The 72,089-nt window shown below is 33.0% G+C and overlaps 2 protein-coding genes across 2 annotated transcripts; one reads left to right on the top strand and one right to left on the bottom strand.

The window, feature by feature from the left end:
* Positions 1-23,796: 23,796 nt before the first annotated feature.
* Positions 23,797-26,938, bottom strand: LOC111366969 (UDP-glycosyltransferase 83A1-like). The gene is made up of 3 exons (XM_022987648.1): positions 26,217-26,938; positions 24,662-24,952; positions 23,797-24,434 (listed from the first exon to the last, which is right to left on the bottom strand). Exons 1-3 carry the CDS (start codon positions 26,695-26,697, stop codon positions 23,797-23,799), a joined length of 1,410 nt encoding a protein of 469 aa, XP_022843416.1. The 5' UTR covers positions 26,698-26,938.
* A 9,309-nt stretch (positions 26,939-36,247) lies between these two features.
* On the top strand, positions 36,248-37,564 carry LOC111366968 (zinc finger MYM-type protein 5-like). Its single transcript, XM_022987647.1, has 3 exons — positions 36,248-36,653; positions 37,193-37,434; positions 37,529-37,564. Exons 1-3 carry the CDS (start codon positions 36,248-36,250, stop codon positions 37,562-37,564), a joined length of 684 nt encoding a protein of 227 aa, XP_022843415.1.
* The last annotated feature ends 34,525 nt before the right edge of the window (positions 37,565-72,089 follow it).

Genomic DNA, 72,089 nt, shown 5'->3' with positions numbered 1-72,089 from the left:
TCCTTGGCCACAAAAATCTTGGCGATGATACCAAACACCTCGAAATGGAGCTAAGAACTAACAACGATTTTGAAATCCAGAATGCACAAGAAAATATTTACCTAAGTATACAATACATGCATAAATCATCTTATGTTAGGAAAAAGATAGCTTATAACCAATTCAAGAAAAAAATTGATTACCTCGTAGTACTTAAGTCTATTTCTTCTTTCTAATGTGTCATTTAGTAGTTTGGAATCATGAACTAAACTTCGAAGTATTACTTAAACCAACTCAATCTATTTCCGTAAATATCATAGTTCTTCTGAAATCCAAGCTTTTCATTTAAAGCACGAAGTACTTTTTTTTTCAATTGTTTGTTTACTTAGAACCCGATTGCTATATATTAAACCATCCACAATTCCATCAACCATAAGTTCTAACTATGTAGAGCTTTCTTTCACGTTCCATGCATTATACCCAATTCTACTTTTCCATGTTAATCTTCCACCTATGATCTCAGTACATAATCCGTTATATAAATCATAAGTTGTATTTATATATATATAGTTAGTGTAAAATATAATATATCTAACAAAGGGTGAAATTTATGCAGCAGCTGATGAGTTTTTCTTTAAGTATATATATATATATATTGCAGCATTTATATATATGTCAGTTAATCACTATATATCTACTCTCTCTCAAAAGAGAGACTTTTGATTTACTGTTTATTCATGCCACGCACCTTTTAAACACTGTTCACCAAACTGGTTCTTCTACATTGCATATTTTAGATTATACCAAGGCTGAATGCCTGAATGTAACCAGTTTTCCTCTCTTGACCACCAAAGAAAACACTCATTCACTTCTAAAAGTTCTCAAATCTTGAAACTCAACGTGTTGAAGGAGAGATCTGCCTCAAGTACACGCTCTGTCCTAACACCCTATCCACTGCCTTTGTCTTCCTCCGTTGTGGTTTTCTAGTCAAAAACTACCTTCGTCCTCCTCCGCCATGGTTTTCCAGTCGAAAGAGAGATCCCCTCAAGGATGTCCTAATGCCCCAGCCACAGATTTTGTCTTCCTCCACTATGGTTTTTCAGCCAGAAAACCAATTATATTAGTCAAGTGTTGCTGTGAATTTATCATGTTCATTTTCTAATTTTATATTTTGAGCTGACCTTATTATTGTTGTCTATGTTGATATTAAATGTGATTTAGGTTCTGTATTTTAGTTTCATAAAAAGTATTGAAATTTTGAAATTTGTAGAGGAGTGTCCCTGTGGAGAATTTGATTCTCCGGGTTGCCTTGAATTGGAATTCTGGATGTGAAGGGATGCTATTTGTAGATATTATGGGTTATGCCAAGTCTGGCTAGATAATTTGGGATTCACAAATTTAAGGGGACATCATGACTTAATATGCTTCAAAGTCGTGAATTTTTGGGTCTTTTTCATTTTTCTTGAGGTTGTAGTAGTATTTACTCATGCAGGCTAGAAGTGGAGATGAAGTGTGGCTTCATTAAGGTTTAACATTCATGCATTTTAGGTTAGTGGGGAAGAGAAGTTGGCTACTTGGCTTCATTATATTTTAACATTCATGCATTTTAGGATAGCGAGGAAGAGAAGGTTATGCCGAGTCTGCTTAGATAATTTTGGCTTTTACAAATTTCAGGGAACATCAAGACTTAATATGCTTTATGGTCATAAATTTTTCGGTCCTTTTCGTTTCTCTTGAGGTTGTCAGTAGTTAATCCGTAGAGGCTGGAAGTGGAGATGAAGTTTTGCTTCATTATAGTTTAATATTCATGCAGCTTAGGACAACAAAGAGGGTATGTCTTGTCTTTGTTCTTTTCTTTTCTTTGGCATATCCATTGAGAAAATTGGTCGATTGCAATAAATGGGTTTGTAAGAAGTTATAAATTTGATTCAATCGGAATTCATTTGGGGAGAAATGATGTCACTTGGGTCGTTAGCAGTGGCGGAGCCAGCACCCGGCGAGGGGGTGCGACCGCGCGTGCTGGCTCCGTCGAAATGTTCAGCACTGCTGGGTAGCATTCAACAGATGGCGATGGTAGTTGCAGAGCCGAGGAGATGGAAAGGAAGAGACGATCCAATTTTATTTTTTTTTTTGGTTTGGGCGGATAACAATTGACACATTGGGCCTCCTTTTTGTTTAAAAACGTTAGGCCCAATTCCCCCAAATGGCCAAATCAACAACAAATGGCCTAAGACTCCAAATGAAATGACCAAATCGATTCCATTCAAATTCAATCCATTTTGTCTTTGATTCTCTGAAGCTGAAACGCAAAGGAGGCGCAAACCCTTTTCCTCCCTTCTCCATTCTATAAATTTCATTCGAAGCAGAGGCAACGCCGCAGCAATTGCTGCTACTGACTGGCGATGTGAACGCTAGGTGACAGGGGTGAGGCAGCGAGGAGGAGTCGTCGGCGCAACCAAGGACGCATTCTGCCGACTACCGTTCTAGTCTCAGAAGATCAGAATCTTCGAGCTCGAGCCTTGAGCAGCCTTCAACTGGTGTGACTGGTGAGCGCATTTCTCTTACTCTCTTTCTCTCTGTTGTTATTGTTGGGGTTTTTTTTTTTTTTTTTTCTAGAATTAGAAGAATTAGGTATTGACTTGTTGAATAATGAATGTTTTCTGTAAATTATGAGTTATTATGGAGAATTGTGATTTATGATAAGTAACTTATGTTTTATGAATTATGATTATTGATTTGGGAATTTATGTTTAGAAAATTAGGATAAATGAAAAAATTTAATTGAGAAAATGTTGGGTTGTATTGAATTATATTTTGATATGTATATAATTTTTTCGTTTTAATGCATTTACATATATATTGAATAACTTTTGATATTATTTAATCAAATTTTAATAAACGATCGGGCTATTACCATAGTTGATTGTCGATGGTCAATAGTCAACCATCAAGCTCCGCCCTAGCTGAAGTTCGATGCTAAATTCGTCCCTGGTCGTTAGCGTGTATATGCTTTCTTTTTATAGCTTGCTTGGCTAAACTTTCAAGTGTTTTATAAGCAGTGTGCCTCAGGAATGTGTGGCTAAGAAATATGTAAAGTTGTAGTTAGAACTTGCAGACAAGAATAGAGTTTGACAACTTATAAGCAATTGTAAGGTTTGAGGTTAAAGTTTTGTATTTTAGCTCAGCTGAAGGTTATTTTTAGTATAATCACTTTGTTCATCTGAAGGTGGAGCATATTGTTCTCGTGTTTGACATATGTGTAGCATTGTTCAGGAACATTTTAACATAAGCTGTGCTCTTCATGGTCGAGTATCATATTTTTCTACTCTTGTAAATACTTTTTTCTTTTTTTTTACTGTAGAAATACTTATACATAATTTTTTTAATGTCTGTAAAGTTTTGCTCGTTCCATGCATTCATACTAACACTCTGTATTTTTTATTTTATTTTATTCAATTTATTATTGTTGCAACAACATCATTTTATATGTTTTTAAGAAAGAATGGTTAATATTTTCCAATAAAGTATTAGATCATTAAATGTGATGTCGTAGTTCACGAAAAGAAAAATAATGGCTTTCTAATGAAACATAAACACGCGTATTTGCTCCTGATGTCTTGCAGCCAAGTTCAATTTGCACATGAGAATATGAATTGCTGCATCCTATGTTACCCTCCCTCGTATATTTATTCAAACTCATAATTTATTCTATAATTTCCATGATACCTCGATTCCCTCAACAGAATACAATGCATTGCTAATGCCCAAAACCTATTCTTGCCCTACTCTCTTATTCTTATTTCATTAAATGAATTTGGTAAAGTTTTATTCTTTCTTTGCCCTCACTTGGACAAGGTATATAAGAAATTACGAGTATAGACCATGAAACAGTGACAACAAGAAAATGCAACAAACTAAAATCATAATGCCTTAGCTTCATTTCTGCTGTTCTTGCGTGTTCTTTGTTACATCTTTTTAGCTCTATTTTCAATATAGAATACAAAAATGACCCAAAGACTTTTCAATAATTACAATTTTCACACCTTCATTTTCTTGATCTTATTTTTATTTCTTATAAATTCTTCATCTCTACTGTTGAGTATTAAATTTTCTTTTCCTATTTTTTTTTTCCTTGGGGCTTCAAGAGAGTGGTCTATTGTTTTCCTTCGATCTTTGCATCACGTCTTGTGAAGCTTGTAAAAAGGAACAAAAGATTGACATGGAAATTGAATGATATCAACCTCACGTATGTCAATTCCATATTTGCTTTAGTTGAGGGTCATTTTTTTAATCGAAATAATGTCTAGATATGATTATGATTATGTTTATAACAAGATCAAATGACAGTAATCTAAACACTAGGATGGAAAATTATAAAACTAAATTATAAAATTGAAATATATATAACTTCTTACATAATTCAACTTAAGAATGATAAGAAGAAATCTTCTGAAATCTCTCACAAATGATCTCATCATACATGTACAAACATGAGTATTTGTGTCCGAATAGAACCTAGGAAGCCCAAAATCTGTTACGTGAATATAAGATACTGGAAGCTAAATATTTATAATCATGAAAATAGTAAATTCAAGAAAAGGAAAAACAAATAAATATGAAATTTGATATTAAGAATAATGAAAATGAACCAAATTTGGCCTAACTAAACCTGGAACAAATAGCGGTTTGTTCACCATGAAATAATGTTTTTTAGTCAAAATTCGAAAAAAGTTGAAATTTGAATTTCTCCATTTTTAAAGTTGGGAATTAACTTGTCTCTCTGACCTTTTATGATTGTAAATGTGCTATCTTTAGCTCAAACTTCTTCTAGACGTTCAACTTAAATGCCTTCAATTTGGATATAAAAATGTTCTTACAAGATGGAATCGAAAGTACTTCCTATGTGAATTATTTGGCCATAACGAACAAAATTAATTATTTTGTAGGTTTTATTAATCGAAAGATCAATTGATCTTTGTTCGTTATGGACAAATAATTAATAAAAAAGAAAGGACTATATATTTGATCGAGTTAAAATTAATTGCAACTATAATTGAATAGCAAACAAGATGTTGTAATTTTTCTAACCAATCCTTAAATTATTAATTAAACTAATGAAAGCAAGTAAATGTATTTTTCAAATATGTGAGATGCATTACTAAGATGTTGAATCTTCCTTGTTATTCCATTTTTAGTATACAAATTAAAGTGACAATTTGAAATCATTCATATTGATCAATGTTCCTAATTTAATTTAAAATCTTTCTCGATAGCGATCAAATCTATTCCCCTCATGTGACTCTTCTATTTTTTAATTAAAGATGCAAACATGATAAATACATTAATAAGAGTTAGAGTACATATTGAAACCATCTAAAGAACAGAAGTATATCTCTATTCTCTATTAAACTTTACAATGTTTATTATATTATGCTTAAACCTTATTGTTCTCTTGATAACAATAAAATTTGCTACAATTCAATTGGGTATCAAGTAATTGAAAAGAACGATAAAAACTATAATAAACATCCACAAATCAAATCAAATTAACGTCAATATAATTAATTAAAAACTAAGAAAAAAACATAATAAGGGTTCGTCTCGTCCTAGCAATGTATAAAACTATCCTAACTTATCGAAATTATAAGAAATCATGTTTAAGTGAAAAGACATAACTGGGATTTTTGATAAATTGATAAGGTGAAGATGAATCTTGAAATCTTGAATTTTTTCAATGGTTTCCTGATGAATCTCCACTTAAACCTTCTCTTCTTTGCCCAAAAATCAAGTTTGAATCTCCATTTGATTGAATTCTTACAAGTTCCCTTCAATTCTCTCACAAAAACTACGAATTTTCCTCATTTAATGATAATAATTGATGAGTATTAGAGTATGATATGTATATGAAAGATGTAGGAGATGTCTCTTTAAGTTATTCTGTTGTGAGGTATTTGCTAGGGTAAAATTTTTTTTGAAAATCACGTCCAAATTGGTTTCCAACAGAGTGTCAATCGAATGAGGAAAGTTATCTTCGCGCATGGGTTAGTATTTTTATCATAACATTTTCTATCGATATCCAATTGTATTGATTCAAAGTGTGTTAGAAAGCTAATTCAAAGGGCTACAATTTTCCTTGAAATAATATTTTTCTGATTTGGATGCTTACTATGCCTAAAATGTGTCTCAATCCTTGACTAAAAATCTAGAAGATATCCTGTATGATTGGAAATCGATTTATGGTAATATTCTAATCATATTCCATTCTTTTTGACTTCTAGTTGCATCCAATTGACTCAAAACAATTTTAAAATATCTATTGTGATCCAAATCAACCATTGCTGGACATTTTTTGCCTTTTTCGCTTCTTTCTTTCAATTCTTCTTTCAATCATCGAGTTTTACCTAATAAACAAACTATACAATAAATTAGGCTATAATTCTTTAAAAGAACTATTAAATGTCTATATTTTCATGTCTAAATAAGTATACTTATCAAACACCCCAAACTTAAATTAACAAACATACAAACACATAAAATGTTTTGGTTAGATAATCTGACATTTTACTATGGCGAAAATGGGTCATTTTTTTTATAATTCAGGTGTCCGAGCTTGGTGACTAATCATGAAGAGTGGTGACTGTCCCTCTGGTTCGCCACGTGGGTGAATTCGGATGCGGTTACAACTTATACACACTTGGGCCGTACATTCGGGATGCGATTTTCCTCTCTGTAGACCTCCCGCTACAACGTGTGGACAAGACCCGGAGGGGTGAAAAGCGCACTATAATTTTGCCTCCACAAGACATCTACCTTCCAACATAAATAGTCTTCAATACTCCGTAGAGAACCATCATGCTTTACCAATGCGGGTCACTTTTTATCCATACAGAGGAGTGAAACCTAATTGAGACCTCCTATATGTCGATGCCCACATGGGCCCTAGACAGATAGGGCGCCAAGCCAAGTAGTGTTTCCCAACCAAATATGATGTGGGGTAAATGGGTCAACGTTGTTCTTGAAGTGGGGTAAATGGGTCGAGAACGACCATAGAGGAACGAAACCAAATTTGAAGAAGGCCTTAGATTCTTTCTGAAAATGAGGATTTCAGATTAACTGAAATGGGAAGAAAAAAGTCTTTCTTGGTATAAAAATGTAGCCTAGACGGGAAGGGGTGGAATTACTGATGGTAATGGCTTTTGGTGGTTGGAAGTGGGTAGAGTGAAGGAAGAAGATGAAAGGAATCTGTGATGGGTCTTTTTACTATTCTTCCAATTTTAAGGATGCAATTATTATTATTATTATTATTTTTTTTTTTTAACCATACATTCTTGAAAAATTATTTCAAAATGCTTTTTCCCTAAAATTTGATTTTAAAGGAATCGAAACAAGGGCTAATTCTCTCAATAGGGACCGTGTCCGGAGTTCTCACGGTGAACATATGGATTAATTGGTTCTTAAATTTAGGCCGTTTGCTATACCATTTTCTGGTTCTTTCTCCAAGTATGATTGGAATCTTTCGCACTTGTGTGTGGGATAGCTCCCATAAAATTCACGTGGATGGTGTACATCTGATTGTGGTCCAAAGTTTTGTTGTATTCTTGTGAACTTCTTTGTTTTAGGATTGTGAATTTGCTAGGCTCTTCCAATGATTTAGTCCCCTCAGGCTCAAAGGAAGGTAAGCTCTATGCTTGTTACTGTCGTCAATTTCCTCTGAATGGAGTTATTGACCCTCCTTTCCTTCAACTGAATGAAAGAAGAAGACTGATTATTTTTATTGGACTGATAGGACTCCATTTCCCTATCTTTCCACCCAGATTCTAGTGGAGCTTTCTCTTAGACTCCCTCAGGGGCCCCCAACCTACTAAAACCACTGGCAGACTTGGAAGTCCTCCACTCTTGCATTAAGAAATGCATCATTGCAGTAATATCTTCAATAAAGCACTACACGTATTGCAGCCATTTCTATTAAAGTTTGGGTTAAAAGGGCAACCATTTTTTGGTTCTTCGATTGCTTTTTTTGGTGTGTGCTTTCTTTCGGTATAACATGGCTTTCACTCATGCTTATTTTTAGGTTTTTATCATTTTCTAAACTGCTTTGGCTAATTTTCTCTTTGCTTTTCTTGTTCCTGTTGGGTTTGTAACCCAAATTATGGTGGAATTTTTTTGGAAATAAATTGTTTCCTTATTTTCATGTAGGAATATTTGTTTCCTTATATTTCATGTGATTTTTATGGAAATATATTATTTCCTTATTCCACATTATTTCTATCTTTATGCTATGCTATGTACCTATAAATAATGGTCTTCTCTTTCAATTTTATTTAAGCAAGAATTGTTGAGTTCTTGTATTTCTCTCCATATTGTCGATTAATAAAACGTAGTGCCCCTGCGATTAACTCTCTTTGTTAATTTCTTCACTTTTAAATCTTGTTTCTTGTTGCAATCTTCATTACTTCATATCGCGTCGTTAATCCTATTCACTACAATCCTTCCGAGTCCAACAAGTGGTATCAGAGCTTGGTTCTTGTTGTGGATTGGATGAGGTTTTCAGAGATGGCTGCTTTGAAGTATGATATTCTGCCATTGGATTGCAATGCAAGGTTTTCTTTATGGCAAGTAAAAATGAGAGCTATTTTGGCGCAGTTGGATTTGGACAATGTGTTGCTGGATTTTGAGAAGATGCCAACTAATCGGACAATGGAGGAGAAATAACGAAGGGATCAGAAGGCTTTATTGTTGATTCATCTTCATCTATCCAACAATATTCTGTAGAATGTCTTGAAGGAGAAAATAGCAGCTACTTTGTGGTTGAAATTTGAATAGTTATGTATGATCAAGAGTTTTACCAGTAAACTAGCTTTAGAGTAGAAGTTGTATTCCCATCGCATGGCGGAAGGAGGGTCATTGGAAGCTATATTACCGTATTCAAGGAAAATGCCACAAATTTGAAAACGTTGGAGTTTAAGTACGATGAAGAAGATCTTCCCTTGATCCTGTTACGTTCTCTGTCTGGCTCTTATGCGTCATTTCGGGACACCATTTTGTATAGTCGAGATACTTTGACTATAGACGAGGTCTATGATGATTTTCACTCAAAGAAAAAGTTGAAGCATTTGGTTGGAGTTATATAGAGGGATGAGGAAGCTCTTGTATCTCATAGTGGTCGATGGAGGGGCAGATCGAGGAATAACAACAATTTGTTTTGCTTCTACTACAGACGTAAAGGACATATTCGAAAGGATTGTGATAAGTTATAGGCTAAAGATGATTTAGATGCAAATTGTGGAGCGTAACTTTTGACTTCAAACGAAACAATTGTAGTTGAGGATTTTTCATACGGCGGAGATGTGATGTTGATTGTGGTATCTGATGTGAAATCTAGACCTGACTAGAAGTGGATTCTCGATTTGGCATGTTCACATCATATGTGTTCCAATCGAAATTTCTTTCAGATATATGAGGCTATTCGATAAAGTGGAGTTATAATGGAAAACAACCAGTCTTGCCGTATTGCTGGGATTAATCTAGTCAAATTTAGGTTGCGGGATGGGACAGCCAGAACAATTGATCAAGTTCGACATGTTCCAGACTTGAAAAGGAATCTTATCTCACTTAGTACTCTGTAGACGTAAAGGACATATTCGGAAGGATTGTGATAAGTTGCAGGCTAAAGGTGATTTAGTTGCAAATCGTGGAGTACAACCTTTGACTTAGGACGAAACAAATATAGTTGAGGATTTTTTAGACCGTGGAGATGTGATGTTAACCATGGTATCTGATGTGAAATCTAGGCCTGACAAGGAGTGGATTCTCGATTCAGCATGTTCGCATCATATGTGTTCCAATCGGAATTTCTTTCAGACATATGAGTCTATTTTAGCAAGGTAGAGTTGTAATGAAAAACAACCATTCTTGTCGTATTGCTGGGTCGGCCATTTCAGATTTAGGCTACGGGATGAGACATTCAGAACAATTGATCAGGTTCGACATGTTTCAGACCTAAAAAGAAATTTCATCTCACTTAGTACGCTAGATGCAAAAGGGTATAAATTCTCTGGTGGAGGTAGAGTTTTCAAGGTTCAAATAGGTGTCCGGGTTGTATTGGAGGGACGGAAAAAGTCTCAATTGTATATCTTGCAGGAGAGAGCAAAACTAATTAAGAGACATCGGGACATGTTCAGTACCGTGGTGGATGTTTAGTTTGGTACAGTATCTCTTATGACAGACTCTGGTTTGGTTCAGAACATTGCTCAAGGGAGCATTGGTGATTTTGTTTTGTCACCAATTTTAGCGGATATACTGTGTTCATTTGCTAGGGTTGGACTCATGGAACGTAGGTACTGTAATGTAATAATGTATGGGATGCTTTTGGGGACGTTGAAGGTGACAGCTATAGCAATGGGCCTTCTGATCTAGCATGTGGTATGGTTTCTGCTACAGGGTGTGCTTCAACCCTGTTTGGTCAACAGTAATTACTCGATGGAATTTTGGGAATCCAGGATTTATGTTCAGGTGTCGCTTGTGAACGCCTTACAGAGGACGGTGATTTGGTTTGGAGAGTTGTGGTTACTGTATTGAGGAGATTGGCTATTTCGATACAGATGGATTTGAAATCTTGGACTTTCGTTCGTTGTACCAGAATTTAGATTAAGGTGGAGATTGTTGGGTTTGTAACCCAAATTATGGTGGATTGTTTTTGGAAATAAATTATTTCCTTATTTTCATATGGGAAAATTTGTTTTCTTATATTTCAAGTGGATTTTATCGAAATATATTATTGTCTTATTCCACATTATTTCCATCTTTATGCTATGTCATATGTCTATAAATAGTGGTCTTATTTTTTTTGGTTTTTTAATCAAAAATTGCTAGGCTCTTGTATTTCTCTATGTATTGTCGATTAATAAAACATCGTGCTTTTACGATTTACTTTCTTTGTTAGTTTCTTTACTTTTAAATCTTGTTTCTCATTGCGATCTTTGTTACTTCATATCACGTCGTTAATCTCATTCACTACAATCTTTCTGAGTCTAACAGTTCCTTCACTTGCTGTCCTTCATGGTTTTGGTAATTTTCCAGCGAAAGATACTAAAATGTTGATCTCACAAAATAGGTAGTATAAAAGCCAATAGTAGTTTTATGCCAAAATTTCATCCCCTTCTTTTTTGGGGAGTTTTTGGATATATATTTGGTGAAGCCGAGCAGTACATAAGAAAAAAATGAAGATTCTGATGTTATTTTAACCTAAAATGGTGATCGATTGAATATATTCTTTCAATCTCCAAAATGACCAACCCTAGATGTTCTTTCAATTCGAGGCAATTTTTGAAAATGAAATTGAGGATAAATGAGTTATAAGAAAATGGGAGCCGAACATGAGTTAAACCTAAAATGCTACATTGGAGTGAAGAAAACAACAATAATTTGGCTAAGGCGAGCCAACTGCTCGGTTAAGCAAGTAGAATAGAGAACAACGATAAGCTGCAGCATATGGTTGCTCAAGTGAGCATTTAAATTGGAGAGGTGGACTTTATTTGGTTGGCATATTTTCATGGGTATTTTTGCATATCTTATATATATATGAGGTTTATTCAGTTGTCATGTTTGAATAAGTTAATTTTATCTATTCATAAATAAGAAAAATAATTATATATATAGTAAAGTAATAATTATTTTTCGAAACAAGTAACCAAGAGAATTACTTCCAAAATATAAGTAGCTAAGGGTGCATTTAATTTGCTATTTTTAGTTTTGAGTTTTTCAAAACACTGGAAATGTTTTTTAACTTATAATATAAAACTCGAAACACATCTTTGACATTTTGAGCGTTTTATGTGAAAAATTCTGTAAACATTTTTGACAAGAAAAACAAATGTTTAAATAAATTTCATTTAAATAAAATTTTAGAAACTAAAAAATATAAATTTATGACAAATAAAATTAGAAAAATAATTGAAAGAATCAAATATAAAATTCTGAAAAATAAAAATTCTAAAAAATAAAAAATAGTAGTTCTGAAAAAGTAAAATTATAGAAATTTTTAGAAAAATAAAAATTATAAAAATAAAAACAATTCAATCTCTTAATGATTATTTGCATAAAAATTAAAAAAAAAATTTAAATGAACATAGATAAAAATATTCTCACCAATTTTAAAATGCATATATTATTTGATAATATATTAACATAAATTATTCTATTTTATTAAATAATCAAAATTTTAAACCAAACGTATTTTTAGCAATTTTAAAATAGACTAATAAAACTTCAATTAGGATCACCTATGCAAGAAGAAGAAAACGGGTTATTGCATCCAACTGTGAGGCAGTCAGATTATCTCAGATTCTAGAAGGTTCAACATTCAGTTAACACAAGGGGGTAAGTGAGTAATAGTGTCATAGAAGGAAGGCCTATAAATAGTAAGAAGGGGGGTTATGTAAGGATGCTTTTGGACTGATGTTCAGTTAAGGGTATAAGAGAGACAAGCCTACTTGGAGTTTGATCAATTTTTGTTTCCTCATTCTAGTATTTCGTTCCTTGTTTCGACTTCTAGTTCAATCAATAAATCCACATTACACTCGATTCTTTATCCTTTTATTATAATATTTGGCTGAATCATAATTGAACAGCTTTTCCACGGGTTACCATTTCAGCAGGTTCAAGGGATTTCCATAGCTATACAACGATAACAAGGTGCTCTATCAAAATAGGTACATAAATATTTACATAATGGATTACATAATACTACATGGCATTCTACCATTTGCCAGTTTAAAATACAATCAATTTTTTCATCCAATTTTTTCTCCTCACATATTATGTAATCCATTATGTATATTTTTTTCTGTACAAGTAGCAAAATCCATCAAAATGGTATCAAAGCATCAACATTGTGACATTGCACCTGATGAAGAAATGTAATATCAGGTTAGTAATATGAAGTGAGGATTGGAAACATGAATTCAAAAATAAGAGGGGAAATAGAGCCATGAAAGTTGAGCTCCAGAGAAGTATAGTAGATATCACGTAGAAGCTTGATTTGATGATGAAAAAATGGGATGAGCGAGAAAGATAGAGGAAGGAAAAAGAGATCACAGAGAACTCATTTGATTCGACAATTCTTGAAGCCCCTTCATCGGTGAATTCTGAAGCCGTCATGGATAGGAGCTTCGTGAATGGACTAAAAGAAACCATTCGGGCTGAGGTACGAATGCTCAAACCATGTGTTTGGACCATACCATGGAGTTGGCCCAACTTGTAGAAGATAAGAATGATTCGGTAAGAATGGCTCAAGTAGAAAAGATAGGGAAGGCCCAAAACAGCCAAAAAAGTTTTAAAATTGATTAGCACAATGAAAACTAATACTTATGGCCCATACATCTGGGTCGTCTGGACTTTCGGATCCAGTGCTATATGGATCCACATGATTGGACCATTGGATCTTCCATTTTTATTTTTTAATAATTTTTTATTTACTTATTTTACTGAATATTTAATTCATTATTAAATATTGTTTTCCTTGAGTTTTTTTATTTTGTTTACAAAAGAGTAAATTATTTATAGAATATTTAATTCTTTATTTAATATTAATTGTTTTATAATTATTTATTTTAATTGTTAACTTAATAAATAAATATTTATTTAAATTATTTATTTAATTACATATTCAATTATTTTTTATTTAATATATAATTATTTTTAATTGTTTTATTTTCATTGTTTATTTAATATTTAATATTTATTTAAATTGCTTACTTAATTTTAATTGATTTTGTAATTATTCATTTAATCGTTTAGTAAATATTTATTATTTATATCTATTTTTTAATATTTAATTATTTTTGTCATTGTTTATTTAAATTATTGTTTAATATTTAATTAAATTTGATATTATTTATTTAATTGTTTATTCAATAATTAATTCTTTATTAAATTTTTTTCTTGAGTTTTTAATTTTGTTTACAAGAAAGTTGAATTATTAGTTGAATATTTAATTATTTATTTAACATTTAACTGTTTTGGAAGTTATTTATTTTAATTGTTTACTTCACAATTAACTATTTATTTGAATTATTTATTTCATATATAATTATTTAATTAAATTATATATTTAAATTGTTTATTTAATATTTAAAAATTTAATATAATTTTTTGGTAATTATTTATTTAATATTTAATTTTTTTACTCTAATTGTTTCTTTAATAATTATTTCATTTTGCAACAATTTATTTGATATTTATTTATTTATTTAAATTTTTATTTAATATTAATTATTTTAGTAATTGTTTGTTTTATATTTAATTATTTATCTAAATTGTGTATTTAAATTATTTATTTTAATTTTTATTTAATTGTTAATTATTTTGTAGTTGTTTATTTTAGTTGTTTATTTAATATTTAATTATTTATTTAGATTGTTTATTTAATATTTAATTGATTTTGTAATTATTTACTTAATCATCTACTAAATATTTAATTATTTATATTTATTTATTTATTAATTTTTATTTACTATTTAACTATTTAATTTATTTTTTTGAAATTATTTATTTAATAACTATTTATTTATTTATTTATTTAATTATTTATTCAATATTTAATTCCTTATTAAATATTTTTCCCTGAGTTTTTAATTTTGTTTAGAAAAAATTGAATTATTTATTGAATATTTCATTCTTTATTTAATATTTAACTGTTGTGGCAGTTATTTATTTTATTTTGTTTACTAAATTTTTTACTATTTATTTAAATTATTTAATTTAATCGTTTAGTTAATATATAATTATTTATTTAATATTTAATTATTTTTGTAATAATTTATTTGATTTGTTTACCTAATATTTAAATATTTGCTTTTATATTTTGTAATTATTTGTTTATTTTAATTGTTTTTTAAATTTTTTATTTAATATTTATTTGATTTTGTATTTATTTATTTATTAATTTAATTAATATTTAATTATTTTTGCATTTGTTTGGTTTAGTTGAATTTAATTATTTACTTTAATTTTTATTTAAATTTTTTTAATATCTAATTATCAATTTAAATTATCTTTTCATTATTTATTTAAAATTTATTTGTTTTTGAAATTATTTATTTTTATTTTTAATTTAATATTTGATTATTTATTTTAGTTTTTGTTGAATATTTAATTATTTTTGTAGTTGCTTGTTTTAATTGTTTATTTACTGTTTCATTATTATTTCTTTTTTAATTTTTAGTCTGATATTAATTATAGTTTAATTTTTTCTTGAATTTTTAATGTTGTTCACAAGAAATAAATTTTTGCTTTTTATAATTTTTTGTTTAATTTCATTTTCCTTTTTTCCATTATCTGTTAATTCTTGCATATAATAGCTATAGTTTGGTTAGTTTTTTTTTTTTTTTTTTTTTTTTTGTTTTTTTTTTTTTTTTTTTTTTTTTTTTGTAGTATGATGCTTTATCTATTATCTGTTATAAAATTTCTAACATTGAAATTTTTCAGGGTGGAATACCACATGAACGTCGTCACTAGACAGATTTTCGGTAAAGTTACATTGAACTGTAATTTTGCCAACTTTACGACGGTATTAGATTTGCTCGATGAGGAGCATATAGACATATTACGTTAACCATGCTTATAGCCCATGTATTCGTTGCTTGATGTACAGTTATCCAGACAATTGCTCGATACATTACTATGTCGGCTGCTTAAGCCAGTTGACGTAGATGCCCTCTATTTTGATTTTGGGAGGCAATGTAGCTACATTCTATATATTCGAGTTTGACTTCATCTCTAGATTGAAATGTACGGGCAAAGAAGCAGTAAGGGCTGTATTCTGAAAAATATGAGGTTGTTGAATGAATACTTTTCATGGAGAAACGACAGTAACTCTAGCACAGTTAGGAGATACATTCAGGGAATGAAACCAAATGTCAGACAAGTTGAAGCTGGGGTTGGCACTTATCCTCGAGAGCGTGCTCAAGTGTCATCACAAGAAGACATCAATTGATGTTTTTCATTTGAAAGTTGTTGATGGCATTAATACCTTTAGCAACTATCCATGAGGGCAGAAATGTTTTATGGATACTTTATGCATTTTTTGGAAGGGGTATTCGATGCCTAGAGGTAGGCCCGGGCCCCAAGTACGACGTATATGGCTTGCCGTTGGCTTTGTAAGTAAATTTTTAACATAATGAACTATCCATTTTTTTATTTAAATTTTACATGTATTAATTGTAATTGTTGCAGATATAGATGTATGAGATTGTCCTTATCTTAGCTAATCGATATGCGAGAAGAGGGAAGACATGTTGTCATCGGAAACATCATTGGCAAGCACAAGACAAGCCACTTGCCAAACAATTAAAGCTCTCCTCAAAAATCCTGAGGCACATAGTGTACAATGATTTTATATTGTACTCATTTCAAAAATCTTGATAGATGGTCACTAACTCAGTGAAATGTCAATATATCAACTTGAAATCCTTACCTAGTAGACACCGTCGATCAATGAGGAGGGTCAAAGTTATCTGCGTGAGCTTTCGTTCCAACTACGCTAGATGATCAGATGCTTGAGGCCATTGTGGATCAAGATATGGTGTGTAATTGAACACAATTTGTTGATTATTGTTTTGAATTTTTAATTAGTTTATTCATTTGTAATGTTCATTTTTTAGGAGCGTTGTCCACCATCACCTCCATTAAAGAGATCACCTTCACCGAGGATATCACATTTCCCTTGGAGGTCACCTCCACATATAAGATCACCTTCTCCTGCATTTAGACATCTCCCATGTACATCTCTTGCAAGTAGTCGTGAAGCTTCTACTGATAATTTGTTTGAACTTCTGACTACATTTATAAGGGAGATGAGAGGTGACGTAACAGAGTTACGACATGATGTCACGATACTACGAGTCGAGTTGTAGACATTCATGTTGAGGTCGTAGCAATACGATGTGACATAGTAGGCCTACGGGGATTGACGGCTCTCGAGACGGAAGGAATGATAAGATGGATTAACGATTCTCTAGATGGAGAGGGTGACGGAGGTAGTTCTCAGGGGTAAGGAGATGACGAAGGAGATCGTCATATAGGGTATGATAATTTTTCTTGGCCATTAGATGCTACATTCGAATCATTTTTTTCATGTACAACAGAGGGTGTGGCCCCAATGGAGGCGTCAGAGGGGGTTGCAAAAGGAGGCAATAAGGGGTGCCTAAGGAGGTGGTGAATGGGATATAGAAAGGGGGTGTGGCACAAGAGGGGATATGGCGGAGGAAGTACAGGAGAAGGAAGTGACGGAGGAGAAGAGGACCCCAGACACGATGGAGGATGTCATCTTTATACAGGAGAGAGTGATAGAGGTAAGGAAGGGGAAGAAGCGTGCTACTGACGTACCGAAACTGGTCGTCGATAAGAGGCCGATATTTTCATCACAATACATCATTTCTCCCTTCACTACTGAGGCAAAGAGAAGGATGCTCGTGGACGGGATGTTTTCCAATCTCTTTCACGACGTCGACTCAGTGAAGCACAAAACGTTTGATGAATGGTTCAAATCCTTTAAGCCAGAGTAAATACTTTTATGATTTTGCTAAAATATATATGAGATCATATATGCTTTTTTGTAACATTTCACTTTTTTATTTTTCAGAGACAGATACAAGATTGAGGAGAAGACAGTTTCAAAGGCTAAAAAGTGGCTTGAAGATATACTGACTAAATTAGCTTGGCTCATCTATGATGTAAGTGTATTCTTGTTGTTATTTATTATGTTTTCGTAATTTGTTGTTTTATTTAATTAAATGATTCTATCTCTTTTTATTGGTTTTTTTGTTTTAGCATATTGACATGACCATGAAAATGTCGTGCAATTGGGATCGGAGACACCCGAGATCCGTCGACTTTCCTGGTCGAGTCATCATGAGTTCCGGGTTTGCACATGCCATTGATATTAAGCATAATACTCCAAGGGGATGGATAAGTGGTGCCTGAGTACATGTTGAAGTAGGTCATTAGGTTGGAACCGATGTGTGAAAAGCCATGGACAGATTGTATACATATGTACATTCCAATGATTGCGAACTCATACTACTTTGTAGTTGAAATCGCAATCGCTGATTCCATTATCTATAAGTACGACTCCGATTATAGTTGTCTGACATAAGCTAAAGTGGAGCAAAGACTGGAGCTAATGATTGTGATCGTTCCCTTAATACCTAGTCATACGATGATTTGAGTAGATGATAGATTAGCCATTGTGTAGGACATGACGATGGTGAGACAAGGAGAATCGTAAGGATTTATAAGTTTTTAATTTGAAACCTTATTTTTTAGCTATAAGTTTTTAACTAATATATTATTATTTACCTGCAGGGGCAATTGTGGTATATTCACAGTAAAGTAGATAGAATTTTTTAGTATTGGTCACAAGGTTGATACAATAAATCAATCTTGGATAGATATATCAAGGTCGAAGTTAGCCTGCAATTTGTATGAATACAACTGTAATCCTTAGCAAGTTGTGTATTATTTTATTAAAAAATGTATATATTGTTTACTTCATTGTGATTTGTGTTGTGATGCAACAATTATATGTGTAATTCTGAGAATATTTGATTGTATAAGTAAACAAATAGTTAAAAATTATTCTTATTATTTTATTTTTATGACAATAAACTTGAAGTATTACCAAAGAAAAATTTTGAAATACTACGATTTCAACCATCAATTTAAATTTCACATGGGATGTCAAATGCTCAAATACAAAAAAAATATTAAATAATAAACAGAATGTGAAAATAGTAAATAAAAATTAAATTTTATTAAATAACGAATAGAATAATGGACTATTTCACTAAATAACCAACATTAAATTTAGGCCAATATGAAAATATTAAATAAAAATTCGGGATGTTACATTATACATCTGTTGAATTGTTATGTAAAGGAATTTGACTTATACAAAATCGACGAGTATACCATGTTGTGCCGCACTTACGAGATTGGAAAAATTCTCCTGTAGATGGCAATCTTGACTTACATCTACATCGATGAGTACGTGGTCCGACTTCGGGTGGCAACAAATTATTAAGTGGGAGAATGTGGTTGGGAACTTTCCACTCGACTTCACTTGGTACAAGAAATATTTTTTCGGCATACGATCATCTCCAATAATCAAACCATGTAATAATAACTATATAAGGTGTATGCTAAAAATCCTCTCATAGCCACACAGCTGCATGCGTAAATGAAAAACTCTCAAACTCAAACTTTCTACACTTGTACGTGTTATCATTCAAGTCCATGGATGTATCTGATATTACGTCCACTTCTCATGGAGAAGCGAAACTATTCCAGTGGTTCTATACATACCTTTCTCGCCACCTCTAAAGTCTTGAAGACTTTATCTTCCTAAATCGGGTTAGCACATTTATGCAATTCTATGGATTCTTCACGTTGGTTATGAAACCACTGTTATAACTTGTTACGAATGTGCTCAATCATTGCCAGAATTGGTAACTCTAAATCCTTTTTGAATAATGCATTGAGTGACTCCACATTGTTCGATGTCATTATGTTGTATCGACATCTTGAAAAATGAAATCATGCCCAATGTTCGATTCCCATCTCTGTTAGATAATCCCATGCAGCATGTGATTTACTTTCTATTTCAACCATTAACTTATCAAACTCTTCAAAACTGTAAGCTTTTGTAGCTCTCCTAAACAATGCAACAATGCAATTGTCCCAATACTTAGTCTTTAGGTGCCCTATATGTAATACATACATAACCATGATGTGCCTCGGGAAAGATTTCAATGATACTATTTATTATTGACTGCTCCCGGTTAGTTACGAATGTAAGGATCCCGATATCCCTAATTGTTTATCTCAATATCTTGAAGAATCAATGCATTGCTAGATCATTCTCTCCGTTGGTTATGCCGAGTGCAAGAACGTAAATTTGGATGTTGGTATCTTGACATGTTGCAATAATCAACTTGCCTTTGTATCTAGTCTTAAGGGTTGTACTGTCGACTAGAATTGGGGGTCGTATCACGTTTCAAAATCCTCGAATGCGTTGTCCAAAAGCTATAAAAAAATACTTGAAACGATTCTCGCCCCCATCTCAATAAAAAATGCCGATTCAGGATTAGTTTTTCTCATGTTATAGCAATACCAAGTGAATTTAGCATAACTCTCCTAGGCCGAACTCATTAAGCTCTCCCATGAGCATTCTTTGGCTTTCCAGGCCTTTTGATAGCTCATGACTACCCCATACTTTCAACGAACGTCATTAATGATGTCCGATGGTCTGTAGATCGTTAGTGTGTCTTGAAACTTGTGCATTATTTGTCGATCAATGAACCATGCTATAGCTTGAACATGATCATTTCTATGAATACCAACTTCATAAGTATGCTCCAATGCATACTTATGAATTACAAAGAACTCATTCGTATCTATCTTTATTGCTCACAAAATGCTAATGGCAACTGTCTTCAATGAGAATAATTGTGTACGCTGACTTGTTGATTTCTTCTCTTGAAACTCAAAGTTGTGTTTCAAAGCAATCTGGTGCATAACTTTCGTAAATCTTTCTTTGTTTCAAACAGTTACTCGACATATAAATTTTCATCATTGGGAACTACATGCGAACAAATAGAGAACCATGTACTCGTTCCAGTCTGTGGGCTCCCACCCGACTCATGTCTCCGACGGAATAAAGCAATCGAATCCTCATTTGTAAATTCATTTTTCATTCATATTGTTTTGAACTATAGAGGGAATTCTGTGCATAACAGTGAAATCATGGTGATGAACAACTGTCTCAAAAATAGTCATATCATCCTCACAAACTATCTCCGTCGTGTCACAAATATTATTCACATCACGATCCTTTTTATTAGAATCTTCGTGTTCACTCTCAAGGATATTTTTTTTAACTAAAATTATGCAAATAGGAGTCGTGCGATTTTTGTTCAATTTAATTAAAACATTCATTTCAGCTTCAAAAGTAATCATTACAGGTAAAATTGAAATGAATGTATGCTTGTTGAATAGAAATCCTAATTTCATGCCTTACTGAGAGGGATAGATGTTGAGTTTGTTCTGTATATCGTAGTACATTTCTGCATATGAAGTACTCAATCTTATCACAATTGTAGTAGCACCATATCTTTCACTCGTCTATTTCCACATCTATCGATCATATTTATATACTTCAAATTCACCAAAGTAACAAATCGAGACTGCAATTGATCACCTATCTGCATTAGGAAACATAATTTGTTAAAAATTAATTAGGAGATAAAAAATGAGAAGAAAAACCTATTAGGCCAGTTGGATCAAGTTGTTTGGAAATCGATGGCCCAGATGACTGGGCCATCCATTTTTGATTGACCAGTTGGAAAACAGAAGGCCTAGTCGCTTGGCCCATGGGTTTTTTCAACCGACTGTTAGTGTATGGAGATGAATTTTTTTTCTTTTTGATTCAAAAAATTATAAATCTGCTTAAGATTGTAAAAATTTATCTGCTTATGTAAAAATAAGATTTAATGATTAAAATAATTTACTAATTCAATGAAAATGAAATTAAAAATACGCAAATATATATTTACCGATTCAAAGCGATGGCTAGAAACAATATTTTTTTTGTTGAGCATTTGATAAATTTATGAGATTTCAATGTTGAAGCAGATAAAAAAATGAAACAATTTTTATCTATGCATGAGTAAAAAAAAAAAAAAAAGTGGCTTGGTATTAAATTTTTAAAGTGAAAAGTGTTTAGAATTCTTTCTAACTTAAAAGGATATTATTGTCTTTTAAAACAATACCATATTTTTTGTAATTGTATAACATACGTAAGGGTAATTTTGTCTTTTATGCATAAAAAGGCCATTGTGGAAAATGGCCAAGTTGGCGTTTTGTTACCTTTTTAAGTGATCATCACCTTTTAAAATTTTTGCCAATTTTTTAGTGTTTGTCAATTTTTTGAATAATATTTATCACTTTTTTTTTTAATATGTTCATATTTGAGTTCTTTTTTCTTCAGTTTTATGTGTTTAGCTTTTTGTGCTTAGGCTTTGGTCTATTGATAGTAATAGTGGTGGCGACGGAGAAAGTGGAGGAATAGCAATTGAGTCATTGGTTGAGGTGAACGGAGAAAGAAAAGAGACATTGTTGTCTCGCCTTTTTTTTTCTATACACTTTATTGAATTGATTTCAATGTTTTAATTGGTGTTTTGTCATTTTTTTGAATATATGTCACTTTTTTCAAAAAAAAATTGTCACTTTTTTTAACGTTGATTTTTTTTTGTCACTTCCTTGAAATTTATGTCACTTTTTTGAATAAAAAATATCACTTTTTAATAAAAAGTAATGCTTAACTTTAAAAAGTACATTGTATAACAAGTGACATTGTGCCACCTTTATTAAAAATAAATAAAATGTGACACAAATTTTACACAATATTTTTTACTTCTGAAATATATTTTATATGATTTTTCAAAAATCCTTAATTTTAAGAATATGTTTGTAAGTTGCCCGAATTAAAAACTCTCTAAGCCTGCTATCCTACAACAGCCACAACTTTACGGCTTTACCCATATCAAAACACCCCCAACACTTACCCAAATTACCCAAATCATTCCAAAGCAGCACGACTGAATAGTGAGAAAACCCAGCCAGCTATAGTCCTGAGTCCTTCAATAGCGACAAAAAGGGAGCCTCCATTTAAGAAATTGACCGATGCCAAGCTACAGATAAAAAGGGCCGGAGGACTGTGTTACCGCTATGATGAAAAATACAACCCAGGTCATAGGTGCATAAATAAAGAGCTCTAGGTACGGGTATTGCAAGATGATGAAGAAAGAGAGGTCCAAGAGAAGGTGTTAGAGGAGGTCGAAGAGGACGAGATGGAAGATTGGGTGGAGTTTTTCCAAAATACGATAGCAAGCTTGATTGCATCTATGATCAAGAAAGTAGAAGGGAGATTAATGAAGCTGGAAGGTATGGTGATAATCAAATATGGGGATATACATAACTTTAATTTGAATAGCCACATTCGGTTATGGGGTTTGCATTGATACCATTCTAATTATAGGTGGTCGATTGACTATACAAGTTAATAGCTACAACAAGCTTACTCCAAAATTGGTTCCAAATTTTGAAGTTGAACCACATTTTCACCTGGAGAACAAGGTGACTTTTGGGAGTGACAGGTAATGATAGACTCCCACTTAGGATCATCTATGCAAGAAAAAGAAAAAGGGTTAACACAACCATTTGTAATGAAGATTCACCATTCAGTTAGTAGGAAGGGCTAGTGGATAATAGTGCTATAGAAGGGAGGCCTAGAGTTTCAATTTCTGTTTCCTCATTCCAGTATTTCATTCTTTTTTTTCACTTCCAGTACAATCAATAAATCTACATTACATTACATTCCATATCCTTTATCATAATATTTGGCCGATATTACTGTTGAACAGCTGTTCCACAGTTTACCATTTCAGCAATTGCAAGGGATTTCCATAGCTGCGCAGCAATAACAGGGGGCTCTATCATAGACCCTCAAAATAGAAAACTGAAAATGAACTAAAAACTAAAAACTAAAACACTAACCAAGCAGGCCCTAACATTTTTAACTTTAATAAACACAAAATATTATATTGAAAATTATGTAAGATTAACCAAATTTGCACTCAATACTATCAATGCCAATGATACATATTTAATGTGAAGATAATAATAGGATATCTAGAACAAAATCATTTTTCAATCCTTAATCCTACTAGACAAATGAAAGCGGACCAAGGTTTTTATTCCTTAGCCAAGCGCGCCTATTAAAGCGCCTCTATTACAGAAGCGAAAGCAATGTGCCCCAGCCGCTACTAAATCCTTGAAATTATTATAAGAGCTCCCTCCTTCTCGAATGCTGTTTAGGACATTTGATTGAAGATCCAATGCCAATTTTTTAAATCTTTCATTACCCAAAAGTTGTTCTAGTTTGTTGTTAATCTCTTCATGCCTAATAATTCCACCGTCATCTTTATTCAATTTCAATCCTATTTTCAAACAGTCACAAATGTAGCTCTGATTGAACATTTGATCCGAGAAATACGGCCAACACAGAAAAGGGACTCCACTGCTTATGCCTTCGATGGTGGAATTCCAACCACAATGGCTAATGAAACAAGCAATGGAAGGATGGGATAGGACGTTTTGCTGCGGTGCCCAAGCCACCATCCTCCCCCAATTCTGTACTCTTTCGCGGAACCCTATTGGGTATGCATTGTCGACGTCTTCAGTAGTGTTTTCCCGCACGACCCACAGGAATGGTCTTTTGGTGAGTTCAAGGCCGAGAGCAAGTTCTTTGAATTGATTTTTATCAAATACTGTGAAACTTCCAAATGCAACATATATGACAGAATTACGTGGTTGCTGATCAAGCCACGAGAGGCAACCTGTTGAAGACAAAATTCAAATAAATATGTTGTCCCTATTCTTACATCTTAGTTTTCAAGATAAAATGGTTAAAGAGTAAATGAGGATATGAATTTATGAAACTAATGCAAGAGTCAAGGTCTTTGATAAAAATAAATAATTCAGTTTTTTAGGGGCATGTTAAAAATATAATTTAAATAAACATAAGTTTTCTATTTTTTATAGCTTAATATTGTTTCTCGAAAACGTGAGTCTTGTTGCCAGAAGCTGCCAGCTGATTTTCCAAGCCTATTACTTGCCAGAAGAGGTCCTATGGGTAAAATGTCTGGAAATAAAGCAAACGTCCCAGGCTCCAACCAATCAGATGAGTTGCAAATTAACGTGTCTGACGATTTAACCGATTGCATATTTTTTACCAGGAGTTTGAAGAACAATTTCTGTTCTGCTTCATCGCCCAAACGATTCCAAAAGAAATCTATTGTCTTCATGGGAGGCATCGCTTGTGAAAGTTGAATTATCTGGTTTTTCATTGGTGTTCCTACATAGAAGGTTCAACAATATTAGTAGTTATAGAATACAATTTTTTTTTATTTTTTATTTTTTTTTTGTTTAGAAACTTAGATCCTTCTTGAACTTATAGTCAGAAATGGTATGTGGACTCCAAAAGTTTTAATATTTATCGTTTATTCACTAAAATCAATTCGGTCCATACATAAAAACCAATGGCGACACCAATTTAGTTGATAGCATGCTCATGTGGCGTGATGGCGAAAGTTGTGATCAGCCATAATGTACATCAAGATCAAACATGATAAAATAAATACTCTTCAATTAAAAACAACTTTGGTCATAGAAATTACAATCGAGTTGAACAATTAACTAAGGACCATACTCCATAGCATTCCTTGAATCAAATGAGTGACTGTTAGGTGGGGACTTGCATAATCAATTTTATAGAATAACTAGGTGGTATTATAAAGTTTAATTATTATAAATTCAAAGACCAATTACGAGTACGTCGAAAACATGCTTGGCAAAACTTAAATGTTAGAAAAGAAGCCACATATCACTTAAGGTTAGCCAAACATGCTCTAAGTTCATGGATAAACTTGCTTATAAAACCCCTCTCTTTTTTTTTTTTTCTTTTTTTTGGGGATATCTTCTTGGGAAGAGAACATGGTAAAAATCCCATTAATTGAATTTTTTTGACTCTATAAATATTCAATGTTCTCTATTTTAAATAGTCAATACTTAAAATCATGTTCAAAGAGATTCTTTGAATTAACATTTTAACTCTATAATTAAATGCATTTGAAATGTTTCAATTTTTAATGTAGAGGAAAGCTAATTAAAATAAAAGACAGAAAAATAATAATTATTTTTATAGGAGTAGTAAAATTAAGTGTTAAATATAAAGAGTTTGTTAGAGTACTTCCAAAATTTTAACTCTCTAAATATATAGATGCTCTTCAAATGATAGAATACGCTCTTTAAAAATAGGAATATACTACTTGTATATAATGTGGTATTTATAACGGTTTCCTCCCCTTCACATGGAGGGGGACCCACTTCAAATAAATTACATTTTATTCGAAGCGGATTCCCCTCCTTGTGAGGGGGTGGACACCATTATATGACACTCTAATGTACGTATAACATCATCCTTAAAAATATAATATCTTGGAGACGTTCTTAGAATATAAAATTAGAGGGAAAAGTGAGCTGCTTGATGTTGAAAATAAAAATTAACAGGGTTTAGAATAAAGTATTGAAGACTAGTTTATGTTTAAAACTGTAATAACCTTCACTGTCTATGATTCCTTCGTCAATAAGGCTCGGAATTTTGAATAACAGGGCGAATAACGCTGATGCCGCTGGCCAGAAAGCCACTTTCTTGATTCCCATTTTCTCTGCAACCTCGATAGCCCAACCCAAGCTGGTCTCGGCAATTATACAACTGCTTTTATCACTTTCTGAACCATTAATCCGTTCAATAAGAACCTTTATCTCTCCGGGCATGACCCTAACAATTGAAGCCCACAATTTTCCCGTATCACTTCTGTCATCGGAGGATTCTAACCCGTCAGGTAACGAAACCATTTTTATGAGTTTTCGTACGTTGTCGGTCTCCGGCATTGATTTGATAACTCGTTCATGAATGAACTCAGAGTTTACAAATGTGGTTTTGAAGCCATATTTTACTAAATGGAGTGCAACTTCCATTAAGGGAAGCACATGGCCTTGTGCTGGATATGGAATAAGTAGAACATGAGGGTTTTTCATTGCTTTCCTTAATTTTCTCCCCGATGACCGTGAATTTCACTAGGGATTTCCACTAGAAGGACAGTTCAATGGATTGTTTTGGGGGACGACATGATGCACGGCTTTTGAGGAAGTTTTTAAGCGTTTTATCGGACTTGAAATGTATTTTCTTCCATCTATGATTTTCCTTCTTGCGAAAGAGGGAATTAAATATGGAAAAATCTTGCTGTACAGGCCAGGCACAAGCGAGCTGGGTGGGGTGGGGAATTATTCAAAAAAAAAGGAAAAAAAGAAAGAAAAGAAATCATCCACTCTATAGCCAACACTGCTCATCGAATATACTGCAACATATGAAACACGAATTGGACACCAATAATTCAATCATAATTAATTTTTTTCATCTCATCAGGTGGGGCCTATGTTGTAGCATGTGAATGATGGGGTTTATTATTTACGCACCCTTTTTCATTTCTACCCCCATTTGTCAAATTTCTTGGCAAAATGGGTTCTAGTGTTATGGGTAAAATTGGTAAAGGAGAAAGTAAAAGATTATAAAGGTAGGAATTATCTACTTTTACAGATTTTCTTGCCCACTTTATTGACGGATGCAGTGTTGGCAGAATGTAATTGTTGCCAAAACCTTTCTTTTTTTGGTAGAAATTAGTGGCAACATTTCATGTGGCATTTTGTCAATGTGTATGTATGGATTTTCTATACACATGGCAATATTATGTTATCATAAGCAAATAACTGGGCAACACACCATGTCAAGATGAGGAGGACAAGTCTTAACTTTTAGAAACAAGGCGTCTAGAAATAATAAGAATTTTTTTCCAAATATTAATTAAAGGCCATATAGTCCCTATTTGGTATAATTGAAAAGTTGATAAAAATTTAAGTCAAAGTCAATTAATTTTAACAATAAGTTTTATTGGATCCATAACTATTATCAACTTTTTAATCACACATTTAATCAATTTTTATCATTTATCAAAAGTCTAGTTTTAATTAAATCAATTAGGGACATAATAAATAAAATAATGCATTAGAAATTGTGTGATTATAATTATAATTTTTTGTTTAGGTGTTGTGATGCGATTTTCTACTTCCTAACTTTTATTTATTAACTCTTTCTTTTATTTAATTACTATTTTTGTATCCATGCAATGCATGGCTCAAACTTTGCTGAAGGTAATATTAGTGTGATAAATAAGGGAACAAATGAGAAACTCCAACATGGCAAGTAGGAAAGAATTTAAAGAATAGAAGAGATGTTCTATTCGTTAGTGCTCTTTTCCATCTAGGCACATAGGAAAAAAAATCAGATAAAGTAATAGTGTAATAAGCTGCTAAGATAATGGGAGTGAAATTTTTGAATATTCATTTCAATTTTTCTACACCGAATCTAGAAGTGAAAGCAAAAGATTATTATATTCTCTTGCAAATTTTTTGAAATCCACATAGCTTATTTCTTCAGAAATAAATAAATTATATAGTTGCGTTAGTGAGTCAGTTATGAAAGGCTTAATTTTTCTATTAGAACTATAGAAGTTTTTAATTTCTCCATAAAATTTGTGGCCATAACAATGCTTACATTAAATGGGCATTGGTAATACATATACAATAGATGGTACATTCAATCCATTAAAAGTTCTTTATAATTCAAAATTGGGAAATATTATGTGTTTTATTTGAAGTTGAAGCATGAGGATCATGATGCATTATGGATTCATGCAGTTGGGCAACAACAGAAAAATTATTTTCCAAAAACATAGGCTCATTTATCCTTTTACAACAATTAATACAACCAGTTCTAAGTCGATTCGATAAATTGCACCCCAAGAACTAGTTTTTTCCTTTTCCTTCAACTGTATGCTTGTAAAAGATGAAATGGAGATGTGCTTTATTTTCAAATTATAGATCTATAATTCTTGGAGAAAAGAGAACATTAGCATAAAGTATTTTATTCTTTGCATAGACTTGATAACTATAGGACATGCGGTGAAAGGAAGAACCAATTTCATTGATCCAGACATTTTACATAGAAATAATTCTATCCTATGATGATTAATTAGTCGTCACGAGCCAGCAAGGTAGATACAACCATGTATTTGCTTTAAAAGGGAAACATAAAACTATGTTGTAATTAATGAATTGTAAGGTTTTTGCCTCATTTTACTGTGTATAGTTTTTTTAATGAATAATGTTTATTACAATAGTAAGTGTTGGAGTATCCTTTGGACGATTTACAAAGAAATTCGATTAGTATTTTAACTGAAAAGAAACTACAATCTTTTAGGCCTTCACATTATACTATTTTAGAAAATAAATCTTCGATGATCGTATGAATACACAAAAGTTGAAACCATTAATTTACAAGCTTATTCAAATTCCTTCCTTTCCAACAGTATTCTGCACAGGTAAGAGTTTCAATACATTTTCCAAAGAATTTAAGCAACTCTTGATATTCAGGATTTATATGCATATGCGTGAACCAAAAAAGAGTCGTGATAGTAAACAAACAATTACTAAATATGCAATTGATGACTATTTCCAAATGCTACCACAAAAGTTTTGTATATTATTTGTAGTAACTGTATTAGTAGTTATTGTTGGCATGAGCTGTAGGAAATCAAAATAGGAAATACAAATCAATGTAAATTCCTCTAATCAAGCAATCCAGCATGATACAAGGCATCAATTATGTATAGGCAAATATAGATTGCAGGATCTCCCTATTTATATATATATCCAACTCAATGTAATTGTTTATACTAAAAAATGAAGAAACAGGCTTACCTTTGAAACATGGTATCAGAGCAGAAAATCGATCCAGGGCACCCTCTTTATAAAAAATCCATATCTTTCTTCTTGTAAACATTCTCTCAAACACATGGCTGACATAGGAGTTATCACCAATGTAGAAGATACTCCACCCAGCCATGAGGCTCTCTTTCAAAAAACCACCCAAAAGATGGCAGAAGCTTTATCTAAAACCCAAAATTCAAACCCAAACACTGAAAATTCAACCCCAATTGGCATCAAACTAGATGGATCGAACTATTCCCTGTGGTCCCAAGTTATGGAGATGCACATCTCCAAGAAAGATAAGTTGGGTTACGTGAATGGTAACCTTCCACCATCTGCACAGACTAACCCCGGCTTTCGAAAGTGGCGAACTGACAATGCTATCATAAAGGGCTGGTTAATTAACCTTATGGACCCAGCCTTGATTGGAAACTTCATTCGATTTTCCACGGCAAAGGAGGTTTGGGATGCTATTGCAATATCTTACTTTGACAGTAGTGATGCTTCTCAGGTCTATGAACTTCGATGGCGTGTTACTTGGCTGAGACAATCTGGTGGCTCATTGGAGAAGTACTATACGGAGTTATAGGGGCTATGGCATGAAATTGATTTTCGCCGCCCCAATTCAATGGAATGCACCGTTGATATCCAACATTACAACAAGGTGCTTTAAGAAGATCGAGTCTACACCTTATTGGATGGGCTTAATGACCGCCTGGATAGGATTCGCAGCAGTGTATTGTAGATGAAATCGTTCCTTTCCATAGAACAGGCCTACGTCCACGTTCACAGAGAGGCGCTTTGATAGTCGATGATGACCTCCACCGACGTCGACAGTTCCACCAAAGAAATTTTGGCAGCTAAAGGAGTGAAGAAGAGACTGACCACTAATTCTTCCAACGGGCAGCTTTATATGGGCCACAGTAATCACACAGCCCAAAGGAGAAAATTATTGCTGAAGGGGTTAAATGTTCCTATTATGGAAATTTAAGACACACGCGTGAGAATTGCTTTAAACCTAAAACAAAAGAAAAAAAAAGACTTAGGAGATACTGACGGGCGAAAGGGCAAGGTAGCTGTGGTAACCGCTGAACCTCAATTGTCTATACTACCCAACATTGGGTCTCCTCTAAGTGCGGGCCCTATATCAGAAATAGGTAATTCTGGTTTCGTATTAATTACTACCTCCAAGGATGAAGATATGAGTGCTTGGCTACTCGACTTCGGAGCCACCAACCATATGACATATGATGTGAGAGACTTTAATCAAAAGTCCATACCTCGACGCACAAGCTTTGCAAATGCAAATGGGGTCATTTCTCCAGTTACAAGAGCTGGCACGGTGTCTTTGTCTCCTACATTACATTTACCCCATACATTACTCGTGCCATCACTGTCGCATAAATTACTTTCTGTTAGTCAAGTCACTGCTGAATTAAATTGTACGGTATTCATTTATCATACATTTTGTCTTCCTCAGGATATTCTCACGAATGAGATACTTCGGCGTGGTACTAAAAGAGAGGGGTTATACTACATGGAAGACTTCAGTGTGGGACGCGCACATCACATATAGAGTAATGACAAAGAACGACAGATTTGGCTCTGGCATCGCCGCTTAGGACATCCTTCATTTAGCTATTTGAAACATTTACTACATGGTCTTTTCTCAAATGTTGTGATTTCTGATTTCAAATGTAATACCTGCGTTTTGACCAAAAGTCAACGTGCCTCTTATCCACAAAGTATGAATAAAAGCAATATTCCATTTGCTTTAATTTACTCTGATGTGTGGGGTCCATCTTCTATCTCTGTTGGATCTAGGGTTCATTGGTTTGTCATCTCCATTGATGATTGTACTCGCATTACTTGGTTGTACTTGCTAAAGCATAAGGACGAAGTACTACAAATGGTCAAGTCATTTCATGCCATGATTTAGACCCAATTCTCAGCCAAGCTTCGGGTTATATGCTCTAACAATGGAGGAAAATATGATAATAAGCACTTTCGTGCCTACTTTGAACAACATGGTTTAGTTCATGAGACGACATGCCCTTGAACCCCTTAGCAAAACGATATCGCTGCACGAAAAAATCGACATATTCTCGAGACCGCACGTGCTTCACTCCTTGGAGCTCATGTTCCAAACAGCTACTGGCCAGATGCAGTATCCACCATTGTACATTTACTCAATCGAACGCCCTCCAAAATTCTAAACTTCAGAACTCCGCTACAGGTCCTGGCATCCTATGTCACTATACCCACAACACTAATGCTCATTTGTCAAATATTTGGTTGTGTGGCCTATGTGTATGTCCACAAAAGTCAACAGATGAAACTAGATCCCTATGCCATCCACTATCTCTTCTTGGGTTATGGTATAAATCAGAAAGGCTACTGATGCTATGATCTCTCTACCAACCGCACCTATGTGACTATGGATATCACATTCCTAGAAACTAACACCTTCTTCTCACCACATATCAATTTTCCTCTTCAAGAGAAGACAAACAATGAAGAGCAAAATTGGGTACACTTTGACTGGCCAAGTACTAAAACAGAACAGGAGCAAACGGCATTGCAGATTGATAAGCCTAAAGAAGTAATTGATGAGTCCACGGAGTTGAAGGATCATTCCAAAGATGATGAGGCAAATAGCAAAGGTGACCCCCCATTCTTCATTACCTACATCCCCGTCTCCTGAGAATATCCTTGTGGTAAGCACTTGTGACCCACCTCCAAATATAAATGACTTGGGATAATACTGGTGGATACATGTTATCTTTCAGGAAGAATTGTGGCAAGCTACCCAATAGATATTCTCCAGAAATTGAAGAACGAAGATCAAACTATCCGATAGCCAACTATGTGTCCACCAGGAGATTATCGGAATCCCTAAGGGCCTTTGTGCATGTACTCTCCTCAGCTCATGTTCTAACAAGAATTGAGAAAGCTTTGACAGACACAAATTGACTCAATCAATAAAAGAAGAGATGAAAGCACTATTATAGAATGACACATGGGCTTTAGTAACATTACCTGAAGGGAAGGAAACAATTGGATGCAAATGGGTATTCTCCATCAAACACAAGGCGGATGGATCTATCGAGAGATACAAAGCAAGGCTGGTGGCTAAAAGATATACACAAACATATGGGGTGGACTACTAAGATACTTTTTCGTCGATTGCTAAATTGAACACTATCAGAATATTGTTGTCTCTTGTAGCCAATTTTGACTGGCCACTACATCAACTAGATATTAAGAATGCATTTCTCCATGGAGATCTCGAAGAAGAAGTGTACATGGACCTCCCTCGGAATTACACAACGTCCACAGGCACCAAAGTGGTGTGCTAGTTGCAATGAGCAGTATATGGACTGAAACAATCATCTTGAGCGTAGTTTGTAGGGTTTAGTCTAACAATGAAGAAATATGGATATAAACAAAGTAACTCGGATCATACACTATTCCTAAAGCGCAAATCAGGCAAGGTAACTGCATTGATAGTGTATGAAGATGTATGATTATCACAGGGGATAATAAAGAAGAAATATCTAGACTCCAGGAGTAGTTAGAAATCGAGTTTGAAATGAAGAACTTAGAAGGACTCAAATATTTTTTGGGAATTGAAGTGGCTAGGTCGAAGGAATGAATATTTCTCTCCCAAAGAAAATATGTATTGGACTTATTAACCGAGGTAGGAATGTTGGAATGCAAACCAGTGGACACTCCAATTGCACAAAACCACTAATTTAAAGAATATCCAGATCAAGTTTCGCGGATAAAGAGAGGTATCAAAGGTTAGTTGGTAAGCTAATCTATGTCTCCCATACTCGTCCAGATATTGCATATGCAGTAAGTATGGTCAGTTAATTCATGCACAACCTACGATACCTAAAGTCCTCGCCAAGAAAAGGATTTATTTCTCAAGGAATACAAATACAGAACAGGGAGATCAAATACGAGTAAATGGCTATACAGGTGCAGATTGGGCTGGAAATTTAGTAGACATAAAATTCACCTCAGGTTATTTTACTTTTGTTGGTGGGAATATTGTTACATGGAGAAGTAAAAAACAAAAGGTTGTGGCGCTATCAAGCATTGAAGCTGAATTTTGTGGAATGGCAAAATGACTTTGCGAACTTCTTTAGATCAAGAGGTTGCTTACAGAAATTGGTTTTGGTCCTACATCCGAGATTGATCTGTTTTGTGACAACAAAGTCGCTATTGCCATAGCTCACAACCCAATTCAATATGATTGGACAAAACATGTGAAAGTGGATCGACACATTGTCAATGAGAACCTAGATGCAAAGATAATCAAATTCTCATTTGTAAAGTCCAAAGACCAACTAGCAGACATACTCACAAAGACAGTATCAAGTAAGGATTTCTACAATTCTCTTGGCAAGTTGAACATCAAAGATATTTATGTATCAACTTGAGGGAGAGTGGTGGCATGAGTTGTAGGCAGGCTCGGTCCTGAGGCCAAGCGGATGAGGCCTGCGCCTCAGGCCCAAAATCCAAGGGGGCCTCATTTTGTTGGCCTAATTTTTTTTTCTGTTTGGAGTATGGCAGCCCAGGCCCCAAATCCAATTAGCCCAAAACTCTCAACCCAGTAGCCCACCCGAACTACTAAACCCGATCCACTATCCACATCCAATTTCCCCCAATGCCAATTGATTTCCATTTTTCCCCAAATCGGCATTTGGCAAACCGGCGAAACCGCAAACGCCTCCCGTCGCCAGTGAGCCCTCCCCTCTCCGTCTGAACTCTGAAGTGCCAATGTGCGACTGTACTATCTCCGAGTCTCTCTCGCTCGACGCTTAGAGGCCCTCGACAGTTTACTCGACATCTCCTTGACTCCTTCTTCCGCTTCCAAGTTCAACCCTAGGTATCTCTAATCTCTCTCTCGGACTCTCTCGGCTCTCATAATACAAATGTATACACTATACATATTTATTATATACTGATATAGTCTATGCCTCGACAGCTCGACTGGAGTCACTGGACATCTCCTTCCGCTTCCAAGTTCAACCCTGTTACAGTGTTACCGTAGCCCTAGCCACTGATAGGCGACAACATTGACATTCTGAAGGCCGAGCAAGCTTCACTCGATCTCTGGCTCACCATCCATCGCCGTATGTTCATTTATACATTTGTGCGTGCCTGTGTGTCGTGTGACTGTGTGTATAGGTATTCATTTGCAATTACAGTTTTACACCCACTCACGTTGTCTCACATTCTCACAATTCACATACGTGAGAGAATTTGTGTATTACTTAGTTTTAATTTAACCTCTACATTGTTTGTTCATCATTGAATGAAAAATATCCTGTGTTATTCCCACTGTCTTCTCTAGCAAATTCATTTTTTCATTTTTGAAATGAATTCGCTGTATGGGTAATTGGGTATATATAGAGAGAAGTTTTCACTACCAATACATTACACATGAAAGCACAATGAGTAAAGAATGGAACGAATGTATTAAAGAACATAACTTTTACGGATAACCACCAATTTTTTATCATCAAGAAAAAGATCACACTTCTACAAAGCTAAAGGTTTGTCTCATAGCCAAAATGTAATAAATTCATGCAGTTGACAGATGCAATAGGTAAAGCACACAAATATGACTGAAATTAGTCACTCAAATTTCTAGTTATTACAATAATGATTGCTTGATTAAATATATTAACTTTAAATCCTAGTCGGGGGATTAATAAAATTCACGTGTACTTATTTATAAAATATATTTAACCACTTAATGGTTAAATATTATCTTTACCTCACTTACAAATTCACGTGCAATACACGTTCAACTTTGATTAGTATATAAAAAATTGACAGTTCCAAATAGGGAAATAAAAAACAAAAAAGGTTCTAATTTTCTTGACTAAAATAGCCTCTTAAGTCATAAATAATCCCTTATACAGCTGAAACCAAGTCTGATAATTGTGTCAATGGAAATGTTATTTCTCTGCAAGTTAAATTTGACAATCTGTGGCTATTTCTCGTAAAAATTTGTCTAGGACAAAATGATCAACGTTGCCTTATCATATACATAAAGATTAGGACTGGTGCTGCAACAGCAGTAGATAATATTTTTCATGTCATCTTTTCTGAGATGCATCTAGGATTATTATCTTCATTGTCTTACAATATATTTTTGGGTTCTTTCCAATTATAAATTGAACTATCCAAACTTGGATGAGCATCTATATCTCAGTGTCTTATTTCTCATCCTCCCTTCTTTCATGCACTCTCTCATCCTCATCCTTCCTTATTAATGTATTTATCTTACTTAGGGGTGCGTTTGATGTGAAATTTTTGTTTCAGGGTCGGGAGTTGTGAGCTTGTGACAAGGGAATTTTTGAAGGCCTAACTCCAAAGTTTTTGTCAAAATTCTACTTGTCAGGTAAGCAATGGCTTGCCTTAACTTGTTATCGAAGAAATTGAAAATGTTTGAAGCCTGGTCGGCTTATATAATTGTGGCCTGGTCGGCTTATATGATTGACTGTTAGAGGATCAACAATTGCGCAGGCGCACATAATAACTACATTGAAAACTCTAACTGTGTGATGATTTGAGATATTTTGTAATTTTTTTTTAGTTTAATCATTGAGAATCAGATATAGACTCATACACCATGCCTCCTAAATATGAGTCTGGTGCTCAAAAGAGAAAAAGGAAACGAAATGAGATTTCATTAATTCAAAGTCAAGCAGAGGATATTGGCAAGTACTTTAAAAGCAATAATATGAATACATTGAATGAGGATGAAGTAGAGATTCAACCTGCATGTGTTAATGAAGTAGATGATAAGGATGAAGAAGTGAGTCAACCTGCCTACGTTGTAGTAGATGATAAGGAAGAAGAGGTGATGAAACATGCATGTGTTAATGAAATAGATGACAAGGAAGAAGAGGGTTGCTCTTCTCTAAATTTGGATAATCCCGGGAATTGGAAAATTATTGATGAGAGAACAAGGGATTACTTAGTTGAAAGGGGTCCAAAAAGAGTTGATGGCATCTTGTTTCCAAAAGATTGTACAAATAGGCATTTTGATTCTTCACAATATAAGCGATTGCTACGAAATGGGCAAACAATTGATAGGAGATGGCTAGTCTATTCAATATCTATGGACAGGATCTTTTGCTTTTGTTGTAAGTTGTTTAAAACAGCCAAAAACGTTACCAGAGTTGGCCAACTTGGTAACGATAGATTCAAAGATTGGCATAATTTGCATTGGTCTATTAAAAGTCGTGAAGGAAATGAAGAGCATTTATGTTGCATGACTAGCTAGATTGAATTGGAAAATAGGCTTCGAACAAAAACTACAATTGATAAAAGCGTTGAATTGTTGATCGATGCGAAAAGAGAACATTGGAGGCATGTATTAACAAGGATAATCGCTATTGTAAAAAGACTCGCCAAAAATACCTTGCCATTTCGAGGAGATGATGAGAGGCTTAATGTTGAGAACAATGGTCTGTCTTTACAAATGGTGGAATGGTTAGTGAATTTGATCCAATAATGAAAGAACACCTTCGGCGGGCTAATGCAAAAGAGATTCAATACATGTATCTTGGCAAAAAAATTCAAAATGAGTTGATATAGTGGTTAGCTAATGAGGTGAGAAATGCAATTGTCAAGAAAGTTAAACATGCAAAATATTTTGCAGTTATACTTGATTGTACTCCAGATGCAAGTCATGAGGAGCAGATATCGTTAATAGTACGATTTGTAGATGATTCGGCAAACTTACCTACATTTGAAGAACATTGGCTTGAATTTTTGAAGGTAGATGACACAACAGGACTTGGACTGACAACCGAGCTTCAAAAGGCTTTGATCAAACTCGATCTGGATATTGATGACATTAGAGGGCAAGGGTATGATAACGGATCTAACATGAGCGGGAAGTACAAAGGTGTGCAAAGAAGAGTACTTGAAATGAATTCCCGAGCTTTCTATACTCCATGCGGCGCTCATAGTCTAAATCTAGCATTATGTGATATGGTGAATTGTTGTTCCAAAGCTGTATCCTTCTTTGGAGTACTCTTGCCAAGGATGAAGCGACAAAAAAGGCAAATGAAATGGGAATTGAAGCTGTATTTACAGAAAAACGCATAATTCAAAGAAAAATGCAATTTGATGAAAACTGTAGTAATGAGGTAAAGCAATCAGCAGAAGAATCATTTAGAGTTGAGTACTTTGTTTTTATAATTGATCAAGCTCTATCTTCTCTGAAGACTCGATTTGAACAATTCAAACTATATGATGATATATTTGGATTTTTGTTTAATTTGAAGAGGTTAAGGAGTGCAACTTTATCAAGTTTGTTGAACTCTTGTATGAATCTTGAGAAATATCTTGAACATGATGGGCTTTCGGACATCAGTGGAGATGATTTATGTTCGGAATTACAAGTCTTGAAGATTTATTTACCAAATGAAGCAACAAGAGCAATTGAAGTGCTACACTATTTGAAGACATTGGATGTTTGTTTCCCAAATGCTTATATTGCTTACAAAATTTTGTTAACCGTACCGGTTACAGTTGCATCTGCGGAAAGAAGTTTCTCGAAATTGAAGTTGATCAAGACTTATCTCCGATCAACTATGTCACAAGAAAGATTAAACGGGTTGGCTATGTTATCAATAGAAAAACAAATGGTTAAGCAGCTAAGTTATTCAGATTTGATTGATATTTTTGCCTCTAAAACAGCAAGACGAATAGTATTTAACTAATTATTTGAAATTTTTGGTTTGATGGTTTATAATATAATCGTTTCTATGATATATTTTGTCGTTATTTTAATGTTAGTTTTTCAAGTTAGCAATGAGTCGCATAATACACCTTTGAATTTTGTCGATGGGGGGCCTAATTTTCATCATTCGCCTCAGGGCCCCTCAAACACAGGACCGGCTCTGTGTGCCATAGAAGTTCTAGGTCGAAATCAAAAGCTCCAATCAATGGAAAGAGATGAAGAGGAAAACTTCCAAGGTAGTAGTAGAAAGCCACAGGGAAAAGAAAAAATGTGGCCTTATATTCAATTTTTTTTCCGGGTGGATTTTAATTGGTATATACGTTATATTGATGAATATATTATAATCAATTTTATGTTTTTATATTACTGATTTCGGAAAGTTGTTGCCACCAATTTTCAAAATTTGTCTTTCTGATTTTTTGAAACCTTCTTGTGACTGAAATTAGAGAGCTGATTCTTGAACATTTATAGAGGTTTGTGCATTCATTAGAGAAGTTTATATGAACAGTAATTATAGTTTTGCTAGTCCTAAAATAGGGATTAGCAAATCAATTTCTGTGTGACCGTTAGTGCTCTTATTTTGGTGAAGCAGATATCAGGAAATCGTTATTTTCCTTTAATGGCTCTCTCGTGTGTATAAGCAAAGCATAGTATAGCTCTCTCGTGTGTATAAGTAAAGCATAGTATCACTTGTACAAAATTAACAAATGAAAAGCTTTTACTCTTGAATTTCTTTATAATATTAGTGTTGGATGGTGTTTGCATTTAGAGTAAATATATTTATACTCGCACATTAATTTATATTTATAGTGCTTAAGTTATTAAGAACGGAATATTCGATTTGTAATTCTATTGAAATTTTATAGTCCACGATCAATAAATAAAGTTGAACACCTTATTTTAATAAGATCATCTAAGTTTTATTAAAGTTCATCTTTTGACTTTAGTATTTCGTTTTAATAATAAGATTGAGTGCCAAATTGAATGTACTAGGTTGGAAAATGTGAAATTTAAGCTGTGAAATTGATCGCATGAATTTAATTTAACTTGGTTGTCATTAATAAGACGCTAATTCTAAGCAAGGAATGAACTTTGATTACTAACTTATCCTTTAACGTATTAATGAGTGAGTTAATATATCAATACTTTGAGAATTAAAATGAAATAACAGGGAACATATATTTACAATATAGAATTTGTCACCTATTTAACATGCAAGATCATGACCTCGGAGAATTTTTTGGCGAACACTTAATTTTGAGTTTAGCAATTCGACATTGATTATTCATTAAAATTGTGATGTGAGAACATGTAACGGTTAGATAGAAAATGTAATTTGAGGATTTTGTGTATTTGGAAAAGGGCATTTTGGCAATTTCAACTTTGTTCCTAATGTTGGAAATCAAGAGTTGATTGGGTCAGGTTTGTTCAAATGAAAAAAAGCAAAGAAATCCGGAAAGCTATAAAGAATAAAATATTACTTATATTACAAGTGTTGTAATAGTCCGCATAACATATATTGAGCCGATGTTGCAAAAACATTTATTTTTCTAGTTTGAACATCCCGAAGTGAAATAAAATATTGTGTAGTTTCCGATCAAAAATAAAAAATAAAAATTGTGCAGTTTGCAGTTAAATATGTCGATTACGGCCTATGACTAGTGAGCCAATGACTAAGGGGTGCCCTTAACTCAGAGTTTAATAAATTTCTTAATGTTTATAAATTCACATGGATCTTATGGAATTTAATAGAATTTAACAGATTTCATAAGATTTTAATGAATTTCTATTTTGTAGAATTTTATAGATTTCATGGATTTTAGACTTTTTATTAAAATTGTATTTTTATCTCCCAATTGCTTAAAGTAAATTGTCACTTAACTTTGTAGAAAATTTTAAAATTCCACCATATTATTTCAAGTCTATTTTTCTTTTTGAAATTATCGTTTATTAAAAGAAACATATAAATTTGTCATTTAAAACCCCAAAAAAAAAAAAAGACATAAACTTATCCAAGTAGAATTCAATTTGCATTACTCTTCATTCATGATGATAAGTGTATTTTATGCACTTATTCAGGGTCTTAAATAGTGATATTTAATTGTTCCTCTGATGACATATAGTCTAAATTTTTATATTAAATAGGTAAACTCAATGGTTGAACAAGAAATTGGAAGAAACAAAAGGAAAATCCATAAAAAGAGTGAAATCCAAAAGTCACGGACCAAGTTGCAAATAATTCATAGATAAGATGGGTGATGAAATGAAGATCAAAGATGTCAAGACTTTAATTGGATACAATTGGATGATAAAGAAACAAGATTACAAGAAAAAAAAATGATGAAATGAAGCAAAATAAAAGCTTGAGGACAAAAGTGCAAATACAAAAAGTTGTATCAAACCTTGCGATGAAGATTCGAGAGTGTTAGGGGTCAATTGGATGAGAAAATAAGTCAAATGAATGAAATATAGTCAAAATATTATCACATATCAACTTTCAAATAAAAAAGTTAAGCTTCAGATTTACAGTCTTTGTTTGAGATCCATTTTTGGCATAATAAATGTTCGAATTAGAAAAATAATATCTTTGAAAGAATGGTAATGCTTTGAGTTAGCTTTCAAATTTATGTTGAATCACTTCAATCAGATATCGATAGAGAAAGATATGACCAAAATATTAAAGATTGTTTGACAGAAAGAAATTGAGTTATGCGGTCGCATCCTACCATGCAAGGACAAACTTGGAGTTCAACAAGTAAATTACGTGGTCGCATCCCAATGTACTATGTTACCACATAATGTAAGATTTTGGCTAAAACTCAAGTTTCCTTATACGATTAAAACTCAATTTGGCAAGGTTTTGGGCGATATTTTTGACCTAGATACGAGCCATATAAATACCAGAACGTCCCATACACATTAAGGAGCCTATTTTATGCACAAAACACATCAAGAACAAGGTGATTTTGAGAGAATCACGTTAAGAAGAGGGCAAATTCATTTTTGGGGGTGATTTCAACTGAGAAATTGCAAAAATATCATCAGGAGTCCCCATACCAGGAAATTTACATAAGAATTGGGAAGAGATATGAAGAATTCATCGTTCTCTTCAATTATTTGATTTCTAGGTGGCATCCATTAAATTTAGAATAATTTCTTGTAATTTCAATATGCTTGGCTAGATTTTTACATTGTTAGGATAAGATGAACTCTTGTTATTAGATTTTTGGTATTAATTAATAATTTTGACGTTTAGTATGTATGTTTTCTTAGATGTTTATTATTGTTTTCAGTATGTATGTTTTCTTAGATGTTTATTATTGTTTTCACTGATTTCTCAATTAATTAGCTACTAATTGAGATAATTTATTGGAATCTATTGTAATCAAGAGAGATAATAGGTTTTTAGCTAAAAATAATAAACACCATAAGGTTCAATAGAGGATAGGTATTCATGATAGTTTAATACATTTATCATGTTCGTATCTTTCATCCAGAAATAGGAAGGTCACACGAGGAGAATATATTTGATAACTATCGAGCGAGGTTTTCAATTAAATTAGGAATATCGACCAACTAGAATGACTACATACTGTCACCTTAATTTGTTGTGCTAAAAATGGATTAGCAAGGGGATTCAACATCTTAGCGACACTTAACATATTTGAAAAATCAGTTATACCGCTTTCTAGTTTAATTGATAACTTAGATATTAGTATAGAAACCTCAAAACTTGTTGCCATTTGATTAAGGTTGTTATTAATTTGAACATAATCAAATACTTAGTCCTCGTGGGTCGACACTCTACACACTACTATATTACTTGTTCAAGATTTCATCTACTTGCGGATTTTGAAATGATCACGTTCAAAAACATCTTCATCCTCTTCAATTCCCGGTAACAATGATGATATAGATGAATCTTCATTATTTAGTTCAACACGAAATTGATTAGAATGTCATTCTTAGTGAAGAAAATTATGCAATCCTTCACAAGCGAACTCCAATTCTACTGCTGATTTAAATATCGTGAACAACAATTTGACTATGCCAAATATTCTCTCAATTGCATTTCCTAAGGAAGCAAACGAAGATTGAATAGTTCATTAAATTTTCTGGATTACGACCTTGGCCACAAAAATCTTGGAGATGATACCGAACACCTCGAAATGGAGCTAAGAACTAACAACGATTTTGAAATCCGGAATCCACAAGAAAATATTTACCTAAGTATACAATACATGCATAAATCATCTTATGTTTGGAAAAAAGATAACTTTTAACCAATTCAAGAACAAATGTGATTACCTTGTGGTACTTTAAGTTTATTTCTTCTTACTAACACGTCATTTAGTAGTTTGGAATCATGAACTAAACCTTGAAGTATTTGTGATGTTATTGCTTAAACTCACTCAATCTATTTCGGTATATATCATAGTTCTTTTTGTTAGAATGCGGAAGCGAAATTAATCAGAGATTAAAATTTTCTTTAATTCAATAAGCAAGATTGTCTAGATGTTCATGTGTATGTCATAACAAAATTAAAGGATTTGAGTCTTTTACCTAAGTTCAATGATCAACCTTGAATTAACTCTGATTCACGAACTTCCGTCTCTTTTAATTGCAAGAATCTTGATGCTTCAAACCTTCAAACCTTCTATGATATTGTCCAGTGAAAAGACTACACTAGTGTGTCGACACATTCTTTCAATTAATCCGGAAACTAATTCTTGAATTTTTGAACTACAAGAAAATAATATATTTTCTCTCTCTCTCTCTCTCTTTTTCTCTACAATTTTGAATCTTATGGAATTATTAATGTTGTAGTATTTTTCTATCCATCTAGTCTCCATTTATAGAGAAAAAGATGATAGAATTCTAGTACAAAATATAATTTCACATTCAAACAAGAGTTATAATTAAAACTCAAGTAGGATTTCTAATTTAAGTCCAATTCTAATTAGCTTACATATAATTGCATGTGTAGTCCTAGAACTTCAATCACAATTACAATTAAGTTTATAACTTTCATAGTAATTACAACCAAGTATAAAACTTTATTGTAATTACAATTAAGCCCAAAACTATTATAATTACTGTAATTAAGTTCCAATACTTAATGGAGCTACCACGGGGACCTGATCGGACATATATTTTCAAGCTCCAATAATTAGATAATGTTTAATCGACCCTAGACCACCCAATCTAATTATTACCCTTTGTTTTTCCACTAAAGACAAAAAACTGAACTCTCGAAATATATAAGATCACAAAATCTAATAAATCTGTAATACTTTCCTCTGACCTGCCGTACATGTATTTTATCCCTGTCCGAGATTCGATAATTAGGTATGAGCATAAATGACTATTTTGCCCCTCTAATTATTCTCACTAACTTAAGTTTCATTTTGTTCAACCGTCCTGTGAACAAACCACAGATGTCGAAGTTTAGCTGTCGCTAAACACTAATATTAGATTTTAACCGTTCAACAAAAAATACTCAAGTAGTCACTCTACCCATTTTTAGGGTGACGGTTCTCGATACGAATTCATGTTCTCTACTCCGCTCATTCTCAAGTTCTCAACTCATCGAGATATTTGACCAATCAAATTGATCTCACCTATTAATGAATCAAAGAACAATTAAAATCGTGAAAAGATATAAATAATTCTGTCAAGGGATTCAGATGAAATACACAACGGTCAAGTGGAGTTTAATTCTCCGCACGGTCATACTATAGAATTAAATTCTACACGTGGTCCTATCAATACGCTATAAGTGTACTAGTGTCACCTTTAACTATTTCTGTGATAAAGACAAATCCCAAACCCAAATAGTGAATTGGTAACACTACAAACTTCCAAAATAAGGTGCCAACCCTTATACATAGATTGTGAACAAATTATTTATGATCAAAATATAAGTTATGTCACATTGTATTTCTCAACGCAAGTACCCAACTTACATTATCACAAGTGATCACAGGCACTTTAATTTGCATACTCAATAAATAATACAATAAATAAAGTAAACATATTTTATTCAACATTAAAAATTATTATTGTTATTTTTACATCAGCAAAACTATACTATATGGGCATACAACCCAACAAATCTCCCACTTGCCCTAGAGTATATGTGTCATGTTCTGTAACCCCATGTCTTGCACATGTCCATTAAAAACCTTAGCCAGTAGACTCTTTGTAAATGGATCCGCGAGGTTATCCCCAGTAGCAATTTTACTGATAGTCACTTCTCCTCTATTAACTATCTTTTTCAAGAGATGATATTTCCGTTCAATATGTTTACCTCTTTGATGACTCCTTGGTTTTTTAGCATTTGTCACTGCCCCACTGTTATCGCAGTACAGCGTCAGGGATTGTATAGATGCAGGCACCACCTCGATATCCGTTAGGAATTTTTTGAGCCACACCGCTTCCTTAACTGCTTCACAAGCTGCCACATACTCAGCCTCCATGGTGGAATCAGCAATATATGATTGTTTGGTACTTCTCCAAATAATGGCCCCACTACCAAGTGTAAATAGTGATCCTGATGTAGACTTGCGAGAGTCCTTATCAGCCTGGAAGTCTGAATCTGTATAACCCATTGGAACAAGATCTGGTGACGAGTAAACTAGCATGTAATTCCTTGTCCTTCGAAGATACTTCAGGATATGCTTTACAGCCACCCAGTGTTCTGGTCCAGGGTTAGATTGATATCGACTCACCATACCAACAGCATAATAAATGTCAGATCTAGTGCACAGCATAGTATACATGAAACTACCAACTATCGATGCATAAGGTATTCTACCCATGCGTTCTACCTCTTCAGGAGTTTTAGGGGGCTGATCTTTAGAGAGTTGGATTCCATGCTTGAAAGGTAAATTATCTTTCTTGGAATCTTGCATGGAAAATTCTGACAAGTATTTTATCAATGTATGAAGCTTGGGATAGAGCTATCTGCTTGCTTATTAGATCTCTTAAGATTTGAATACCTAGAACATAGCTAGCTTCTCCTAAGTCCTTCATGTGAAACTATTGGGCCAACCACGCTTTCGTAGATGATAATGCTCCAAAATCATTTTCAATGAGTAGAATATCATCCACATATAGCACGAGGAAAATTATAATTTTCTCCTGTATCTTCTTATAGACACAGGGTTCGTCAAAGTTTTGATCAAAACCATATGTCTTAATCATTTCGTCGAATCTCTTGTTCCAAGATCTTGATGCTTGCTTCAACCCATAAATGGACCGCTAAAAGTTGCAGACTTTGTCTTCATGACCAGGTTCTATGAATCCGTCTAGTTGCACCATATAGATACATTCCTTAAGATGGCCATTCAAAAAGGCTATTTTGACATCCATTTGCCACACCTCATAATCAAAATGAGTTGCAATGGATAAAAGAATCTGGATAGACTTAAGCATAGCCATAGGCGAAAAGGTCTCTTCGTAATCGATACCTTTTCGTTGGGAGAAACCCTTAGCCACTAGCTTTACTTTGAAAGTTTTCACTTTCCCGTCTACTCCTCTCTTTTTCTTTTAGACCCACTTGCACCCGATGGGTTTTATCCCTTCTAGTGCATCTACAAGTTCCCAGACCGGATTGGAATGCATATATTCCATTTCAGTATTCATAGCTTGTTGCCATAAATCTGCATCCACATCATTCATGGTCTCCTTATATGAAGTCAGGTTATCAACTTGTGTTGTGGAGATCGCATGATTGGACTCTCCAACTAACAAGTACCTAGAAGGTGGTCTGATGACCCTCTGACTTTGTCTAAGGGACGGTGGATCCTGGACTGTGCCATCGTTTGGAATTGTAACGTTTGTATCAATGTTGGTATCACCATTAGGTGGTTCCATTACCTCCTCAATATCTTCAACATTTACTTGATCCACGGGATTGGATGACTCATCTCTCCTACTCAAATCAGATTGTTTAGGTATATCTGACACCAAGGTTGTCTGTCATGAGATTGTGTTTCAGGAATCGATGTGTGGAATTGCTCCCACTCATTTCTTCCAACACGACCTTGCTTTTGGACTGACGTTCATTGATATACATGCCCTTCAGGCTTTCTATTATGTCATAAGAGGTCTCCTGACTTTCAAGCTTTTGTTGTAACACGTTTAACATAGATGCCAAAATGTAACAGCGAGCCATCTTGTCAGCAGCGATCCACTTATCATACGCAGCCCTCTTGGACTTGCCTGTAGTCTCAGTAGGTTCTTCTGGACATTTTTCTTCGAGCACAAAATCAAGTTTTTCGACAATAAGCACAAACATCAAATTACGTTCCCAATCCACATAATTATCCCCGACAAGTTGGTTTTGTTTTAGAATAACGAAAAAAGCGCTGAGAGACAGTTTGCTAAAAAATAACAATTTATTGCATATTAAAGTTGAGCGGCAAATGAGAATTTAGCATATGATGCATGAATGCACGTGTAGATCCATCTAACTACAATAATGCAATGATGACTTGATCCTTGTGATCCAACATGCCTTTCTATAGGAAAGGTCAATGTGTCCACTTATCAAGCTGAGACCCTCCTACTAAATGAAATACATCTGACAACAAATGTCTATATTAAGTTTAGCATCATTTTATTTGGTTACCAAAATTATAAACGAGAGCCTCTGTGGGAGGTTCGTAAATAATTTCGATTGAGTGTACAACCTTTGTCTCAATCTCTAAACACTTGAAAATAATTTCGACATCTATAGGATGATCACAAATTATATTCTATTTAAATGATTTTATCATAAAGAAATCCAATCAAACAACTTGAACCACGCGGCCCTCTTATAGGGAGTCTGTTGCATTACAAGTACGAGACAAGTGCGTTACTTTGCTTATAGATTGACCAAAGAAGACCGTGAATTTTTATTTAAAACACCCTCTTCCACTCAATATTTTAAAATAATGGATTTTAACAATTACCAACTGTTCATATTAATTAAATTAATATACAGTTTAATTATTATGATTTTTCTATCTAGAAAAATTTAATTTAAATTAAATTAATCAAATAAAAATTCATGTTAAATGATATGCATCATATTCATAGTATCACGAGCGATGTCATAAATAAATTTATATGTCATGATATTAAGAATGACCATATTTCAAACAACAATTGAAAAAAATTCATAAAGCGATAAAAATAACATTTATTTGTGATCCCAAAAAGCTTAAGAATTAAAGAAAAAAATTGGACCAAAGCCCAAAACATAATCTAAATCTTCAGCCCAAAATCTCAAGGCATTAACAGTAGCTTCTCCAAAAATGGCAAGATAGTTTTTACCACTGTACCTGTAATTATTTTCAAAAAAAAAAACAAATTTTTAAAAAAATAATAATTTACAGATGAATCTTTCTGCACGTGTAAATAGAAATTTGTCTGCTCGATAGATAGCTTTCTGTCTACTGGCTGCAGACTATAAACTGTCAGAATTATTAATTTTTTTTTAAATATTTGACTTCTTTTGTCCTCCATCTTCAAGCTTTCATCTTCAATTTTCAATCAACTTACAAGATCTAAAAATTACAAGAATTACATAAATTCCTATGTTCCGTAGGCTCACAAATTTTGAATCTGATTGTACAGAAAATTAAATCAAGATGATGGGGTTGTAATCTACCTATCTTGTTACAGATTCGAAATAACAAATTACATCAAAGATTGTCCACAAAAAATTGGTTCACGGATTAAAAATAATCCAATCATTCAATCAACATATAAAATTTTCCTAGACATTGCTCGACTAGAACATGCAATCAATAAAAAGCACGTGAACGATCTAGATTGCTCTGATACCAGTTGTTGGAATGTGGAAGCGGAATTAATCATAAATTAAAATTTTCTTTAATTCAATAAGCAAGATCTTCTAGATGTTCACGTGTATGTCATAACAAAATTAAAGGATTCGAATCTTTTACCTAAATTCAATGATCAACCTTGAATTAACTCTGATCCACGAACTTTCGTCTCTTTAATTGCAAGAATCTTGGTGCTTCAAACATTCAACCTTTTATGGTATTCTCCAATGAAAAGACTACATCGGTGTGTGGGCACGTTCTTTCAATTAATCCAGAAACTAATTCTTGAATTTTTGGACTACAAGAAAATAATATATTTTCTCTCTCTCTCTCTCTCTCTTTTCTCTCTACAATTCTGAATCTTATGGAATTATGAATGTTGTAGTATTTTTCTATCCATTTAGTCTCCATTTATAGAGAAAATAATTCCACATTCAAACAAGAGTTCTAATTAAATCTTGAATAGGAGTTCTAATTTAATTCCAATTCTAATTAGTTTACATATAATTGCATGTGTAGTCATAGAACTTCAATTACAATTACAATTAAGTTTATAACTTTCATAGTAATTACAACCAAGTACAAAACTTTATTGTAATTACAATTAAGTCCAAAACTATTATAATTACCGTAATTAAGTTCGAATACTGTATGGAGTTACCACAGGGACTGATCGGACATATATTTATCAAGCTTCAATAATTAGATCTTGTCTAGTCGATCTTAGACCAACAAATCTAATTATTAGTCTTTGCTTTTTTCACTAAAGGTAAAAGACTGAACTCTCGGAATATATAAGATCACAGAAGCCAATAAATCTGTAATACTTTCCTTTGACTTACCGTGCATGTATTTTATCCCCGTCCGAGATCCAATAATTAGGTACGAGCATAAATGACCGTTTTGCCCCTCTAATTATTCTCACTAACTTAAATTTCATTTTGTTCAATGGTTCTATGAACAAATCACAAATGTCGAAGTTTAGCCATCGCTAGATATTGAGCTCAGATTTTAACCGTTCAACAGAAAATACTCAAGTAGTCACTCTACCCATTTTCAGGGTGACGGTTTCCGACATGAATTTATCTTCTCTACTCCGCTCATTCTCAAGTTCCCAACTCATCGAGATATTTGACCAATCAAATTAATCTCAGCCATTAATGAATAAAAGAACAATTAAAATCTCGAAAAGATATACATAATTCTGTCAAGGGATTCAGATGAAATATACAACGGTCAAGTGAAATTTAATTCTTCGCACGGTCATGCTATAGAATTAAATTCGACACGTGGTCCTGTTAATACACTCTTAGTGTACTAGTGTCACCTTTAACTATTTCTGTGATAAGGACAAATCACAAACCGAATAATGAATTGGTCAACACTACAACCTTCCAATATAAGGTGCCAACCCTTATACGTAGATTATAAACAAATTATTTATGATCAAAATATAAGTTGTGTCACACTGTACTTCTCAACGCAAGTACCCAACTTACATTATCACAAATGATCACAGACACTTTAATTTGCATGCTCAATAAATAATACAATAAATGAAGTAAACATAATTTTATTCAACATTAAAAATTATTATTGTTATATTTACATCAGCAAAACTATACTATATGGACACACAACCCAACACTTTTGACATCCAAGCTTTTCATTTAAAGCATGAAGTACTTTTTTTTTTTTTTAATTGTTTGTTTACTTAGAACCCCATTGCTATATATTAAACCATCGATTCCATCAACCATAAGTTCTAACTATGTAGAGCTTTCTTTCACGTTCCATGTATTATACCTAATTCTACTTTTCCTTGTTAATCTTCCACCTATGATCTCAGTACATAATCCGTTATATAAATCATAAGTTGTATTTATATATATTTAGTTAGTGCAAAATATAATATATCTATCAAAGGGTAAAATTTATGCTGCAGCAGATGAGTTTTTCTTTAAGTATTTATATATATATTGCAGCATTTATATATATGTCAGTTAATTACTATATATCTACTCTCTCTTAAAAGAGAGACTTTTGATTTACTGTTTATTCATGCCACGCTCCTTTTCAAACACTGTTCACGAAACTGGTTCTTCTACATTGTATATTTTAGATTATACCAGAGCTAAATGAAACCAGTTTTCCTCTCTTGACCACCAAATAAAACACACATTCACTCCTAAAAGTTCTCAAATCTTGAAACTCAACGTGTTGAAGGATAGATCTGCCTCAAGTACACCCTCTGTCCTAACACCCCTTCCACTGCCTTTGTCTTCTTCCTTTGTGGTTTTCTAGTCGAAGTCTACCTTCGCCCTCCTCCGCCATGGTTTTCCAGTTGAAAGAGAGATCCACCTCAAGGATGTCCTAATGCCCCAGCCACAGCTTTCGTCTTCCTCTACTGTGGTTTTTCAGCCAGAGAACCAATTATATTAGGCAAGTGTTGCTGTGAATTTATCAGGTTCATTTTCTAATTCTATATTTTGATCTTTGACTTTATTATTGTTGTTTCTGCTGATATTAAATGTGATTTAGGTTTTGTATTTCAGTTTCATAAAAACTATTGAAATTTTGAAATTTGTGGAGGAGTGTACATAGAGAATTTGATTCTGTAGGTTGCTTTGAATTGGAATTCTGGATGTGAGGGGATGCCATTTGTAGATATTATGGGTTATGCCAAGTCTGGTTAGATAATTTGGGATTCACAAATTTAAGGGGACATCATGACTTAATATGCTTCAAAGTCGTGAATTTTAGTGTCTTTTTCATTTTTCTTGAGGTTGTAGTAGTGTTTATTCATGCAGGCTAGAAATGGAGATGAAATGTGGCTTCATTACAGTTTAACATTCATGCATTTTAGGTCAGTGGGGAAGAGAAGTTGGCTTCATTAGATTTTAACATTCACATTTTAGGATAGCGTGGAAGGGAAGGTTATGCTGAGTCTGCTTAGATAATTTTGGCTTTTACAAATTTCAGGGAACGTCATGACTTAATATGCTTTATGGTCGTAAATTTTTCGGTCCTTTTCATTTCTCTTGAGGTTGTCTGTAGTTAATCCGTAGAGGCTGGAAGAGGAGATGAAGTTTTGCTTCATTATAGTTTAATATTCATGCAGCTTAATTAGGACAACAAGGAGGGTATGTCTTGTCTTTGTTCTTTTCTTTTCTTTGGCATATCTATTGAGGAAATTGGTCGATTGCAATAAATGGGTTTGTAAGAAGTTATAAATTTGATTCGATCGGAATTCATTTGGGGAGAAATGATGTCACTTGGGTTGTTAGCGCGTATATGCTTTCTTTTTATAGCTTGCTTGGCTAAAGTTTCAAGTTTTTTATAAGCAGTGTGCCTAAGGAATGTGTGCTAAGAAGTATGTAAAGTTGTACTTAGAACTTGCAGACAAGAATAGAGTTTGACAACTTATAAGCAATTGTAAGGTTTGCCAACTAAGCACTTATTATAGATCTCAAGATAGGGAATTTGTGCCTCTGTTCGATCGGAGGTCAAAGTTTTGTATTTTATCTCAATTGAAGGTTATTTTTAGTATAATCACTTTGTTCATCAAAAGGTGTAGCATATTGTTCTCATGTTTGACATATGTTCTGCATTGTTCAAGAACATTTTGACATAAGCTGTGTTCTTCATGGTCATGTAGCATATTTTTCTACTCTTATAACTACTTTTTATTTTTTTTAATTATTTATTTTTAATTATTATTATTATTATTATTATTATTATTATTATTATTATTATTATTATTATTTTAACTATAGAAATACTTATCCATAGTTTTTTTTTTAATGTCTGCAAGGTTTTGCTCGTTCCATGCATTCATACTAACACCCTGTATCTTTTTTATTTTATTCAATTTATTATTGTTGCAACAGCGTCCTTCTATATGTTTTTAAGAAAGATTGGTTAATATTTTTTAATAAAGTATTAGATCGTTAAACGTGATGTCGTAGTGCAGGAAAAGAAAAATAATGGCTTTCTAGTGAAACATAAACACGCTTATTTGCTCCTAATGTCTTGCAGCCAAATTCAATTTGCGCATGAGAATATGTATTCCTTCTTCCTATGTTACCCACCCTCATATATTTATTTAAACTATAATTTATTCTATAATTTCCATAATATCTCGATTCCCTCAACAGAATACAATGCATTGCTAATGCCTATAACCTATTGTTGCCCTAGTCTCTTATTCTTATTTCATTAAATGTATGCCCTCACATGGACAAGGTATATAAGAAATTACGAGTATAGACCGTGAAACAGTGACAACAAGAACATGCAACAAACTAAAATCATAATGCCTTGGCTTCATTTCTGCTGCTCTTGCATGTTTTTTGTTACATTTTTTTAGCTCAATTTTCAATATAGAATACAAAAAAGACCCAAAGACTTTTCAGTAATTACAATTTTCACACCTTCATTTTCCTGATCTTATTTTTATTTCTTCCAAATTCTTCATCTCTACTGTTGAGTATTTAATTTTCTTTTCCTATTTTTTTCCTTGAGGCTTCAAGAGAGTGGTCTATTGTTTTCCTTCTATCTTTGCATCACGTCTTGTGAAGCTTGTAAAAAGGAAAAAGATTGACAAGGAAATTGAATAATATTGACCTCACGTATGTCGATTCCATATTTGCTTTAGTTGAGGGTCATTTTTTTAATCAAGATAACGTCGAGATATGTTTATGATTATGTTTATAACAAGATCAAATGATAGTATTCTAAACATTCAAATGGAAAATTCTAAAACTAAATTATAGCTTTATCATAACATCAATGTATATAACTTCATATATAATACAACTTAAGAATGATAAGAAGAAATCTTCTGAAATCTCTCACAAATGATCTCATCATACATGTACAAACATGAGTATCGGTGTCAGAATATAACCTAGGAAGCCCAAAATCTGTTACGTGAATATAAGATACTGGAAGCTAAATATTTATAATCATGAAAATAGTAAATTCAAGAAAAGGAAAAACAAATGAATACGAAATTTGTTATTAATAATAATGAAAATGAACCAAATTTGGCCCAACTAAACCTGGAAAACCAAATCGCGGTTCAAAATTAGAAAAATGTTGGAAGTTTGAATTTCTCCTTTTTTAAAGTTGGAAATTAACTTGCTATAAGGGAAGAAATTGGGGAACGATGGTGCAATGTTTCTCTGACCTTTTATGATTGTAAATGTGCTATCTTTAGCTCAAACTTCTTCTAGACGTTCAACTTAACTGTCTTTAATTTGGATATATAAATGTTCTTACAAGATGGAATCGAAAATACTTCCTATGCGAATTATTTTGCCATAACGAACAAAATTAATTATTTTGTAAGTTTTATTAATCGAAAGATCAATTGATATTTGTTCGTTTTGGCAAAATAATTAATCAAAAAGAAAGGACTATAAATTTGACCAAGTTAAAATCGAATAGCAAACAAGATGTCGTAATTTTTCTAATCAATCCTTAAATTATTAATTAAACTAATGAAAGCAAGTAAATGAATTTTTCAAATATGTGAGATACATTGCCAAGATGTCGAATCTCCCTTATTATTCAATTTTTAGTATAAAAATTAAAGTGATAATTTGAAATCATTCATGTTGATCAATGTTCCTAATTTAATTAAAAGTCTTTCTCCATAGCGATCAAATCTATTCCCATCAGGTGACTCTTCTATCTTTCAATGAAAGATGCAAACATAATAAATACATTAACAAGAGTTAGAATACCTATTGAAATTATCTAAAGCAAATATGTATATCTCTATTCTCTATCGAACCTTACAATGTTATTATATTGTCCTTAAACCTTATTGTTCTCTCGATAACAATAAAGTTTGCTACAATTCAATTGTTTATCAAGTAATTGAAAAGAACGATAAAAATTATAATAAACACCCACAAATCAAATCAAATTAACGTCAAATTAATTAATTAAAAACTAAAAAAAAATCATAATAAGGGTTCATCTTGTCCTAGCAATGTATGAAACTAGCTTAACATATCGAAATTATAAGAAATCATAGTTAAATGAAAAGACATAACCGGGATTTTTGATAAATTGATAAGGTGAAGATGAATCTTGAAATCTTGAATTTCTTCAATGGTTTTCTAATGAATCTCCACTTACACATTCTTTTCTGTGACCAAAAATCAAGTTTGAATCTCCACTTGATTGAATTCTTACAAGTTCCTTTCAATTCTCTCACAAAAAATACGAATTTTCCTCATTTGATGATAATAATTGATAAATATTACAGTATGACATGTATATGAAAGATGTAGGAGATGTCTCTTTAATGTATTCTGCTATGAGATATTTGTTAGGGTAGAAAATTTGTTGAAAATCACGTCCAAATTGGTTTCCAAAAGAGTTTCAATCGAATAAGAAAAGTTAACTTCGCGCGTGGTTTAGTATTTTTATCATAACATTTTCTCTTGATATTCGATTGTATTGATTCAAAGTGCGTTGGAAAGCTAATTCAAGGGCTACAATTTTTCTTGAAAAAATATTTTTCTAATTCGGACACTTACTATGCCTAAAATGTGTCTCGATCTTTGAATAAAAATTTGGAAGATATCCTGTGTGATTGGAAATCAATTTGTGGTAATATTCTAATCATATTCCATTCCTTTTGACTTCTAATTGCATCAAATTGACTCAGCAATTTCTAAAGTATCCATTGTGATCCAAATCAACCATTGCTAGACATTTTTTGCCTTTTTTGCTTCTTTCTTTCAATTCCACTTTCAATCATCTAGTTTTACCTAATAAACAAACTGTACGATAAATGAGGCTATAATTCCTTAAAAGAACTATTAAATGTCTATATTTTCATGTCCAAATAAGTACACTTATCAAACACCCCAAATTTAAACATTTGTTTGTCCTAAAACAAAAACATAATCTAAATTAACAAACACGCAAAATGTTTTGGTTAGATAATTTGACATTTTACTATGCCTAAAATGGGTCTTTTTTTTTTCCTGATAATTCAGGTGTCCAAGCTTCGCAACTAATCATGAGGAGTGACGACTTTCCCCCTGTTTTGCCACTGGGTAAATTCGGATGAGGTTACAACTTATACACATTTGGGTCGAACATTCGGGATGCGGTTTCCTATCTGTAGACCTCCCGCTAGGACTTGCGGACAGGACCTTGAAGGGACGATAAAATGCACCATAACTTTACCTCTACAGGACATCCGCCTTCCAACATAAATGTTGCCTTCTACCTTCCAACATAAATGTTGTCTTCGATACTCCATAGAGAACCCTCATGCTTTGCCAATACGGGTCATTTTTTATCCATATAGAGAAGTGAAACCAAATTGAGGACTTCTATATGTCCATGGTCACATGGACCTTAGGTAGATATGGCGCCAAGACAAGTAGCGTTTCCCAATCAAATATGATATGGGGTAAACAGGTCAATGTTGTTCTTGAAGTGGGGTAAATGGGTCGGAATGACCATAGAGGAGCAAAAACAAATTAGAAGAAGGCCTTAGATTCCTTTTTAAAATGAGCCACATGTTCGCCTACAAAGGCCATGGAGGATTTCAGATTAACTGAAATGGAAGAAAAAAGTCTTTCTTGGTATAAAAATGTAGTTGAGATGGGAAGGGGTGGCAGTACTGAAGGTAGTGCCTTTTGGTGGTTGAAGGTGGGTAGAGTGAAGGAAGAAGATGAAATGAATCTGTGATGGGTCTTTTATCTCTCTCTCTCTCTCTCTCTCTCTCTCTTTCTCTCTCTCTCTCTCTATATATATATATATATATATATTTTGTATCCTAAAGGGGAGGGCAAATCTATCATTTTATGTGTTTTGATCAAATTGGACAATAGGGATCAACTATAAGTCAATTTTAAACATTTCCTTCTTTTTTAACCATACATTCTTGAAAAACTATTTTGAAATGCTTTTTTTCCCCCTAAATTTGATTTTAAAGGAGCCGAAACAAGGGCTAATTCTCTCAACAGGGACCGTTTCCGGAGTTCTCACAGTGAACATATGGATTAATTGGTTCTTAAATTTAGGCCAGCCATTGATACTTCCTAAGGCTAGTTTGCTATACGATTTTCTGGTTCTTTCTCCAAGTATGATTGGAATCCTTTGCACTTGTGTCTGGGATAGCTCCCATAAAATTCACGTGGATGTTGTACATCTGAATGTGGTCCAAAGTTTTGTTGTATTCTCGTAAACTTCTTTATTTTAGGATTGTAAATTTGCTAGGCTCTTCCAATGCTTTGGTCCCTTCAGGCTCAGAGGAAGGTGAGGTCCATGCTCTTCACTATCGTCAATTTCCTCTAAATGGAATTATCGACCCTTCTTTCCTTCAACAGAATGAAAAAAAGAAGACTAATTATTTTTATTGGACTGATAGGCCTCCATTTGCCTATCTTTCCACCCAGATTCTAGTGGAGCTTTCTCCTAGTCTCCCTCAGGGCCCCCAAACTACTAAAACCATTGGCAGACTTGGAAGTCCTCTACTCTTGCATTAAGAAATGCATCATGGCAGTAATATCTTCAATAAAGCACTGCATGTATTGCAGCCATTTATGTCAAAGTTTGGGTTAAACGGACAACCATTTTTTGGTCCTTCGATTGCTTTTTTTGTTGTGTGATTTCTTTCAGTATAAGATGGCTTTCGCTCGTGCTTCTTTTTAGGTTTTCATCATTGTCTGAACTGCTTTGACTAATTTTCTCTTTGCTTTTCTTGTTCTTGTTGGGTTTGTGACCCAAATTATGGTGAATTTCTTTTTTTTTTTTTTTGGAAATAAATTATTTCCATATTTTCATGTGGGAAAATTTGTTTCCTTATATTTCATGTGATTTTTTTGGAAATATATTATTTCCATCTTTGTGCTATGTCATATGCCTATAAATGGTGGTCTTCTCTTTCAATTTTGTTTAAGTAAGAATTGCTGAATTCTTGTATTTCTCTCCATATTGCCGATTAATAAAACGTCGCGCCCATGTGATTAAGTCTCTTTGTTATTTTCTTCACTTTTAAATATCGTTTCTTATTGTGATCTTCGTTACTTCATATTGCATCGTTCATCTCATTCACTCTAATCCTTCCGAGTCCAACAAATGGTATTAGAGCTTGGTTCTTGTTGTGGATTTGTTGAGGTTTTTCAGAGATGGCTACTTTGAAGTATGATATTCCGCAATTGGATCGCAATACAAGGTTTTCTTTGTGAAGTAAAGATGAGAGCTATTTTGGCGCAGTTGGATATGGACGATGTGTTGCTGGGTTTTGAGAAGATGCCAGCTAATTGGACAATGGAGGAGAAACAACGAAGGGATCGGAAGGCTTTATCGTTGATTCATCTTCATCTATCCAACAATATTCTGTAGGATGTCTTAAAGGAGAAAACAACAGCTACTTTATGGTTGAAATTGGAGCAGTTATATATGACCAAGAGTTTTACCAGTACACTGGCTTTAAAGCAGATGCTGTATTTCCATTGCATAGCGGAAGAAGGGTCGTTGGAAGACCATATTATCGTGTTCAAGGAAAATGTCGCAGATTTAGAAACGTTGGAGTTTAAGTACGATGAAGAAGATCATACCTTGATCCTGTTATGTTCGCTGCCTGGCTCTTATATGTCGTTTCGGGACACCATTTTATATAATTGGGATACTTTGACTACAAACGACATCTATGATGCTTTGCACTTAAAGAAGAAGTTGAAGCATTTGGTTGGAGTTACATCAAGGGATAAGGAAACTCTTGTATCTCATGGTGATTGACAGAGGGACAGATCAAGGAATAACGACAATTTGTTTTGCTTCTACTACGGATGTAATGGACATATTTGGAAGAATTGTGATAAGCTGCAGGCTAAAGGTGATTTAGTTGCAAATCGTGGAGCGCAACCTTTGACTTCAGATGAAACAAATGTAGTTGAGGATTTTTTAGACAGTGGAGATGTGATGTTGATCGTGGTATCTGATGTGGAATCTAGGCCTGATTAGGAGTGGATTCTCGATTCAGCATGTTCACATCATATGTGTTGCAATCAAAATTTCTTTCAGACATATGAGGTTATTCAGTAAGGTGGAGTTGTAATGGGAAACAACTAGTCTTGTCGTATTGCTGAGATCGGTCGAGTTAGGTTTAGGCTGTGGGATGGAATGATCAGAAAATTGATCAAGTTCGACATGTTTCAGACTTGAAAAGAAAACTTACCTCACTTAGTACTCTGCAAACATAAGGGACATATTCGGAGAGATTGTGATAAGCTGCAAGCTAAAGGTGATTTAGTTGCAAATCGTGGAACTCAACCTTTGACTTTAGATGAAAAAAATGTGGTTGAAGATTTTTTAGACGACGGAGATGTTATGTTGACCGTGGTATCCAATGTGGAATTTAGGCATGATGAGGAGTGGATTCTTGATTCGACATGTTCGCATCGTAGGTGTTACAATCGAAATTTCTTTCAGACATATGAGACTATTAAGCAAGGTGGAGTTGTAATAGGAAACAACCAGTCTTGTCATATTACTGAGATCTATCAAGTCATATTTAGGCTATGGGATGGGACAGTCAGAACAATTGATCAGGTTCGACATGTTTCAGACCTGAAAATGAATCTCATCTCACCTAGTACTCTAGATGCAAAATGATATAAATTCTCCAGTAAAGGTGGAATTTTGAAGGTCTGAATAGGTGTCCGAATTGTATTGGAGGGACGGAAGAAGTCTTAATTCTATATCTTGCAGGGAAGCGCAGAACTAGTTAAGAAACATCGGGACAAGTTCGGTAGCGTGGTCGATGTTTAGTTTGGTAAAGTATCTCTTGTGACGGGTTCTGGGTTGGTTCAGAACATTGCTTAAGGGAGCATTGGTATTTCGTTTTGCCACCAATTTCGACGGATACACTATGTTCATTTGCTAGGATTGGACTCATGGAGCATAGGTACTGTGGTGTCAATAATGTCTGGGATGCTTTTGGGGATGTTGAAGGCGACGATTCTAGAATGGGCATTCTGATCTAGCATTTGATATGATTTTTGCTATAGGGTGTGCTTCAATCCTGTTTGGTCAACAGTAATTCCTCGGTGGAATTTTGAAAACCCAGGATTTGGGTTCAAGTGTTGCTTGTGCACGCATTGTAGAGGACGATGATTTGGTTTGGAGAGTTTTGGTTACTGTGTTGAGAAGATTGGCTATTTCAATGCAGATAGATTTGAAATCTTGGAGTTTCGTTCGTTACACCATAATTTGGGTCAAGGTGGAGATTGTTGGGTTTGTGAGCCAAATTATGGTAGATTGTTTTTGAAAATGTATTATTTTCTTATTTTCATGTGGGAAAATCTATTTTCTTATATTTCCGTGATTTTTATGGAAATATATTTTTTCCTTATTTCACCTTATTTCCATCTTTATGCTATGCCATGTACCTATAAATAGTGATCTTCTCTTTTAGTTTTGTTTAAACAAGAATTGCTTAGTTCTTGTATTTTTCTTTATATTGTCGATTAATAAAACGTCGTGCTTCTGCGATTTACTTTCTTTGTTAATTTCTTTACTTTTAAATCTTGTTTCTTGTTGCGATCTTCGTTACTTCATATTGCGTCATTAATTTCATTCATTGCAATCTTTTTGAGTCCAACAATTCCTTCACTTGCTGTGCTTTGTGGTTTTGGTAATTTTCCAACAAAAGATACTAAAATGTTGATCTCACAAAATAGATAATATTTCAAAAAGCCAATAGTAGTTTTATGCTGAAATTTCATCCCCTTCTTTTCTGGGGAATTTTTGGGTATATATTTGGTAAAGCCGAGCAGTACGTAAGAAAAAAAATGAAGAAATCTGATGTTATTTTAACCTAAAATGGTTATCGATTGGATATATTCTTTCAATCTCCAAAATGACCGACCCTAGATGTTCTTTCAATTCGAGGTAATTTTTGAAAATGAAATTGAGGATAAACAAGTTATAAGAAAATGCGGGCCGAACATGAGTTAAACCTGAAATGCTACATTGGAGTGAAGAAAACAATAATAATTTGGCTAAGACGAGCCAACTGCTCGGTTAAGCAAGTAGAAAAGAGAACAACGACAAGCTGTAGCACATGGTTGCTCATGTGAGCATTTAAATTGGAGAGGAGGACTTTATTTGGTTGGCATATTTTCATGGGGTATTTTTGCATATCTTATATGAGTTAGGTCTTTAAACCTCTTACCTATATATATATATATCCAACATGTATGAGGTTTATTCAGTTGTCATGTTTGAATAAGTTAATTTTATCTATTCATAAATAAGAAAAATAATTATATATATAGTAAAGTAATAATTATTTTTCGAAACAAGTAACCATGAGAATTACTTCCAAAATATAAGTAGCTAAGGGTGCATTTGATTTGCTATTTTTGGTTTTGAGTTTTCTAAAACACTGAAAATGTGTTTGATTTGACATTTTTGAATATATTTTTAAACTTATAATATAAAACTTGAAACGCATTTTTGTCGTTTTGAGTGTTTCTAGTGAGAATTTTGAAAACATTTAAAACAGGTAAAAAAAATGTTTAAATAAATTTTATTTAAATAAAATTTTAAAAACTAAAAATATAAATTTATGACAAATAAAATTTAGAAAAAAATTGAAAAAATCAAATATGAAATTCTAAAAACCAAAAATTCTAAAAAATAAAAAATAGAAGTTCTGCAAAAATAAAATTATAGAAATTTTTAGAAAAATAAAAATTATAAAAATAAAAACAATTCAATCTCTTAATGATTATTTGCATAAAGATTAAAAAATATTTAAATGAACACAGATAAAAATATTCTCACCAACTTTAAAATGCATATATTATTTGATAATATATTAACATAAATCATTCTATTTTATTAAATAATCAAATTTTAAATAAAATGTTCAAACTAACCAACCAAACGTATTTTTAGCAATTTTAAAATAAACTAATAAACCTTCAATTAGGATCACCCATGCAAGAAGAAGAAAACGGGTTATTGCATCCAACTGTGAGGCAGCTAGGTTATCTCAGATTCTAGAAGGTTCAACATTCAGTTAGCACAAGGAATAAGTGGTAATAGTGTCATAGAAGAAAGGTCTATAAATAGGATGAGGGGGGGGGGGGCATGTAAGGATGCTTTTGGACTGATGTTCAGTAAGGGTGTAAGAGAGACAAGCCTGCTCGAGTTTGTTCAATTTTTGTTTCCTCATTCTAGTATTTCGTTCCTTGTTTCGACTTCTAGTTCAATCAATAAATTTACATTACACTTGATTCCTTATCCTTTTATTATAATATTTGGCTGAATCATAATTGAACAGCTTTTCCACATGTTACCATTTCAGCAACTTCAAGGGATTTCCATAGCTATACAACAATAACAGGGTGCTCTATCAAAATGGGGATCTTGCTACATGCATATAAAGATTTACTTAATGGATTACATAATGCCACATGGCATTCTACCATTTGCCAGTTTAAAATACAATCAATTTTTTCTCCCCACATATTATATAATCCATCATGTATATTTTTTATGTACAAGTAGAAAAATCCAAGAAAATGGTATCAGAGCATCAGCATTGTGACATTACACCTGATGAAGAAATGTAATATCGGGTTAGTAATCTGGAGTGAGGATTGGAAACATGGATTCAAGAATAAGAGGGGATATAGAGCCATGAAATTTGAGTTCCAGAGAAGTATAACAGTTATCACGTAGAAGCTTGATTAGATAATGAGAAAATGGGATGAGCGGAAAAAATGAAAGAAGGAAAAAGAGATCATAGAGAACTCATTTGATTCGGTAATTTTTGAAACCCTTTCATCGGTGAATTCTGAAGCCGTCATGGATAGGAGCTTCGTGAATGGACTATAACAAAGAATTCGGGCCGAGGAACAAATGCTCAAACCACGTAGGTTGGGCCATACCACGGAGTTGGCCCAACTTGTAGAAGATATGAATGATTTAGTAAGAATGGCTCAAGTAGAAAAGACAGGGAAGGTCCAAAACAGTTTTAAAATTGAATAACACAATGAAAACTAATACTTACGGCCCATACGTCTGGGTCGTTTGGACTTGTGGATCCATGGCCATCTGGATCTACATGATTGGGCCACCTGGATCGTCCATTTTTATTTGTTAATAATTTTTTATTTACTTATTTTATGGAATATTTAATTCATTATTAAATATTGTTTTCATTGAGTTTTTAATTTTGTTTACAAAACAAGTTAATTATTTATAGAATATTTAATTCTTTATTTAATATTAATTGTTTTTGTAATTATTTATTTTTAATTGTTTACTTAATATTTAACTAGTTATTTAAATTATTTATTTAATTACATATTTAATTATTTATTTAATTTAATACTTAATTATTTTTGCAATTGTTTATTTTAATTATTCATTTAATATTTAATTATTTATCTAAATTGTTTTTTAGATTATTTATTTAATATTTAATTGATTTGGTAATTATTTATTTATTTAGTTTTTTATTCAATATTTAATTTTTATTTAATATTTTATTATTTTTTTAATTGTTTATTTAATAGTTAATATTTATTTCAATTGCTTACTTAATTTTTAATTGATTTTGTAATTATTCATTTACTTTATTTAATTATTTATATTTATTTTTTAATATTTTAATTTTTTTAATATTTAATTTAATTTTTAATTATTTATTCAATTTTTATTCAATAATTATTTCTTTAGTAAATTTTTTTTCTTGAATATTTAATTTTGTTTAAAAGAAAATTGAATTATTAGTTGAATATTTAATTCTTTATTTAATATTTAACTGTTTTGGCAGTTATTTATTTTAATTGTTTGCTTTACTATTTATTTGAATTTTTTATCTAATATATAATTATTTAATTAAATTTAGTTATTTTAATTGATCATTTTAATTGTTTATTTAATATTTAAATATTTACTCTAATTTTTTTGTAATATTTATTTAATATTTAGTTGTTTATTTAATATTAATTATTTTAGTAATTTTTTGTTTAATATATAATTATTTATCTAAATTATTTATTTAAATTTTTATTAATATTTAATTATTTTGTAATTGTTTATTTAGTTGTTCATTTAATATTTATTTATTTATTTAGATTATTTATTTAATTTTTAATTTATTTTGTAATTAGTTACTTAATCATTTATTGAATATTTAATTATGGCTAATTAGCACAGAACGTCCCTACCTTTCAAGGTTTTTGTGGAGAACGTCCCTACCTTTACCATTTTTTGCACAGAACGTCCTTCTGTCAATTTCCCGTTAAAATGTTCCGTTAAATCAAATAAAATGGATCTTTTCTTTTTAAAATACAGGGGTAAGATCGTCCATCCAACATTTTCTTTACTGTGTAATCTCTCCTGCCTCTTCATTTTACACATAACCCACCCATTCTCTGGACGAATGGGATGAAGCGAACGGGACGAAGTTGTTTCTTCTTCCTGCCTAACCATATTTTGTGCGCATTCCGTTAACCCTTTTTTCCTCTATGGTGTTCACCCTCGTTGTCACACAGTCGAAGCACGCTTGAAGCAATTTGAAGCGAGTGAAGGTAAGAGAAGTTTGGGCTCGGATTTTTATGATTTCAAGTTAGGGATTCGGCCTTTTTTCATGATTTGGTGTTTTAATTGAATTTTCTACTGCTTTATTATTGTTATGCAGGTAGAGAAGGACCCATTACAGAATGGAAGTCCGAAGCTGCCGACCTTGCTCCGTCTTCACCCGAAGCTGCTGAAGGAGATAAAATAGGCAGGAGATGATATATGCAGAGATATAAGAGGCCTTAATGTAATGGAGTTTGTAGATGACATATACAAGAAGGAGGCATGCCTCGAAACTTATACTCCATCCATTTCCCCCATCATAGGTCCGGACTCATGGCCTAACCCAGGTCTCAACCCCCTCGATCCACCATTATACACAAAAAGAACTGGAAGGCCAAAAAAAGCAGAAGAAAAGAGCTGAATGAAGCTTCTTCAAGTCAAGCGAAGAGGCTTAGAAAGTCTTCGCGCAATATAAATACATTAGAGACAACTACAACAGCCACATCAAGTCTAAGGAAAAGAGCGGGGTTGATAATGACGTGCATGAAATTTGGTGAAGGGCACCACCACCAGCACCAAATGAGTATAATTTTGCCAGATAAAATTTTTTTTGCTTTTGGTTTAATGGATCACTGCACATGAATTGTATATGGTTTGGTTCATTCACTACAATAGTAATAGCTGTAGAATGCTGAATTGTATATGTTTTTGTTGATATTTTTGAACAACTGGACAGAGATAGGTACTTTCTGATTATGTGACTTTTTATCTTCTCCAAACTGGATAGAAATGAGCACTCTCTAATTATTGTCAAGTACTCATTTTACTTAGTTTGGTTATTGAGCTTGGTTGTTGAGTGCTGATTTTACTGCATTTTGTTATTGAACTTGGTTGTTGAGTATTGGTTTTGCTGTGTTCGAACTAGGTGTTACAGACATTCAATTGCAGGGCGATAAACAGAATTGTATTTGGCTCAAAATACGTAGGGACGGTTTGCACAATTTTTAACAAAGGTAGGGATATTTTGCACAAAGACATTGTAAAGGTAGGGATGTTTTGCACAAATAGAATGTAAAGGTAGGGATGTTTTGCGCAGAGACATTGTAAAGGTAGGGATGTTTTTAGCAAAGACAATATAAAGGTAGAGATTGTTATCACCAATTCAATTTTATGCTAAAATGGGGGAGAAAACACGTTCATATTTCATCATCTTCTCCACTCCATCACATGTATTGTCCATTTACAGAATCATACTTTGATTGGTCTTCTCACTTTACATCTTATTTACATATACCCTTTGTAAGCACAAAATGAGGATGGACATCTCATTTTTATTAACCACATATTCATTCTCTTCATATAGTATTCCAAAATGTTTTGAACAATCAGTATCACAACATTCATGTATATTTTCTACCAGAAATGCAATCATTCTCACGTCATTTTCCCTAATTTATTGAATGAAATAATATTGTACAAGTCTTTTTTTTCATGTTACTTTACTTTTTCTTGAACATTTGAAGAAGAAAGAGGCGGGAGAGATTACACAATGAAGAAAATGTTGGATGGACGATCTTACCCCTGCATTTTAAAAAGAAAAGATCCATTTTATTTGATTTAACGGAGCATTTTAACGGGGAATTGACAGAATGATATTCTGCACAAAAATGGTAAAGGTCGGGACGTTATCCACCAAAAAACGAAAGGTAGGGACGTTATCCACAAAAAAAACTCGGAAGATAGAGATGTTTTGTGCTAATTAGTCTTTAATTATTTATATCTATTTTTTAATATTTCATTATTTTTGTAATTTTTATTTACTATTTTATTATTTACTTTAATTGTTTATTTAAATTATTTTTTGAAATTATTTATTTAAAATTTAATTAAATTTGTAATTATTTATTCAATTGTTTATTCAATATTTAATATATTTTTCCCTGAGTTTTTAATTTTGTTTAGAAAAAAATTGAATTATTTATTGAATATTTCATTCTTTATTTAATATTTAAGTGTTGTGGCGGTTATTTATTTTAATTGTTTACTTAATATTTTATTATTTATTAAAATTATTTTATTTAATCGTTTATTTAATGCATAATTATTTATTTAATATTTATTTATTTTTGTAATTATTTATTTTAATTGTTTATTTAATATTTAAATATTTACTTTAGTTTTTTTGTATTTATTTATTTATTTAATATTTAATTATTTTTGCAATTGTTTGTTTTAATTGAATTTAATTATATATTTTAATTTTTTAGTTAAATTTTTTATTTAATATCTAATTATCTATTTAAAATTTTTAATTTTAATTATTTTTTCATTATTTATTTAAAATTTAATTTTTTTGAAATTATTTATTTTCATTTTTAATTTAATATTCTATTATTTATCTTAATTTTTTTAATATTTAATTATTTTTGAAGTTGTTTGTTTTAATTGTTTATTTACTATTTAATTATAATTTCTTTTTTAAATTTTCTTCTGATATTAATTATAGTTTAATTTTTTCTTGAATTTTTAATCTTGTTCACAAAAAATAATTTTTCGCTTTTTATAAGTTTGTTGTTTAATTTTTTTTACTTTCATTTTCCATTTTTCCATTATCTTTTAATTCTTACATATAGTAGTTATAGCTCAATTAGTATAATTTTTTTTAGTATTATGCTTTATCTATTATCGCTTATAAAATTTTCTAACATTCGAAATTTTGCAGGATGGAATACCACTTGAACGCCACCATTAGACAGATTTTCGATAAAGTTACACCGAACTGTAACTTTGCCAGCTTTATGACGGTACTAGATTTGCTCGATGAGGAGCACATGGACATATTATATTAATCCTACTTATGGACCCTATATCGTTGCATGACGTACAGTTCTTCAGACAATTGCTCGATGCATTACTATGTCCACTGCTTAAGTCAATTGATGGAGATGCCCTCCATTTTGATCTTGGGGGAATGTAGCTACATTCTATATATTCGAGTTTGACCTCATCGCTGGATTGAGATCTATGAGCAAATAAACAGTAAGGGCTCGTATTTCAAAAAATAGGAGGTTGTTGAATGAATACTTTTCATGGAGAAATGATAGTAACTCTAGCACAGTTAGGCTATACATTCAGGGAATGTAACCAAATGTCAGACAAGTTGAAGCTGGGTTGAACTTATCCTTGAAAGCATGCTCAAGTGTCATCATAAGAAGACATCGATTGATGTTTTTCATTTAAAAGTTGTTGATGACATTAATACCTTTAACAACTATCCGTGAGGGTGGAAATATTTTATAGATATTTTTGTGCATTTTTTGAAGGGGGTATTCGATGCCTAGGGGTATGTCATTGGCTTTGTAAGTAAATGTTCAACATAATGAACTATCTATTTTTTAATTAAATTTTATATGTATTAATTATAATTGTTACAGATATAGATGTACGAGATTGTCCTCATCTTAGCTAATCAATATGCAATAAGAAGGGAGATATGCTGTCATTGGAAGCATCATTAGCAAGCACAAGACAAGTCACTTGCCAAACAATTATATCTCTCCTCGAAAATCCCGAGGCACATAGTGTACGATGATTTTTTTTATTGTATGTCATTTCAATATCTTGATAGATGGTCATTAACTCAGTGAAATGTCAATATATCAACTTGAAATCCTTACCAAATAAATACCATCGATCAATGAGGGTCAAAGTTATCTGTTTAAGCTTTCGTTCCGGCTGCGCTAGACGATCATATGCTTGGGCCATCGTGGATCAAGATATGGTGTGTAATTGAGTACAATTTGTTGATTATCATTTTGATTTTTTAATTCAGTTATTCATTTGTAATGTTCACTTTTTAAGAGCATTGTCCAGCATCACCTCCATTGAAGAGATCACCTTCGTCGAGGATATCACCTTTCCTTAGAAGGTCACCTCCACATATAAGATTGCCTTCTCCAGCATTCAAACATCTCCCATGTACATCTCTTGCAAGTAGTTGTGGTGCTTCTACCGATAATTTGTTTGAACTTCTGACTACATTTATAAAGGAGATGAGAGGTGACGTAACGGAGTTACGATATGATGTCACGATGCTACGAGTCGGGTTGGAGACCTTCATGCTGAGGTCGTAGCGATGTGATGTAACATAGTAGGCCTGCGGGGATTGGCGACTCTCGAGATGGAGGGAGTAACTGAGGGATTAACGATTCTCTGGATAGAAGAGGTAACAGAGGGATTGGCAGTTCTCAGGGTGAGGAGATGATGAAGGAGATGGTCATATAGGGTATGATAATTCGTCATAGCCATCAGATGCTGCATTCAAGTCATTTTTTCATGTACGACAAAGGGTGTGGCCCCAATGGAGGTGTTGGAGGGGGTATAGAAGAAGGCGACAAAAGGTGCCTCAGGAGATGGTAAAAGGGATACAAGAAGGGGGTGTGGCACAAGAGGGGATATCGCGGAGGGAATACAGGAAAAGAAAGTGATGGAGAAGGAGAGGACACCAGACACGACGAGGATGTCATCTTTATATTGGAAGGGGTGACAGAGGTGAGGAAGGAGAAGAAGTGTGCTACTGACGTGCCAAAACTGGTGGTTGATAAGAGGCCGATATTTTCATCACAATACATCATTTTCCCTTTCATAGCCGAGGCAAAGAGAAGGATGCTTGTGGACGGGACATTTCTCAATCTCTTTCGCGAGGTCGACTTGGTAAAGCATAAAACGTTCAATGAATGGTTCAAATCCTTTAACCCAGAGTAAGTACTTTTATGATTTTGCTAAAATATATATGAGATCATCTATACTTTTTGTAATATTTCACTTTTTTATGCCAGACAGCTATGATCAGAGTCTTACATGAATCAGTGAATGTAATTTCAACTTCAAAGTAGTGTGAGTTCGCAATCACTGGAATGTACATATGTATACAATCTATCTATGGCTTTTCACACGTCGGCTCTAACCCAATGACCCACTTCAGCATGTACTTAGCACCACATATCCATTCCCTTGGAGTAGGAGTGTATTATGCTCAATAACAACGGCATGTGCAAAATCGAAACTCAGGATGACTCAACCAGGAAAGTAGAAGGATCTCGGGTGTCTCCGAACCCAATTGTGCAACATTTTCATGGCCATGTCGATATGCTAAGACAAAAACACCAATAAAAAGAGGTAGAATCATTTAATTAAATAAAACAACAAATTACGTAAACATAATAAATAACAACAAGAATACACTTACATTATCGACGAGCCAAGTTGATTTAGTCAGTATATCTTCAAGCCAATTTTTAGCATTCGAAGTGTCTTCTCCCCGATCTTGTATCTATCTCTGAAAAATAAAAAAGTCATTTGGGCCTAGAAAATGGTTAGATTGTCGATTGGTTGATTTTTGTCCGGGTTTTGACAGTTCGATTTTTAGGCATAAATTGAATCGGTTTTTGTAACGTTTCAAGGTTTTTACGGTCGGATCCGCTAGTTCGATTCGGTTTTGAAAACATTGATGAATACAACTGTGATCCTTAGCATGTTGTATATTATTTTATTAAAAAATGTAAATATTGTTTACTTCATTGTGATTCGTGTTGTGATGCAGCAATTGTATTTGTAATTCTGAGAATATTTGACTGTATAAGTAAACAAATAGCTAAAAATTATTCTTATTATTTTATTTTTATGACAATAAACTTGAAGTGTTACCAAAGAAAAATCTTGAAATACTACAATTTCAATCATCAATTTAAATTTAACATGGGATGTCAAATGCTCAAATACGAAAAATTATTAAATAACAAATAGAATGTGAAAATAGTAAATAAAAATTAAATTTTATTAAAAAAAGGACAGAATAATGGACTATTTTACTAAATAACCAACATTAAATTTAGGCCAATGTGAAAATATTACATAAAAATTCGGGATGTTACATTACACAACCGTTGAATTGTTATGTAAAGGAATTTGACTTATACAAAATCGATGAGTATACCATTTTGTGCCACACTTACGAGATTGAAAAAAAAAATCTCCTCTAGATGGCATTCTTGATGTACATCTACATCAATAAGTACGTGGTCCGACTTCGGGTGACAACAAATTATTAGATGGGAAAATGTGGCCAAGAACTTTCCACTCAACTTCATTTGGTACAAGAAATATCATTTCGGCATATGATCATCTCCAAAAATCAAGCCATGTAATAATAACTGTATAAGGTGTATGCTAAAAATCCTCTCATAGCCACGCAACTGCATGTGTAAATGAAAAACTCTCAAACTCAAACTTTCTACACTTGTACGTGTTATTGTTCAAGTCCATGGATGTATTTGATATTACGTCCACATCTCATGGAGAAAAGAAACTATTCCAGCGGTTCTACACATTCCTTTCTCCCCACCTCTAAAGTCTTGAAGAGTTTATCTTCCTAAATTGGGGTTAGCACATTTATGCAATCCTATGGATTCTTTACGTTGGTCATGAAACCACAGTTGTAAGTTGTTATGAATGTGCTCAATCATTACGAGAATCAGTAACTTTTGATCTTTCTTGAATAAAGCATTGAGTGACTCCACATTGTTTGATGTCATTATGTTGCATCGACATCCTGAAAAATATGATCATGCCTAATGCTCGATCCTCATTTCTGTTAGATAATCCTATACAGCATGTGATTTACTTTCAATTTCAACCATGAACTTATCAAACTTTTCAAAACTATAAGCTTCTGCAGCTCTCCTAAACAATGCAACAATGCAACTGTCCCGATAATTAGTCTTCAGGCTGCCCTATATGTGATACATACATAACCATGATGTACCTCGGGAAAGATTTTGATGATATCATTTATTATTGATTGCTCCTGGTCAGTCATGAATGCAAGGGTCCCATGACCCCAATTGCTTATCTCAACATCATGAAGAATCAACGCATTGCTAGATCATTCTTTTCATCGACTATGTCGAATGCAAGAGGATAAATTTGGATGTTAGCATCTTCACATGTTGCAATAATCAACTTGCCTTCATATCTAATTTTAAGGGTTGTACCGTCGACTAGAATTAAGGGTTGTATCACATTTCAAAATCCTCGAATGCGTTGTCCAAAGGCCATAAAGAAATATTGGAATGATTCTCGCCCCCCCATCTTAATAAAAAATGTCAATTCAGGATTTATATTTGTCATGTTATAGCAATACCTAGCGAATTTAGCATAACTCTTCTAGGCCGAACCCATAAAGTCCTCCCATGAGCATTCTTTGGCTTTCCAAGCCTTTTGATAGTTCGTGCCATTGTTAATGATGTTCAAAGGTGTATAGATCGTTAGTTTATCCTGAAACTTGTGTATTATTTGTCGACCAATGAACTATGCTCTAGCTTGAACATGATCATTTCGATGAATACCAACTTCGTAAGTATGTTCCCATGCATACTTACGAATTACAAAGAACTCATTCCTATCCATCTTCATTGCTCACAAATGCTAATGGCAACTGTCTTCAATGCAAATAATTATGTACACTGACTTGTTGATTTCTTCTCTTTAAACTCAAAGTTGTGTTTCAAAGCAATCCTGTGCATAGCTTCCGTAAATCTTTCTTTGTTTCAAACAGTTGCTTGACCTACAAATCTTCATCATTGGAAACTACACGCGAACAATTAGAGGACCGTGTACTCGTTCCAGCCTGTGGGCTCCCAGCCGACTCATGTCTCCGACAGAATAAAGCAATGGAATCCTCATTTGTAAATTCATTTCTCATTCTTGTCATTTTGAACTATAGAGAGAATTCTGTGCATAACAGTGAAATTATGGTGATGAACAACTATCTCAAAAATAGTCACATCATCTACACGAACTATCTCCACCATGTCACAAATATTATTCACATCACGATCCTATTCATCGGAATTTTTGTGTTCACTCTCGAGGATATTTTTTTAACTAAAATTATGCAAATAGGAGTCCTGCGATTTTGGTTCAATTGAATTAAAATTTTCATTTCAGCTTCGAAAGTAACCATTATAGGTAAAATTGAAATGAATGTATGCTCGTTGAATAGAAATCCTAATTTCACGTCGTACTGAGAGGGATAGATGTTGAGCTTTTCTGTAAATCGTAGTACATTTTTGCATATGATGTACTCGATCTTATCATAATTGCAGTAGTACCATATTTTTCACTCGTCTATTTCCACACCTGTCGATCATTTTCGTTTATTTCAAATTCACCAAAGCAACAAATCGAGACTACAGTTGATCACATATTTGCATTAGGAAACATAATTTGTTAAAAATATAATTAGGAGATTAAAAAGGAGAAGAAAAACCTATTGGGCCAGTTGGATCAAGTCGTATGGAAACCGACGACCTAGATGACTGGGCCATCTGTTTTCGATCGACCAGCTG

The sequence above is a fragment of the Olea europaea genome, chromosome 18 (genome assembly GCF_002742605.1).
Source record: "Olea europaea var. sylvestris chromosome 18, O_europaea_v1, whole genome shotgun sequence".
NCBI classification, from domain to species: Eukaryota; Viridiplantae; Streptophyta; class Magnoliopsida; order Lamiales; family Oleaceae; genus Olea; species Olea europaea.
Note: the sequence above shows the minus strand (reverse complement) of the source record. Positions and strands in the feature narration are given on the sequence as shown.

Bases quoted from the DNA above. Each gene is read 5' to 3' on its own strand.
- LOC111366969 (XM_022987648.1), bottom strand. From the start codon at position 26,697: ATGAAAAACCCTCATGTTCTACTTATTCCATATCCAGCACAAGGCCAT. The intron at 24,953-26,216 runs GTTATTACAGTT...CCTTCTATGTAG, and splicing joins AGGAATCATAGACAGTGAAG to GAACACCAATGAAAAACCAG. The intron at 24,435-24,661 runs GTTTTCGAGAAA...TGTCTTCAACAG, and splicing joins CTTCTGGCAACAAGACTCAC to GTTGCCTCTCGTGGCTTGAT.
- LOC111366968 (XM_022987647.1), top strand. From the start codon at position 36,248: ATGAATACATTGAATGAGGATGAAGTAGAGATTCAACCTGCATGTGTT. The intron at 36,654-37,192 runs GTAAGTTGTTTA...ATTGTACTCCAG, and splicing joins CAGGATCTTTTGCTTTTGTT to ATGCAAGTCATGAGGAGCAG. The intron at 37,435-37,528 runs GTACTTGAAATG...GTTGTTCCAAAG, and splicing joins ACAAAGGTGTGCAAAGAAGA to CTGTATCCTTCTTTGGAGTA.